At 39.0% G+C, this 72,089-nt stretch overlaps 1 pseudogene; it reads right to left on the minus strand.

Annotated features, from left to right (window-relative positions):
• Positions 1-6,081: 6,081 nt before the first annotated feature.
• Positions 6,082-54,790, minus strand: LOC120407077 (annotated as a pseudogene).
• Between the last annotated feature and the right edge of the window lie 17,299 nt (positions 54,791-72,089).

Below are 72,089 nucleotides of genomic sequence, written 5' to 3' on the forward strand. Positions count from 1 at the left end.
AAGGTTCAAATGACAGATGGGCCCTGGGCTCTGCTTGTTACTTTCAGTTGTCTTCTGGAGGATGGGTCATCAGATAGTGGCTAGTTGGCCTTCTCCCTACCTTTCCTGTTCAATATCCTCTAGGTTGGATAGATTTAGGTGACTTCTCCACAGCTCCTGCTTCTTATCCTACAGCACTGGAGCAAATGTCTGGACCAGTGGCATCAAGTCTCCTTACTATGGACAATCAAACAACTTCTCTATGGATGCTGCTTTGAAATAATGGTTTTGGATTTCAAAAGATGACATCGAGTAACTCTTCTTCTTTGCCTGCAAAAATTATGTTTTGACAGTCAGGTCTATTTAATGTGTGTGCAGAGGCAGGGGCTGTCTGTTCCTTCCTGTTTAGTACCCATGGCTTCCATTCCACGTGAAACAGCTCATTGGGTTGTATCTGTTTATTAGAATCTTCAAACTAATCCCAGCAGCTTCATTATGTCTTATGTTAGTCATGAAATAAACATTATTGGTAACTGAAGCTGAGCCATGAATATCTGTGACAATCATACCAAGCCAGCACCTTTATTTAATCACCCGTTTTATCATTATTAACTAACTAGTAAATGGGGTGTTTACACAAAACATTAAAAACGCAGTGTATGCACATATCAAAAGAATCAGATTGTTTAGAAATATTATTACTCATGGATTGCACAGCTTATCATGCAATAAAAGTAGCACCTAACCTTGTGTAAAGTGCCTGATAAGCATTCCCTCTCCAGCACTTTTTGCTTTCCTTTAATTTCCGGAATAATTATAGCTGCTTTTGGGACATTTGTACCTGCAACTTCATTAGTGTACAATACAATATAGTACAGTGTATCTTTATATCTTAAGCAACCATGTTCTGATTTAAAAAGATAGAAACTCTTCTTCTTTTCCTCCTCCCCTATTCCCCTTCATTAAGTAACTCTACATTAATTAACTCTGAGGTCCTGTTCCACTAATAAATGAAAGGCTTTACTATATTGTTTCATTCTATACAATTTCTGGAACTTCCAAGGAGAATTGAAAGCATTCCACACCTTTCAGGATACAGCTCCCTATTTTTTTACATGATCGTTTTGGTATAAGTAGTGAATCTGCATGTATGAATCATTAGTGATTTTTTGATATATTTAACACATTTCATGATTGCTATGAAATATGCTGAACTAACAGGAAATAGTTACTAGCATGGTTCCTGGTTCATGGGAAATCTGAGCCCTTGGGGTGGAAAAGAACACTCAGAATGTGTGACATGGAAGTCAGGCAGGGACAAACAGAAGGGAGCCACATGGAACAGGATATCACTGGGAGCAAGAGGTGCAGAATTTACGAAAGGACTAGATATTTATATGGACAATAAGACTATCCAGAGTTCCAAAAGCAAATATATTTTTAAAAAAGTAACAAGAGTATTGGAGGGGATTCAAACCTTCATATTACAGAGCATATGCTGATGCCTAATTACTAGCAGATAGGAAGAAACTTTTCCTGAGGGCAGTTTATCTCATAACTGCATATTCCATGATTCTTTGCAGCTTCATCTGAAACACTGAGTACTGGCTGCTGTTGCTGATGGTATACTTTGCTAGATGGACTACTGGTCTCATCTATTATGGCAATTCTTATGTTCATATATGATTATGCAATCAGAAGATTAATTGCGCACAAAAACAGGGGGTTTAGGGGTGTCCATGAAGGAGGAATTCAAGAATGGGAGAGGAAAAATAACCCTCTTTCTAAAGCATATATCTGATTGGGTTGATATAGTTTGTTTAATGAAAATTTGGATTTTCATGCACAAACTGTAATAACCACTTTGATAACAATTTCAATTAAAATTGATAAATTCACAACAAATTCTTGGGGGGGGGTAAGAAAAATTGGTCCACTTTGACCCTACAAAATAAGAACAACTTCAAGAATGTATTGCTGTTGCATTTTTAAAAAATGTTTAGACCACCTCTAGCTAATATATTTGGGCAAGAGTAATCCCAAACACATGTAATGTATGATGGGAAGGAGGAGGTTAGAAAGCAGTAATGACTTTTATGAATGTTGCGTTATGACAGTTAAACATACACATTTTCTTCATGTTACAGGGCCATTATGGGAGGGCAGGTGACCAACAAGACAGTCTTCATTATGTCATGGTTCATGCTGTGGAAGTTTGAGAACCCCTGTGATGACTAATTTAGATATGAATCTGAACTGAGATATGTTGACCAAAAAAATCCCATAATATACTGGACTTCATATGTGAGGGCTGAATAGCAAGGACTTTCTGTAGCCTTGTTTGTTAGTAGAGGTTTTCCAAGCTCTCACCCCTCTGTTTAGAATTCTATATTATTTGTTTAAAAGTACAGTTGCAGCTAGAAAGAGTTAGTCCTGCAATACCTGACAGGGAGGGTCCTTCTGCGCTGGAAAAAACCTCAAAGTACTTGTGAGCCAGCTGAACTGGAGGCAAAGTTTGCAGGTTGGTCCAGCTCTGAAGAACGTTGTCCAGATTCACAAAGATGTACAAACCCAGGTGCTCATTCCCATAGTTGGACAAATGGGTCATGAAGATTCTGATTTGCATAACAAATACAAATTTGAACTAGATATTTTATCGTAATTTCTGCATTTTTTTAACATCAACTTTCTGGAAAATATAATTAGATTCTTAACACAAATATAATATAGTACATTGTTGTAAAATAAATGTTACAATATTGCATTGATTGCATCAGTGAGACTTCACTCAAAGTCTTGTACTTATGATTTAGCTAACATTCCTGCCTTTCGCTGGCAGTGTGTTTCACGCCACTAATTACAATATGTGAAATCATCTCATTGAACTAGCTAATGAAATTACTTGAAAGAGCTTTTATTTTCTAACACATGAATCTGGAAGCAGCAGAGGTACTGTATCCATGAGTTTTGATACTGAGTTTCCTTTCATAAAGTTCTCTCTGCAAAACTATTTAACATTCCTTATCCATACTCTGACCAGAAGAAAATACTTCCTAGACCCCCTTTGCATTTTTGGGTGAGAAGCAGAACAATTTTGATTTTATCACCACCCAAACATAACCAACTAATATCCATTGTGGGTGTACCACTGTGCATTAGGCCAGCCTCAGGATGTTGGCAGCACTCAGTGTGATAATTATTTCAGGTCCATCATAAACTGAGGTACTCCGATACCTCAGTTATGAGAATGATCTAAACACAGAGATAGATAGATGGATAAATAAAATTTAACTGATGCACTTGATCTGAAGAGTGTGTGTAGATGTTCATTTCCCCTATTTCCTAGCCTCTGTAGAACTTAGGAAACAATGAAGAAAATAGATTGTAAATATTTTGACTTTATTACAAAAATATATAAATAATTCATGAGTATTATTATCCTCTTCTTCCAACAATAGCATCCCTCTTCTGACATCGGTGTCACCTGTTGTAATAATTGGGCCTACAAATTTACCCTAATTGTGAGCTCAACTATGGCCAGCGATTAAACACTCATAAAATGTTACAACAACTTATAACAGGGGTCTGTAACTTCTGGCTTGAATCTCGCCAGGGTAAGCACCCTGGCAGGCCGGGCCAGTTTGTTTACCTGCCGCGTCAGCAGGTTTGGCTGATCGCGGATCCCACTGGCCATGGTTTGCCGTCCTAGGCCAATGGGGGTGGCGGGAAGCCACGGCCAGCACATCCCTTACCCGTGCTGCTTCCTGCCGCCCCCATTGGCATGGGACAGCGAACCACGGCCAGTGGGAGCCGTGATCGGCCAAACCTGCCGACGCAGCAGGTAAACAAACTGGCCTGGCCCGCCAGGGTGCTTACTCTGGTGAGCCGCGTGCCAGAGGTTGCAGACTTCTGATTTATAACAACAAATGTTGATGGGAAAATATGCAAAAAAGAGAGGGATTGAATTAAATCCAAACCAAACGGCCTATTAATATAATTCAAGGACTGTACTAAGATCATGCCTGGTAAACCAGAAAGTCAACTACCCAAACCTGGTGTGTCCAAAATTAGGCCTCATTGATGGGGAAAAAATAAGGGGATGGGCTATTCCACCTATCACTCTTTTGGGAGGTTCTTAAGAAAAGTCTCTGGGGGGAAAAGCTGACTACCATGACACAGGCAGACTGAAAGACAAAAGAAAGAGAAGGAGTTAGCTTCACCATCATGGCTGCTGCCACACCACCATCTCCAGACCCCAGACCTTTTCCAGCCTAGTCCTGAGAGATGTCCTGATCAGACCAGGCCAGAGAGAGGGAGTCAGATGATGCTACTACCTCCACTGGCTCTGATTAAATCCTGACCACCACCTGGGACATGAAACTTTGTCTACCCTTGCCCATGAGACCTTTCCCTTCCCCACCTTATTTATTCTGTTTCATATTCTTCTCTTTTTTTCTGTCTAATAAGAGTCTGGCTTAGCTGGTCACGGCTGCATATTTTGCAACACTCCTTTAAGCCTGTGACCAGAGCGGCAACTAAAAACAATGCCCTAAACAACCTGCTGGTGGTAAAGGTTTGTCAAGTCTTGGGGAGGGTGGTATGACTATATATTGTGACTGTGTTTTTTTCCAGTAGCAAGGTTGCAAGTGAAAGTCAATGCCAGAGACAGAAGCTGTATTTTCTATCTTTGCTGTTCTTTTCTTTCCCCTTTTGTGGGTGTTTGTTTTGTCTTGTCTATTAAGAAATGAGATTGAACTTTAACAACATCCACTCCAGCTCATTGCAACTAACTTTTTCCTCTTTATAGCATCTAAAAGAGTGTCAGGCAAGGTTTCTTTCTTTCTTTCTACAGCTAAAGAGAAAGGTGATAAAAGATGTTGTTAAAATGAAACCCTCTCTTAATACCTTACACTTCAAAGGCGTTAACTGTTTTTTCCTTCCCCCCCCCCCCAGTATCTTAAAAGGATTTTTAATTATATGTTTGCCATGATACTAAGCAAGCTGCGGGCTCTGTATACCAAGCCTTGAACCTTGTTCAAGGTTGGACAGTGCAGGGTCATATTAACACTTTTGACTGTTTAGGTCCATCTAGTCCAAATTAATACAAACCAACCCTTTGTCACATGGTAGAAAATGTTGGGAGGGGTCTGCTTCCCAGTAAAAGAGAAATCAGTGATACAGACTCTGGGTATATTTTAAAGTGAAACTTGCTGTATTTACACATATACTCCTGGACAAATACTGAATATTTTCAGCTGGCCACAATATTTCAGTTTGTAATTAAAAATCTGAACTTTCCATGGAAATATTTAGTGAAACAACCAAAAAATTGTTTTTGTCAAAATGTTCTGTGGAAACAACCCCCAATTTTATGACAAGCACTACTTATTCATTTTCTATTCTCCTTTTCTTTATTTTTCCAGTAAAGACATATCAAGGAACAATTTAGGAGCTTGTGGCTTTTAGGATATTTGTTGATTTGAGGTAATGTTTTCAAAAATGCCTGAGTGACTTAGAAGTCCAACTCATATTTGAAAATGATTTACATACTTAGGAGCCATTGAATTTCACTGAAATGCATGCTTCTGATTGCCGAAATCACTTCTGAAAATGGAATTCAGGCTGCTTAGTCACTTACATGCTTTAAAAATACTTACATTTTTTCTCCCTCCTTAGTTACTAATGAGCCTACTTGCTCTGGTGTTTTCTCCTTCCTCTCTTCCACCATCACCAATATATCTCTTAAAGTCCTTATTCTTCTGACCCTCATTAGGCCCTGATTCTGCAAAGATGTTTGCAGCACTGAGGCCTTAGCATTCATCACTGAGAACAGCTGAGTTAGAACAGAAGGAAATAAATAAAACTTGTATGTCAGTAGATTACCTAATGTAACATTTTGTATATCAAGTGGAAAAGTAAAAACAACCTTCCTCCATCTATCTCAAAGTAGACTTATTTTGTGTGTGTGTAATATTTTCCACTTTATTAAAGCTTACTAACACATACTAAGATACATAGTATACATATATATCCATTTAACATTTCATAAAAAATGACTCATTCCTGTTGGCTGATATAGCATCAGATAGTCCCACTTTTCCCTTTGATATTTGCTCTGTCCACTTTAATGGCATAACCATAACCCCAGTTCCAACCAGCAACTCTTCTATCACAAGATATTCCTTCCTGTGTTTCTGCCTGTACAAAACAAAGCTGAATCTCACCCAACATATTTTCAATGGGATTTCATAAACTGTAACAGTATTCATAATTTTTTTTCTAAGCCCTCTGGCCCAGATAATTTTGTCTTCCACTGAAGACTTGAGTAGTATGCAAAATTACTTGCAAAATCAGGATTACAGTGGAAAACAGTTGCTGTCTCAGTTGACCTTTTATGATGAATGCATTACAAACAAACATCTTACCAGACATCCAGTCTCCTGAGGCATTTTTTTCAGTCATTACTCTAGACCCTTGTGTATTTTGTTTTTGTTCACAATGTAAATGAAGAGGCAACATTATTCAACCCCTTTTTAAGTAAAGCTAGTCTTCCTTGTAGAGACCTTTAAAAAAAAATCTTGCAAAAGTGGAGGCATTGAGAATGTACAAAATGGGGAAAGGGAGGAGGGAGTAGAGATAGGAAAATGCCTTAACTCCTCCAAAAGAATTTTGTAATCTTGGGGCCGGGGATGGGGATTGACTATACTGGGTTCCATCAGCATTTACCATTTACAGGAGAGAATTCTATTTCTCATTGATTTTTTGACGGTATTACCAGTCATAATTTCATAGAGATGAGCTGTTCCTGAAAAGTGTTCCCCAAAGCACCAGATCTCAAGAGGCTTTTCCTCAAGATGAAGAATGATCATCTTTTTTTCTGTCTTTTTTTTCCTCCTAGCCATTGCAATAGAAATTCTTCTCTCTGAATTCTTATGTTTGAATTATCCTGTGGCTCTCTTTGGTTTCTTGATATAGTGTCTATAATGGTAAGTAGGTACATGATTTGATCACATTTATAATGTATAAGCAGAATACAGTCCAGACCAGTAATACATATACTTGGTGCTTTAAAAGTGGCCAACTTCACAATGCTGAAAACTATTATGAGCCAAATTGGGCTGATTAAACAGAAAAATGTTAATGATAATTGGGAATTGCTTAAGAACACTTGTCTAGACGCCAAAAAAAAAAAAACAACCCACACAATTGAGAGAGAAAGCCACATTAAAAATTAACCTGGTTTAGAGTGGAAGTGAAAGCAGCTATAAAAGTAATTTATAACAAATGAAAGAAAGAGGAAGTTGATAGTAATGAATATAATCAGAATCTAAGAACTATAGTAAAGTGATAAGGCGGCATAAGGAAAAATCTATGACAAGCAGAATTAAGGACAGTAAGAAGGAGATTTTTAAGTATGTTAGGAACAGAAAGAATCCTGACAATAATAGTGGCCCATTACTAGATGGAAATGGTAGTATTATAAATCAGGATGCAGGAAAGGCAGAAGTGTTCAATATATATTTCTATATATATGTTCTATATTGGGGAGTGGGAGAACATATGAGGTAGTCTCATCATATAACACTCTTTTGATTCCACTAATATCTCAAGAGCATGTTAAATGGAAGTCACTAGACATTTTTAAATCAGTAAGTCCAGATAACTTCCATCCTGTACATGGTAAAAATAGCAAACTTCAAAATGCCTTTATAATTGGATGTTGTTTAAAAAAAAACGTACTCCTATTATATTTATCTGGAAAAAATATTTTAATTTAAACAAAATGAGCAATTTTCAGGATAATTAAGTAATATAGCTAATAAAAATAAAATGCAATTTTAAGCTACAGTGAGCTGAATAAAATATTGCACAGGAGCTTGCATTTTTATTAAATTAATCAATCTTTGTAATGACTTATTGAATATCTTGGGCATTCTGCACATGATAAAAATGGATCCCCATGGTTATATTGTTATATGCTTTAGCAACCTCCTCTAATAGCAGTACTTCACTGACAAAGAAATTATTCTTTCCCCTCCCTCCTTAACCACTTCTTGAATATTGCAGCACATGTGATTTATGGCTGGAAACAATTTAACCGATTTAACACATTGTTCTGAAGAGAATATCAACATTTATATTTTTCCTTACATACAATACTACCTGCCAATAGAACAACTTCTCTATGCACATAACCAATTTGCTTTGTATGAGCTTTTTCCTGGTATCACGATGCAGACAATATTCCCATTTTAAATACGTACCCTAAAAGTACATCTTGTTTCATACATTAAGACAATAAGACAAATTCTGCTCTCACGTACATAAATACAATTTTCCCCTAAAGATTAATGTGGCCAAGTATATGCATTACACAGGGATCAATTCTCATTTTGGTAACAAGCCAGAAAAATATTTTCCTCTTTATTCATTGTTAAGCATAGGAATTGAGTTACTTGAAGTTTTTGAATGCATGTATCAGTTACTATAAGGTAATTTCATTGCCTTCAAGTTCTTCAGACCCACTGGGCACCATAAGTGAAACTGGGAGCAGAATTTGAAAATGATGCTGTGTGTATAGTGTAACTGAGGACATGATTTTGCCTGCAGCAGTTGTATTACCATCATGAGTAGAGAGAGGCAAGAATGAGTCCTAGTCACCACTGATAAGAGAACTATTGGGGGCCTCTCTTACAGACCTCTCCATTTTTTTTTCTCCTGAAACAGGCCACTGGGATCCCCTTCCCTCTCACAGTGGGCCTGCCATCAAAGGAGTGAGCATAGTAGTGCCTCTGTGACAGCAGCATTAAGTAGGAGATGGCATGTTCACGACAAATAATCCTCTCACCAGTTTAAGTCACTGTCAGGGAAAGGCCAGTTATATACTGCTCTCCCATTTGCTCACAGGGAGCCTGAAGTCAAGGAACTGGCTCTGCCTGGTCCTGGCCCAAATATTTGCTATAGCACTTCACTGATTGCTGCTTCACTGAACTAGAGGACTTGAAAATTTTCTGTCAATGTGGATTTGCATGTGTATGGTTTAGTGACATATAAATTAGTCATGCTCTACCCTATATATACACCAATATCAAAGCCATAATGAAGATTAAGGACATCTGGACCCATATTCTTCCAATAAAACTGTGTTAATATTGTGCAAAATTAGACAGATCAATGCCAAGCTATTGCATTGGTATCTTTCATACTTATAATGTCAAAGTATTTAATGTGCTACAATATAAAAAGGAGAAAGATTACATTATAATTCATACTCTCCTTTTTTATTGACACTTAAAATATAATATGACAGTAAGTAAAAGCTTGCAAGAAGCAATGAATCTAATATAAACACAAACACTGGCGGGAGGAGACTATTATGCAGTCAGAGTTTTAACTTAACTTAAACCATTCAGAAATGAGACTGACATGATAAAAAGCCTAAAAAGCTGGGGTAATATTGTTGAGTTTCAATATTTCTCTTATCCCAAACTGTCATATATACTTTTTCTTATGAATAAAGGTTACTGTCACATATATTTTTTCTTATGAGTACAGGCTAAACAATGGAAAGGCTAAATATCTGTGCATTTTTAGTTGCTTGCTAATACTAAACTGAAAGAAATTTGGGTATATCTTGCTATTTTGGGCAAACCAATAATTTTGACTTTCATTGCCCCAAGAAATAAAGGTAGTTAGTAACACCATGAGCTAATAATTTAACTTGAAAACTTACCATTTCCAAGAAAACCAAAAGGAAGGCTGGGGATATGAGAGGTTTCCTAATTTAAAACAAGGATATAAAATGCATTTACACTGAAGACCATTAGGCACTGCACCATGACAAACTGCACTGCAGGAAATAGGATACTAGTTTATATCATAATGCATTTCATTCCAGCAATATACGGAGGAAATTCCACAGCTGCTTAGTACTCCAACAGGGAACATTCATTATAATGGTATTCCATCTCTTCCAAAATGCAATTATTTTTTCTATTGGTGCACTGACCTTTACAAGCCTGTCCTACTATGTGAGAAGGACCCTTTTAATCTATAGGATCTAGATTTTGTTCTTAAACTCTCTGGGCCTGATTCCCCTTTGACTTCAGTCAATTCTTCTCTGCTCTGTGTTGATGTAAATGAAAACAGAAATCAGGCTATATGTAATATGTCTCTCTTGCCCATCTATTCATCAGTCTCTCCTGTATGGTATTGCTAGATTACCTCACATAAAAATGTCCAGGTGGGATTTTTTTTTTGTTCTGTGTTTGTGCAGCTCCTAACACAGTGGTCCATGACTGGAGGTCCTAGGTACTATGGTATGATACAAGTATAACAATTTATGCGGGTTCTTGCTTTCTGCCCCCAAACTTTGTACCTTTCACATGCTGTTTTTATTTGGGGTTTTGTTGTTACTGTATCTGCTTATGAAAGTGGGGAATCTGACCTAAAATGTCTGAAATGATCCTCTTTTCAGTGTCACATATGCAAACTAAATTAGTTCAGCAGAAAGCAAGGCAGTCAGAGTTATTTGTAAATGCTTGAACCAACTGAATTAGAATGCACTGACCAATTTAATAAACCTTTGAAGATGTAATTCATAGTTTAACCCTTTCAGACTGCCAGTGGATTAAAACATGATTTATCTAACCTTTAAACAATACATTACTGAATGCATGTGCATACATGGACAAATCTGAAGGTGTTCACAGCCCGTACTCATCTGCATCGGGAAGTAAGAAGGCAAAAGGTCCCCTTTAACTCCTCTGCTCAGTCCTGTCCAAATTGTGACTGGCTTTGGGGAGGAGAACAGGTGCAACTCATCTGACAGTCCCCAAATATGAGTAAGTGGGCAGGGAGAGAGGGGAGCAGGAGTGTAGAATGGGAACTGCCCTGACTGGGTGCACAGAGAAGTGGACAGCTGCAGAGAGGAAGCAGAGGAATAAACTAAGCTACTAAAAGGACTGATGGAATTTACTGTTCTTGCAGGACAATAAGAAAGCAGGGAGGAATGTGACTCTGAGTCACAATTTGTTTTGTAGCCTGCTCCTGGCACAGCACCGCTAATTGCTGCCTGTTACTTGAATTCTGATTTAATACACTCTATCATGTGGCCTTGTGCTTAATCCTATTACTCCTAAGTTGGACTCTTGATAATGGTCCTCTCTGGTAGACAGCATACCTAATAAAACATTTAAGGGGAGATGTCCTTTCTGTGCATATGCTATAGTGCCCATCATGCAATAGGTGGAAACTCTGGTTTGGATCATTAGTAAAGTGTACTCCAGAATGAGACTCTCTCCTCCTCCTCCCAGTCCCCCAGGGCCTTCTTAAACTGAACTGCCCTGAACTGGAAGAATGGTTAAAAAACTCACTGTGTGGCAGACTTTTCCCCTGGATGTGGCTTCTAGTAGGACGGCCAGCATATTGCCATAATAGATTATCTTATTTGGTTTAGATTATTACACTTGACGAGCACTGTATAAATCCTTTAAGTTACTGCTTTAATCTTTGATATTTCAGGTGGCATTTAATCGCCCTCAGAAAAAATGAAAACTGTTGCAGCTCTGTTTCCTTCATTCCTTGTTAACACAAGCCTGGTTGTCATAATGGCTTAGCAGTATTGTAATTCAGCAGATCCTGCATTTTGTCTTTCAGTCCCTTCTCTGGCAGGAAATGGGTGTGTTATGGAAGTTTATAGAGCACTTTGGGAATCTCTAAATTGAATCCAAATACAAACTAATATTTGTATTTGTAATATTTGTACTTTTTGCTGAAACTATGTGACCTTACTGAATTCCTCCTCTCCTTTCCCCTGTGCAATCTTAATTGCTGATTTATCCCCTATTACTGAATGTACACAGTTTCACTTGTATTTCTGCAATGGCTAGCAGAGTTCATCATTTCATCTGAGTGTTCCTAAGTAAATATCAGGTTTCCCTCAGCTCCCAGTTTAAATAACACCCCTAAATAGTCTTGATTCACAGCCCTTGAAAAGCAATTTGCTTGCCATTGTATCATCCTAACATTCTGAGAGATGCTTAGGCCAGGTGCACAGATGAATTAACTTTGATATCATTCACTGGTATGCTATACCATATGTGGTATTTTTAACTGCCATTAATAATTATTACTGAGATAAATAAATCTGAAATACTTACTGGGTTAAGAACATTTGGAAAGAAAAGTTCCCCTCCCTGGATGCTTCTGTCTAGTTCTTTTGGACCACCAAGGTATTCTTTGTGGATATCGTATGTGTGAACAGATCACAAGTTTGTTAGGGAAGTACCTGAAGAAATAGCAATGAAAATCTATAAATGTATGTAAATTTAGGACTGAATCAGTCTACAAACAACATCCCTAATTTCCCCAGGGGTTTCCCCTGGAGTTTATAAAAAATGATAATCGGGATTTAAAAGCCATTATGCGTAGTTCAATAGTTAAGCACATTTGGACTGGATTCACCTTTTGAGGTAAAAAGGTATAAATTGCAACCTCCTGAACCCACAAGGGACTCCCAAATGTGGAGAACAGTTTGCAGTACTGCCAACTTTGGGACCACCCAGGCGGGGCAAGAGGGGCAATTTGCCCCAGGCCCCGGGCCCCACAGGGGCCCCCATGAGAGTTTTTCGGGGCCCCTGGAGCCGGGTCCTTCACTCGCTCCAGGGGCCCCAGAAAACTCTTGTGGGGTCCAGGCCCCCGGAGCTTCTTCCGCTCCAGATCTTTGGCAGCAATTTGGCGGTGGGAGGTCCTTCCACTCCGGGACCCACTGCCAAAGTGCCCTGAAGACCCACGGCGGGGGGTTCTTCTGCCCCGGGACCTGCCGCCGAAGTGCCAGGTCTTTGGCAGCAATTTGGCAGTGGAGGCCCCCCACCGCTGAATCCTCTGGGCGGCCCTGCCCAACTTCAGGGGGTCCAATCGGGGTGCAGCATTTTTAATTTATGTCTGAGCCACCACATGAGGCTACCTAGAGTATGTATTAAATCATTGTCACTTGTGCATACCTATCTCTATACCATGCCAGATAGCTTGCACTAACTATCAGTGAAAGGCAGACTTTAGTTCCTTCAGTGCAATGAATCATGTCCATTTGTATATAACAAAAGTTATTTTTAAATGGCTATTTCCCATACCGTATGTGAACAGAATTCATGGCAAAGATAGAGCAAAGGGAGAAGAACTGCACAACCATCCCATAATATTAATGATTCAGGAAAATGCTGAAGAGTTAATGAAAAAGTTCTAATTAAGAAAACATGTCAACATGTGAAAAAACTATATACATATGTAGAGATAATTAACCATGATGCCATTGTGGATAAAACCTTGTCTGTGCTGTTCTGGTTTCAGATGCAGATACTCCTCTGTACTGGTGACTTTGATACCCCCAACTTTCTTCCAGGTCTTGTAAAGCTGAACTTGTACAGGGTAGACCTCAAAGTCATGTGGAGCAACCGCATAGCAAATGTCAGTCGGAATACCATGTTCCTGAAATATACAGCAAACTAACATTCAGTTAGCTGAACTCTTTCAAGATCCCTTGTTTCCTTCCATTATCAGCTGGCTCTGGGAAAATCATTGCTCAACAGTTACAGTTCCTGACAGAACCAAGGGCTCCAGGAATCCCTGAGAGCTGTAAGATCCACGTCAGCCCTCTATACAACCCTAGTCTTCTTCATTCTTTCTAAGTCTGCCTCAAAATGTCCATTTCCTCTCCTCTGGGTTTGTATAAAAAAATTTATCTGTGCCACACTCCGACTGCAATGTTCCCAAGTCCTCTTTTGCAAAGGTCAAATAATGATTAGAACTAATAAAAACATTAGCTGTGTTGTCATTGGAATTTGAGGTATATGATTTTCTAGATGACAAGACAGACCAATAAATCACTATATAAAAGAGAATATAGTTTGATATATAAAGTCAAACTCCCAACAACCCCACAGCAGAGCTAGATTCTCAGCTGCTTCCAGACTCTGCTGGGTGCTGCAGACTAAGTGAGTTTTAAGGCAGGTGATGATTCCCCAATTCTTGGTTCCAGCTTTGAATGTAAGTTAGAAAAGCCTTGGGATTTCTCCAAAATGTGGCAGCTTGCTATTATCCCAAGGGACCATCAGCACCACATCCCCTCAACACCCACACTGACACACCCCTTGTTCAGGCAGCTGTGAGGAGAAAAATGTAGGAGCCTGCTCTACACCCACTGGACACTCCCCTATATCCGGGTGGATCATATGTATAGTATGGCAGACACATCTGGTGCTGTCCAATGTAGCTAATACTTTACACCCATAAGAACTGCCAAAGTGCTGCCACCCACAAAAGGCTTCAGCAAGGAATAACAGTGAAGAAGTTAATCTGATAATAATAATAATAAAAAAAACATAATGGAGCTGATTCTGAGGTGTAAACTGAAAAACACACCTCTTCAAAAGCCTGGATATTACAAATGCATCTCTTCATTAGGAGCTATAAAAGAAGTAAAGCTTGTTAACCCTTACCCCTGACTTGGTAAGGCAACTCCCATCTTTTCATGTACTGTGTGTATATATATATATATATATATATAAATGCCTACTGTATATTCCACTCCATGCATCTGATGAAGTGGTTTTAGCCCACGAAAGCTTATGACCAAATAAATGTGTTAGTAATATTACAGATGCTCTAAGTTTCTGAGTAATTTATTGCAACATCTTCAGCCTGATTCTGCTCTTATTTATACCATTTTTACACTGGTGTAAAATGGTATAAAACCATTACAGTCAGTGGAGTTATTCCTGATTTTAACTGCTGTGAGAACAGAATCAATCCAGTCTTGTTCTGTTAGGGAGCTTCTGACAACAGGAATGGTCACTATGAAGCTGAACATATAGACTATGGATTCTTTATTCCTTCGATGTATTTAATGCTAACATGAATATATTAGTGTTCACAATAAAATGTAGATATTGCCATCATATTATTACATCCAGGTAAAGAAAATAGATCAGTTCATGAAACTGCTCTGTCCCCTTTACCTCTTCTGTATAAACTCCAGTTCACCACCCAAAAAAGTCTCCATTAGATAAATCTGGCTACTCAGATTCTTCCCTTGAAATAATTTCATATATTTCATTAAAATTTTTCTAATGTTACAGTCACAGCTAAATCACTGGGGACACAGGAATCCAAGAGTAGAAATAAATGTCTTTCCATCTTTAATAATGACATCACATGTGGCTTACTTCAGAGATTAGCAGTGAGGTCAATGTTATTCAATATATTTATTAATAACCTGAAGGTTAAATTTGGTGGTGAGGTGATGAAATGTGCTGGTGACATTACTTTATTCGGGTTAGTGCAAATTTCAGGATTATGAGGAATCTTAAAAGGATTTCATAAAAAGGGATCTCTGTATTAAATCTGCTGTAATTTTGTCCAGTGACAATAAGAGCAAATTAATTCATATTGAAAAAACAATTTGAACTTTTCACACACATTAGGTGAAACTTCTAGGTTACGGATCTAGGAGTCACTGCTGAAAACTCAGTGAGATCACTGCTCCATTGTAGGGAAGCAGGCTAATAGTGTGTTTCTGTGGGTTAATAAAGGGTTAGATAGTATAAATCAATGGTCCTTGCTCACCTTTGAAACAGCATTCAATTTTGGTCATCACACCTGAAAGATCATTTTATTTTTCCATCTCTTAGCTTTTTCTATTTCACCTATGTCTATAATGGGATATGGGCAAACAGTAGCTGAAATAGAAAAGTTCCAGAGATGGAAAAATAAAATGATTAATGGCATGGGGTGGGGAGAGATGAAAAAATGCTCCTATGAGTTATCCTGCTGCAAAGAGAAAGCAGGAACATGAAAAGGATATACAAAACAATAAATGGCATAGGAAAAGGCAACTGAGCTCCCATACGCACCCTGTCCAAAAGCAAGAATGAGTGGGGAAAATAATATGACTATAATGGAATAAGTATTTTATAGTGTCCAATTAACCTTTGGAATTCATTTACTTGGGAAATTATTTAGGCAAATACTTGAACACCACTTTTAAAAGGATGAGACATTTATAAGAACCTAACAATTGTTGCTTCACTGGGCAAGTCAGAAAGTTGTTTATCTAAAGATAAGTGACATGTCTCCCTCTCAAAGTATCAGTTACAGCCTGACAATTTTCAGACCTAAAACTCCCATTTGCCTTTTGTATTTTGAAATCTTTTCTCCAGTTTAGGAAGGTAGAGACCGAGACTCCAGTGAATTTATTTTTTAATTTTGCAGCTTGACATTCTATATGGCTCACAAGTGAAGATGATTTTAATATTTTGTTATAGACTTGGAAGAAATGAGACCAATAGAATAGTACAAGGTCTCCTGGACTGAGTGAGGAAAGCTGGGTAAAAGGAGTTTGCAAACAGAGCTGGCTGAAAAAATGACACAAAAAAATTGATCCAGCTCTATCAAGGTGCTATAATTGATAGTGTCTTCTCCAGCTATAGTTGGACCAAAACAACACACCAACCTCAGGTCCTCTCTAGAACCCATTTGCCTGATCTTGCAAAGTCTATTAGATTTACTATTATGATATTTGCCCCATTTTACAGATAAGACAACTAAGTATGAGAAGGGATAAGTGTCATGGTTAGAATTCTAGAGCAAGTCAGTAAAAGATCTAGGATCAGAACCTGGATCTCCTGAGTCCCAGACCTATGCCTAACCAACTAGAAGAATGCAGCACTGAAAAGTACTCACTCTCCAAGATCTTTAGTTTTCCCCATCTGTAAAATGGGGCTTACAATAACTATTTACTAGAAATAATATCAATCTTCTGAATTTTCACTGGGGAATCCTTCCCCACTCCTTGACTGGCACATTCACGCAATTGCCAGTCACAATTTGGCCTTAATGTTAGAGTAGATGAAAATAGAAGTAAGGGCATCAGGATGCATTACTTGAGCTAAGGGTCAAACATTTAATACATGGCAAAAACAAAAAACACCTGTAGTTCCATTAAAATAGTTTCCATAATTTACAGAGTGAAACCTGTAAATTTCATTGCTTCGGTTTCAATGTATTTTTCTTGTATAATATTTATTACATGATGCTTTATCATTATCAGCCAACTACCATATATGTGGGCTAGACCCTGACTGTTTTGTGACACTCTAGAAATACAAAGCAGATGTACAGTCATTTTAACTATCTCCTTGTGGATTCCCTTGGCACTGGTGATGTGAACAATTGAGAATGTCCTCCCAAAATATCACACATTGTTCAGGAGCTGTTGTTGGTTGGTGTGTGTGGTTTTTATTTGTTTGGTTTGGGTTGGTTTGGGGGAGGAGGGCTTTTGTTTATCTGTTCGTGTGCTGGATTTCAGTTTCAGAACTGATTATAGTATCATAATTTTAAGAGAAAAATCTCAGATCAAGCAATCAATGAAAAAGTATGAACTCCTCAGAAAAAGAAAGCACTACTTGCAGATCATATAAAACTGTGTGATCTCTCTTGCTTTTTGTCATAATATTAATATGCTAAATATAGAAAGCAAATATAGTAGATGTGAAATGTTGACTGAAAGGTAAATAAAGGTATACATGATTTCATGATATTTTACCTGTGTGATAGAACTTATCTTAAAATACCAGACTGAAAGTGAAGTTGAGTTTCAAGCAATGCCTATGACATAAATAAAGTTTACAACAGAATCCAAGTGAAAATGTTATACTGTCCATGTAAAAATCTCCCTATAAAAATATTTTTATTTTAATTCTTCAGATACCTACATTCATACCTTTATTTGTTACAAAAGAGAGGCTATATGGTGCACATTTTATTCATCTGAGCCCCTTCTCATGTGAATAGTTCTATTAACTTCAATTAAGCTACACAGTGAATAAAGGTTGCAACAAGGCCCAGATTAGTAAGCATACTTTAACAAATTTCCAAGCATAAAAAAATCCATCTCTTGATCAATATAGTTTTATTTTAGCTTTTCATTACATCAACACTGATAACAGAAAATTAAAGGAATAGGTAGGAGATAGTTCATATTTGCTGCTGAAAATTTACCAGTATCTGTATCTGCTTCACAGAGAATAACTGGGATGTTCTGGGGTCATGTGATCAAACTTCCAATTTAAATATACTGCTGTGAGTGGGCAGAGGTCAAGAGTTCTAGTTTTCCCAATCACTGTCATCATCTTGGACCAGGGACCATACCATCACCCCAGTGCCTGCCTGGCTTTGCCCCATGCATAACTTGTGTGCAGCTGCAGCTGAGACAGACCTTGTTCTACTCAATCCATTTCATGGCAATAAAACAGAAGCATATTTTCTTAATAAATAAATGACAATGAAGAAATCACAAGGAAAGGACTTTGAGCTTCATCCTGGCTAAGATTTCCCATGTAGATAATATTTGCACCATCATATTACAATCATCCAGAGCATTTTTATCCATAACTGTTTTCATCAAGATTAATCTACAGAGCTTTTTTCACCAGATAATTCCATCGCTGGTCTCAAAATAGAATATACAAAGTAATTTACATTAATAAACCACAACCAGACCATTTAAACAGACTTTCTACTCAGAAATGAAAGCAGGAAAATATCTAGTGTTGCCTTTCTGTTCAAAACTTCAGCAGAAATTATAAAACTGTTTCCAAAACATCCAATTTAAAAAGCTGTAAAAATAACTGCACAGGTTTCGAAATGTGCAAGCTACTTAACTGACTTTATTGTTACCACAGTATTCTACAACAAGGCTAAGGGAGATTGCAAGAAAAATAATAATAAATAATAATAATAATAAAAAAATGACTGAATTTCATTCCCCAAGCCACACAACTGGGAAATGTGTAGGGAATTCTTTGAATTGGTGGAACAAGACAGCTAAGGGTATATTTAATTGCTTTCCAATTTTGGCTGCTACATCATTTGTATCTTGAGGCACTGCCTTGGAGACAGATTGTAAGTGGCCCTAATGAAGGTGTGGGAATGGAGAGCACATAAGGATCAAAGCATGATAGGAGACCCTCAGATTGCCCCTCCTTGTGTTCCCCAGGAGTACACATTATCCCATAGTCATGCTTCCCTTTCACACTGCCACTGGTTAGCGCTTAGCATTGATACAGTAATCTAGAAAAGGGATTCCAAAAGAATATACTCTTATGCAGAGTCGATGAAAAAAACTGAAGGCCAAGAGGGACCATTAGATCAGTGGTTCTCAACCAGGGGTACATGTACCTCTCAGAGTATGTAGAGGTCTTCTAGGTGGGATATCAACTCATCTAATTGTTTGCCTAGTTTTACCACAGTCTACATAAAAAGCACTAGCGAAGTCAGTACAAACTAAAATTTCATGCAGACTTGTTTATACTGTTCTATATACTATATCAGCAGTTCTAAGATTGTGGGCTAGTTTGTTTTAATGGGGTTGCAAGGGCCAGAGTTAGAGTCGCTGGGGCCAAGGGCAGAAAGTCAAAGCCCGAGCCCCGCCATGCAGGGCTGAAGCCAAAGTCTGAGTTTTTAAGTGAGGTGAAACTTGGGGTACGCATGACAAGTCAGACTCTTGAATGGAGTACAGTAGTCTGGAAAGGATTGCATTAGATCATCTAGGCTGACCTTTATAGCACCGGACATAAATTATTGGATTCAAAAATTCTGTGTTTAACTAAAAAGTGGATCTTCCAGAAAGGCTTTATCTGAAGACAAAAACCTGATCAACGTTACAACATTTCAAATAGGTCTCTCTCATATCATCAAAAATCACATATCCTCACCTCTTTCCTAGATTCTAGGGCTGGAAGGGACCTCAAGAGGTCATTGAACCCAGTCCCCTGCCCTCATGGCAGGGCCTAATACTGTCTAGATCATCCCTGATAGACATTTATCTAACCTACTCTTAAATATCTCCAGAGATGGAGATTCCACAACCTCCCTAGGCAGTTTATTCCAGTGTTTAACCACCTTGACAGTTAGGAACTTTTTCCTAATGTCCAACCTAAACCTCCCTTGCTGCAGTTTAAGCCCATTGCTTCTTGTTCTATCCTTAGAGGCTAAGATGAACAAGTTTTCCTCTTTTTAGATACCTGAAAACTGCTATCATGTCACAGAGAATTCTTTCCTGGGTGCTGGCTGGTGAGTCTTGCCCACATGCTCAGAGTTTAACTGATCGCCATATTTAGGGTCAGGAAGGAATTTTCCTCCAGGGCAGATTGGCAGAGGCCCTGGAAGTTTTTTGCCTTCCTCTGCAGCCTGGGGCACGGGTCACTTGCTGGAGGATTCTCTGCAGCTTGAGGTCTTCAAACCACAATTTGAGGACTTCAATAACTCAGACATAGGCTAGGGGGTGGTTATAGAAGTGGATGGGTGAGATTCTGTGGCCTGCATTGTGCAGGAGGTCAGACTAGATGATCATAATGGTCCCTTCTGACCTTAAAGTCTATGAGTCTATGTCCCCTCTCAGTCTTCTCGTCTCCAAACTAAACAAACCCAGTTCTTTCAGCCTTTCTTCATAGGTCATGTTCTCCAGACCTTTAATCATTCTTGTTGCTCTTCTCTGGACCCTCTCCAATTTCTCCACATCTTTCTTGAAATGTGGTGCTCAGAACTGGACACAATACTCCAGTTGAGGCCTAACCAGCGCAGAGTAGAGTGGAAGAATGACTTCTTGTGTCTTGCTCACAACACACCTGTTAATGCATCCCAGAATCACGATTGCTTTTTTTGCAACAGCATCACACTGTTGATTCATATTTAGCTTGTGGTCCACTATAACACCTAGATCCCTTTCTGCCATACTCCTTCCTAGACAGTCTCTTCCCATTCTGTATGTGTGAAACAGATTGTTCCTTCCTAAATGGTGCACTTTGCATTTGTCTTTATTAAACTTCATCCTGTTCACCTCAGACCTTTTCTCCAATTTATCCAGATCATTTTGAATTATGACCCTATCCTCCAAAGCAGTTGCAATCCCTCCCAGTTTGGTATCATCTGCAAACTTAATAAGCGTACCTTCTATGCCAATATCTAAGTCGTTGATGAAGATATTGAACAGAGCCGGTCCCAAAACAGACCACTGCAGAACCCCACTTGTTATACCTTTCCTGCAGGATTGACAACCATTAATAACTACTCTCTGAGGCCTGCAAAGCGCCAGTGTGGTCAAAGCCCCAGCGCTGGGAGTGCGGCTCCCAGCGCTGTACATTATTCCCCACGGGGAGGTGGAGTACAGACAGCGCTGGGAGCTCTCTCCCAGCGCTGGCGCTTTGACTACACTTAGCACTTCAAAGCGCTGCCGCGCTTTGAAGTGCAAGTGTAGCCAAAGCCTCAGTACGGTTATCCAGCCAGTTATGCACCCATCTTATAGTAGCCCCATCTAAATTGTATTTTCCTAGTTTATTGATAAGTATATCATGTGAGACCATATCAAATGCCTTACTGAAGTCTAGGTATACCACATCCACCACTTCTCCCTTATCCGCATGACTTGTCATCCTATCAAAGAAAGCTATCAGATTGGTTTGACATGATTTATTCTTTACAAATCCATGCTGGCTATTCCCTATCACCTTACCACCTTCCAAGTGTTTGCAGATAATTTCCTTAATTACTTGCTCCATTATCTTCCCTGGCACAGAAGTTAAACTAAATAGTCTGTAGTTTCCTGGGTTGTTTTTATTTCCCTTTTTATAGACAGGCACTATATTTGCCCTTTTCCAGTCTTCTGGAATATCTCCTGTGTCCCATGATTTTCCAAAGATAATAGCTAGAGGCTCAGATACCTCCTCTGTTAGCTCCTTGAGTATTCTAGGATGCATTTCATCAGGCCCTGATGACTTGCAGGTATCTAACTTTTCTAAGTGATTTTTAACTTGTTCTTTTTTTATTTCATCTTCTAAACCTACCCTCTTCCCATTAGCATTCACTATGTTAGGCATTCCTTCAGACTTCTCGGTGAAGACCGAAACAAAGAAGTCATTGAGCATCTTTGCCATTTCCAAGTTTCCTGTTACTGTTTCTCCCTCCTCACTGAGTGGTGGGTCTACCCTGTCCTTGGTCTTCCTCTTGCTTCTAATGTATTGATAAAAAGTCTTCTTGTTTCCCTTTATTCCTGTAGCTAGTTTAAACTCATTTTGTGCCTTTGCCTTTCTAATCTTGCCCCTGCATTCCTGTGTTGTTTGCCTATATTCATCCTTTGTAATTTGTCCTAGTTTCCATTTTTATGACTCCTTTTTATTTTTTAGATCATGCAAGATCTCATGGTTAAGCCAAGGTGGTTTTTTGTCACATTTTCTATCTTTCCTACCCAGTAGAATAGTTTACTTTTGGGCCCTTAATAGTGTCCCTTTGAAATACTGCCAACTCTCCTCAGTTGTTTTTCCCCTCAGTCTTGATTCCCATGGGACCTTACCTATCAGCTTTCGGAGTTTACCAAAATCTGCCTTCCTGAAATCCATTGTCTCTATTTTGCTGTACTCCCTTCTACCCTTCCTTAGAATTGTGAACTCTATGATTTCATGATCACTTTCACCCAAGCTGCCTTCCACTTTCAAATTCTCAACGAGTTCCTCCCTATTTGTTAAAATCAAATCTAGACGAGCTTCCCCCCTAGTAGCTTTTTCAACCTAAAAAGTTGTCTGCAATGCAGTCCAAGAAGTTATTGGATAGTCTGTGCCCCGCTGTGTTATTTTCCCAACATATATCTGGATAGCTGATGTCCCCCATCACCACCAAATCTTGGGCCTTGGATGATTTTGTTAGTTGTTTAAAAAAGTCTCATCTACCTCTTCCACCTGGTTAGGTGGCCTGTAGTAGACTCCTAGCATGACATCACTCTTGATTTTTACCCCTTTTAGCCTAACTCAGAGACTCTCAACACTTCCGTCTCCTATGTCCATCTCCATCTCAGTCCAAGTGTGTACATTATTAAGATATAAGGCAACACCTCCTCCCTTCTTCCCCTGTCTATCCTTCCTGAGCAAACTGTACCCATCCATACCAAGATTCCAATCATGTGTATTATCCCACCAAGTTTCGGTGATGCCAACAATGTCATAGTTGTATTTATTTATTAGCACTTCCAGTTCTTCCTGCTTATTACTCATACTTCTCGCATTTGTATATAGGCATCTAAGATACTGATTTGATCTTACCTCCCAGTTTTGCCCTGACCCTCCTTTCTCTCTGCCATTATAGCCCATGTTCCCTCCTATTTCCGACCCATCTCCCAGGTCTCCATGTTCTCCACTTACTTGTGGGCTTTGCTCACCTGTCCCCGTTGAACCTAGTTTAAAGCCCTCCTCACTAGGTTAGCCAGTTTGTGTCCAAATAGGGTATTTCCCCTCCTCGAAAGGTGAACGCCATCTCTGTCTAAAAGTCCTTCCTGGAATAGCATCCTGTGGTCAAAGAAGCCAAAGCCCTCCTGGTGACACCATCTTTGCAGCCAGGCATTCACCTCCACAATGCACCTGTCTCTGCCCGGTCCCCTACCTTTGACAGGAAAGATTGAAGAGAATACCACCTGCGCTCCAAACTCCTTCACCCATACTTCCAGAGTCCTGTAGTCACTCTTGATCCATTCAGTGTCACACCTTGCAATATCATTTGTGCCCACATGGATGAATAGCATGGGGTAGTAGTCAGAGGGATGGATAATCCTCGACAATGCCTCTGTAACATCTCGTATACAGGCCCCTGGCAGGCAGCATACCTCCCGAGATGAAATGTCAGAGAGACAGATGGGCGCCTCCGTCCCCCTCAGCAGAGAGTCTCCAACCACCACCACCCTACATTTCCTATTTGCAGTGGTGGCAGCAGATCTCCTAGCCTTAGGGGTAAGAGGCTTCTCCTCCTCTGCTGTAGGAGGTGATTCCTTCTCTCCTATATCAAGAAGAGCATAACGGTCTTTATAGACCAACAGTCCTTGAATAAAACAAAATATTCCATAATACTTCCAACAATTTCCCATCCTATGTGTACCCTAACTCTCCTTTAAATCCAGAAAAAAAAACAGATGGGGCATACAATGCAATTTGTTCAGTATTGTTAGAAGCTGTATATGCAATCTTTATTTGGAGTTAACATAAGTGTCCAAAATATGAGTTACTACTATATAGATAACACCTAAATTCAGCCCCTAATGCTTGCTCTGAAGTGAATTGCACAGACAATATTTCAGTGACTTAAACTAATGAACCAAGAAATTGGATACAATCAAAACATCACACTTACCAGAAGATCATGTCATAGATTAAGGGCTGGACTGAGGCAGGGCAGAGAGGCACCAGCCCTCAGTAATGGAACATAATCTCTCCCCAGCACTCATGGGGAATATGTATAAAGTGTCATCACCAAAAGGAGAAGGTATGGAGATTGGCTCACTCTATGTTGCTGCATCCTTCTTCCCAAACCCCTTCTGAACGTTTTCCAGCTATGAAGGAGTTAGGAGGGTCAGTTCCACAGACACTGAAATTGTTCATGTTCCTTGTAAAGCAGAAGGAAAGATTATGTGGGGGAATAATTCTTTTCTTCTTCCCTCTGCTCACCCACCCATGGGCTAAGGCCAATCTAGCCTTAAATGTATGATCTTGAAGCCCTTACCTAAGCAGGAATATTTAAACCAATAGTGATACTCCTGTAAACAAGAACTGCAGGACTGGGCTCTTTAAAGAAAAATCTAATTACTGGATGCAGAGCAAAAATGTAGAAGAAGGAAAAAACAAAACAATGGATTCATTCAGGGAACCTTTCAACATAAAAGAAACAAGATTAAAAACATTTTTTTAAAAAGTATGAGCTAATTATAATGCTAGTGAATTAATTTAACTAAAGAACATCTGTTTGTACATGTCTCTCTGATGAGATCTAATGTGAAGACTTTGTGTTGGTTATCTTTGAAGTTGTAGATTTTTATCTAAGTAGCTGTATATACATATCCCAATAGGGATTGTAGATATCCTAGTAAGAGAGACACCCCTAGGACCATTGTACCCACTCTTCTTAGTTTCCTTATTTCCATTTGACTTGTACCTAGCCACACTGCATTCTTATTGCTTTGTTGCAAGATTCTCCACATATTGAATGTTTTAAGAACTTTAAATGGTCTATATCGTAATCTGTTTTCTCCACAAACTAAGAAGTTTGGGAATTTTCCCCCTCTACTTTATTTCACGAGACAGCCAATTAGTAGTGATAACTCTGAAAAGCCTGGCAGAAATTTATCAGTCAGTTTTGTGTCTGTGGCTTGCATATTACAAATGAGTGTAAATATTCTAATCTGTCACTGGACTGAATTTTAAAAAAAATAAACTGTATGTTCTGGTATATGCCAGTCTGGTTTGATGCTTATACTTCCTTGATTTGAGGGACTTTATAATTGCTAAATCATCTTCCTGGCCAGGATACTACAGCACATTTCTCTTTAGCAGATAGCATATCTTTAATTACTTGCTCTAAGAGGACTCATTATTCAACATTTATCTTTGTTTATCCAATAGTTAGCCATTTTCACTCTATTAATCCAGATACTTAAATGATCTAAATCTTTCTGTATGCCTTCTTCTTCTGGTTTGCTATCCTCATTTACTATTGTCTTCAAATTGAAATATCTTGCCTTCTAGCACCATCTTCCATATCAGCCATAAACAATAAAAAATTAGTATTCTAACATCAATCTTTATAATACCAGTCTGTGTATTTTTCCCATTTAGAAAGTTTTCTAGTTATCTGGCTGCCTTTTGTTCTCTACCTCTTCCCAATTCTCACTTTCTGGCTTTTTCTTTTGCAAAGTTAGCATCAATATATTAATGAACCTGTTGTCTCCTTAGTGGGCATTGTGTTAACTCCCACCACAACATTCAGCTAGCAGAGGGCTGAAGACCATAATCCCTCCAGCCAAGGTCAGGGGGACCTGGTTCAGGAGGGAGACAAAGGCTGTAGTTGAGTAGGATGTGGAGGCAGAATCATGGAATCTGGCTGTGGAGAGAAGTCCAAGCAGCTTGGAGGTAGGACTGAAGAGCTGAGAGCCAGGCTGGGAAGCAGCTGGTTGCTGGCAAAGGGGGCCAGTGGTAGCTGCAACTGGTGGACAGCCAGCAGTGGCCTGTAATAGGGGGACTGTATGGAAGGGCCTGAACACCACTGCAGGTTATGGACAAAGGGCTGCAGGCCAATGTATGGTTGCCTCCAGGAAAAGGGTGTCTTAAATGGGAATCCCAGGCACCTCCAGACCCCTGTATTGGATTGTGATACTGTATAGAGGTGCTACTAAAATAGCAACATAAATTACAGTGATTAATAATGCAGGTACTCATAATCAAGGAATGCTGTGAGATTATTTCTGTTTTTAAAACTGTTCATTAAAATTCATTTGTACCACACTGGACTCTGTTGGACTCAGTTGCTTTCTCAACACTAGAAGTGTATAGGATTAAGCTCAATATATTGTTATGAGACAGGGAACCTTTTTAGTGAAGCCTTTGTGCATATTAGATTAATATACTTTTAAAGTGTATTAAACTAAACAGCCTGATGGCATTCTTAGTGCACAGTCAGAGCGTCCACACAGGGTGTTAGGGCAAAGTAGCTAGCATGGTTTAAATCCACACTCTAGCATACTACACACTAACTTCCCTGCACATCTACCAATGTGATATATGCCATCATGTGCCAGCAATGCCTCTCTGCCTTGTACATTGACCAAACCGGACAGTCTCTATGCAAAAGAATAAATTGACACTAATCAGACATCAAGAATTATAACATTCAAAAACCAGTCAGAGAACATGTCTACCTCCCTGGTCACTCAATTACAGACCTCAAAGTCACAATACTCCAACAAAAATTTTTTTAAAAAACAGACTCCAACGAGAAACTGCAGAAATGGAATTAATTTGCAAACTGGACACCATTAAATTAGGCTTGAATAAAGACTAGGAGTGGATGGGTCATTACACAAAGTAAAACCTATTTCTCTCTAATTTTTTCCCGTACAGTTACTGACATCTTCTTTTCAACTGTTGGAAATGGGCCATCCTGATTATCACTACAAAAGTTTTTTTTTTCTCCTGCTGATAATAGCCCACCTTAATTGATTACTCTTGTTATAGTTAGTATGGCAACACCCATTTTTTCATGTCCTCTGTGTATATATATCTTCTTGCTGTATTTTCCACTGCACGCATCTAATGAAGTGGGTTTTAGCCCACAAAAGCTTATACTCAAATAAATGTGTTAGTCTCTAAGGTGCCACAAGTACTCCTCGTTCTTTTTGCTGATACAGACTAACACAGCTACCACTCTGAAACTTAACTTCCCTGGGTAGGCCAGCTCTACATTGCCTGTTGTGTACTGAAGAATCACAAAGCATCTACCTAGAATTCCTTAGCCAATCAACTTTTATTTAAAAACACAGAAACTCTGAGGATTTCATTAGATAAAAAGCAGCAGTCTAACCAGCTCTTCGTTCAGCAAGAATATCTTCAGATTTTGACAGAGGCAGAGAAGAATATTACGTGCAAAAATGTACATATTTTGTCCATTTTAGACAACAGGAATACAAAGCACAAATTATGTTTGAACTAACTCATCATGAGTTTGAACTAATTCATCAGACATAGTTAGTCCTTTGGGGGCAGATTACAATATCGTGAAAAACACATATCTAACAGTGTCCATATCACAGAACCCCCTTTCTAGAAATAGCCTATAGATAATATTTTGTACCATTTGTGGGGTGTTGGGGATCCCTCACACCCCCTGCTGACCCCACTGTCAGTCATTTATGCTGTCCTCTCCCATCAGTTCGTAGGACATGAAGGGTTCCCTGAGTCAAATAAAAAGACACAAAGATCCTCTCTCCTCTCTTTCCCTTATGAGAGAGTGTGAGGTCACTCAAGTCAGGTGAACTGCAAACAGAATAGGGCAGACAGCAGACCAAAGCAAAAACAAACCCAATACTCCAATTTATGATTTTACCACAAAACACAAAAACAGCAGCACCAGCACTCACTCAGTCCACTGCACACCAAACCACACAAGTTCCCAAAAGTGCCCAGCCTCAGGCCTCCCACCTCCCAGATCCAATGAGTGATGAATGATGATTCCAGAATCTTATCTTCAAAATAAAAAAAAAAGAAAAAGTTCTTCCAAAAAAATCAGCCATACATACCCCTCCCCAACAATTTATAACTTAGATCTTACCCAAAAATAATAGCTATAGCCTATTAATTATTTAAAAAAAAAAAAAAAAAAAAAAAAGATTATAGAAAAGAGTAGAGAACAGAGAAGACAAATTACAGAGAATTCAGAAACAACAGAGGAGGTTCAGGAGCTTATGAGATAGTAGCTTGTAAAGAAATAGTCCATTAGTAAGTCCAGTCCATCCATATTCAGGGTGGCTCCAGTCAATGACTGGGGATTCAATCTCATGGCTTAAATCTTCTCTCTTAAATCTCCCCCCAAAGCAGATCTAAGAAGAAGGATGATGTCCCAGGTGTCCATTTTTCCCTTTTCCAGCAGCCTTTTGCCTTGGAGAAAACAACTCAATCTCCCTCAACTCCCAACATCACTGGCAATTAGCACAGAGTAATTTATCCATTAAACAGTTCAGATACAGGTTAGCACAACCTTCAAAGAGAACACAGACAATAATAATCTTTTTCTCAAGTATCATCATATAAATGTTAATATTTTTCTTTTTTTTGAAAAAAACTATAATAATATAGAAGACTTGTTTGCTTTGCATCACAAGACTGAGCAAACATTTCCCTTTTCTACCTCTAACAATGCAGACTTGCATTTCAAGCTCAGTCATTTACATATCTTCCTAACCTGTCCTCAGTCACCCATGGGGGGTGGTCAGTCAGTATGAGTTAATATACTCTCTTTTGTTCCCTGTCTCTTTTCGATGAGATATTATATCACAGTCATAACGTCACAGAGAGGGAATCAGAAGGAAACAAAGAAAGGAAAAGGTGGCCTGTCTCCCAGGCAGTCTTTCTGGAATCAGCTGTATGAGCTTGTTCTATCAGGGTCTTAGTGGGGTCTACCTCCAGTCCCTCCTCTGGGGACATACTGTCTCCTTCTCAGCTGACCTATCTCTGTTGTCATCAGTCTCTGAGGTGGAGCAGCTCTCCTCCTTTTTTTTTGCACACGGTAGATTTTCACTTTTTAAGGTCCTCCACCTCTAGGCAGAACAAGCTTTGCAGGTGTACCTTGTTTACAGGCCCAGAAGAGCTCGTTAGTCTCTTCTCCACCAGAGTGAGGACATGTCCCTTCACAGCATTCCACAGAATTTAATATCAATTCTGCTGGAGAATGCCATAGGATATAGCATAAAAATATGATATCTTACTGATCAGCAAGAGTGATCTTAAGTTCCTAATAAAGCATTTATCTTATGTACAGAAACAAGATAACAAAACTTCTACTATTTCCTATCTGTAGCCTACAACTGAGGCTGTTCTGGTCTCCTTTTTTTTATTTATCTAGCATGCAGTGCTTCTCAGAAAAATGAATGGACTCAATAAAGAATGGAAGACTTACTCTGTGGCACAAAAAATGCCTATAGACAAGACAACCAAATGTTACAGGTGAAAAATAAAACACAGAACAGCTAAAAAGCCGTTCAGTTTACGTACCCATAACAAGACCTTCATTTGCTTCTATCCTGGTACTCACACCAAAAACAAATTTCTGGAACAGGCTCTGAGCTTGTTGACTCTGAACAAATTGAGCAATGGAATAGCTCTTTTTGTATTTTTAAACATCTAATTTATTCTGTGGTTCCTAGTCAATATAATGGTAATTGGAATCATCATGACTAATGGTCAAGTCATTTTACAGGCCTTTTCTATTTGCATAAACCTCTCATCTCCCTTCTCACCCTCTCTTTTCCCTCCCCCCCACAATATTTTTCCTACTTATATCCAAATTAACTGTGATGTGCTAGAGCAACTCCACATTCAGTATATTATTTGTTTCCCTAAATTTAATATCTTCCTTCAGTCATACCTCCACTACTACTGAGACTGTTTCTCATTGTACTATATCTATGTCCTCATATTTTAATATTGTAGTTTATATCCTTAATCTTAGTGGGACTTCCATAATCTTGTTTCTTCATAATTATTATTATTAGGTCTCCCACTTGTCTGCTTGGCAGTGAAAAAAAAAATCTTTAGTTTTTGTTTTACCAAGGATGTTGTTGAACCCACTATGAAACCATTGTTTCAACTATATCTTCCTCAAGCATCTGTGTGCCTTTGTAATTTAATAATTACCTTTAACAACTTTGTGTTTTGTGTACATTTCAGTCTTGGTTGTGTACACTTTTATGGCCATTTATATCTACTGAACCACTTTTTTTTCTAAGTCACATGTGGGCAAGATTTTCAAAAGTAACTAGTGATTTGGGGTGCCAAACTTGAGACACCTGGGCTTGGTTTTCAGAGGGTGGCTGCTCAGTACTTTCAGACAATCAGGATCTTTTAAGATATATCAACTTGGACCCAAAAACAGCTTCATGGGCTAGATTCAGCCAGCACTGAAACACCTAATTTCTAGGCACTGTACCACCTCGTGGAATCCACAGCCATGAGTTAGGTCGCTATGCTCATGATACAATGCATGGGAAGAATTAGGTGCCCTCTCCAGGTATAGAGGCACCTTACCATTTCTTGGAAGAACAATGCAGGCACCTGCCTAACTCTACACAAAATGGCTGAGGAGGACGACAATGACAACTCCTCCGTGATCACCTTTATCCCAGTGGTTAGAACATTCACTCAGGTTATAGGAGACCCTTATCTAATTTCCCCCTCTGCCTATTGAGGAGAAAAAAATTGAACTGGGGTTTCCCACCTCCCAGTGGACTATGGGATATTTTAATGTGGGGCTCTCTCAATCTGTTCTGTTGAGGCCATTCCACTTTGAATAAATAAATAATTAAATATGCATTAAAGCAGAGACAGAGTGGGAATGATTCTATAGTCCTGTGGGAGATGAGTTCAAATCCCTGCTTCCCACCAGCCAGAGGGGGAAACAGATACTGTGTCTCCCACATCCTGAGTGAGTGCTCTAATCACTGGGCTAAAAGTTATAAGGTGGAATGGGTACCACCAACACTTTGTCCTCCAGCATTGGTGGCATTTTGTATGGGGCCCAGTCTATTAGGTGGTCTCAGTAGATTGGCTACTGGATTGGACCCTACAGGCAAAATGGGCAGGGCGACACCTAGTTTGAGGATCCTGCCTGGGCTTAGTTTTAGGCCTGGGTGTGAGGACTGTCCTCATGTAATAATAAATAAATAAATAATAACTAATTTTCTGCTGATGAAATCCCTTAGGAGGCTTGGGAAGGTTAGGCGACACATGAGTGGGGCTTTTGAGGATTTAAATTTTGAACTTATATGCCTAAAGTGGCAAAACACACCTAACTACCTCTGTAGATCTAGCTCCAAAATCACTAGTCACTTTTGAAAATCTTGGCTATAATACCAAATGTTAAACTCTGCCCTATTCAGAAATTGACTGTTGCTATACATAAAACATACAAGTTCCTCCTAAGATTTCTGTGATTGTCATACTGACCACAGAACCAGCAACTATAATTTGTGGTTATGTTTCCTTGCCTTCAAGCTTGTACCTGTAAAGCAATTGTGATTCAAGCTGTGTTACTGTTAAATATGTCATTAATAATTTCAGTAAGACATTATATCTTACCCAATACAGACTGTAAACATTTTATGTCATTAGGTAATGCACTGAGGCTTTTTTACACCATAACAGGTTTATTTATCTACTGTGTTTTGCATAATTAGCTGCTAATGAGCCTCTAACTTTCACTGCTGTAAGGTCTAGATATCCATTCCTCCCTCAATTAATTCATTTTTGCTGTCTCATTAACGTACTAAAAAAACTGAAAATTGTATTTTAATTAAAGGCTAAACTACCTCTAGCTGGAGTCATTAAATAGGCTGATAAGCTCCAAGGAAAATACAAGAACTTTCTTTGTCAGTCAAGGGGAGAACATGAACACTAAAATGGCCCACTCTCATATGGTGAAAGAAAGGATGGTATATTATTATTCTCATTTGTTTTTCCTTCTTAAATTATTTATTTTGCAACTGCCTTGCAGCCTGGAAAGGAACAGCATGAAAAAGAGTGCTTTTTCTAAGAAGTTTTTAAAATTGCTTTTGTATCTATTGAAATAATTTCATTCAATGCCTTCTACTTATAAGAACACATTTGGTGGCAATGAGAAAATGTCCTTTTATCCAGGAAGTGCCAAAGAAACATCTCCAACTTCAGACTCCTTAAACTTCTCTTTGTGTCCCCAAGAGTTAAGAAATTGAGTGATGCCCAAAAAATCATGAGATTAGCTTAAAATCATAAGATTTTTAAAAATAATAGAGTTTGGGTCTTTTTATTTGCCTTCTGTCTTTTGAGTCTTTAGGATTCACATTTCCCAGCCTTCCTTCACAACCAAGAGGGCTAGAAGCATTCTTTAGATCAAGGGTCGGCAACCTTTCAGATGTGGTGTGCCGAGTCTTCATTTATTCACTCTAATTTAAGGTTTTGTGTGCCAATAATACATGTTATCGTTTTTAGAAGATCTCTTTCTATAAGTCTATAATATATAACTAAACTATTGTTGTATGTAAAGTAAATAAGATTTTTTTAAATGTTTAGGAAGCTTCATTTAAAATTAAATTAAAATGCAGAGCTCCCTGGACTGGTGGCCAGGACCCAGGCAGTGTGAGTGCCACTGAAAATCAGCTCGTGTGCTGCCTTTGGCACACCTGCCATAGGTTGCCTACCCCTGCTTTAAATGATTCACAGGGTTTTTTTTTTTAAATTACATAACTTCAAGACACATGCAATAAAATCAAAAGTTGGCAGGACTGCCCCAGTTCCTGATCTCTGCAAACTCTTTAAGAAATTAATCATGTTGCACACTTAATTTTATAAATTTGTGGTCTAGAGAGAGATGAGAGAGCAAGAGGGGGAGGGCACAGCAGACAGAATCAATGACATCACGACCCTCTCCTTGTGCTGGAGAGTATATCAGGACAGAAGAACCACAAGGGACAATACCAACCTCCAACCTCCGTGCATGCAACAATGTTAATATACCTATGCCATTTCAGCTGAATAGTGGGGACTTCTGCAAAGGGATTCCTCAGGGTGGAAGGTAAGCACCATAGACACTTGGCCATATCTACAGTTGCCGGGGATCGACGCTGCTGCAATCGATGCAGTGGGGGTCGATTTAGCAAGTCTATCTAAATTTTTAGGCACCTAAATACATTTAAAAATATGGTCCATAATTAACACATTAAAACCTGTGTAAATCCGTCAACGTACTTCTTTTTTTCACCTTGGCTGATGCTACTAGATTTTTAGAGATCTATATATTTATAGCTTAAAATAAATTCTGAAATGTATCATTAGAAAATGCTGCAGTTACTTGAAATACATATCTAAACCTCCATTCATATTCATTTTTTTCCATGTTTATGGTTGGGTTAAACCTCTTTGAAACAGAGATAGAACCACCGCCTTTCATTTAAAATAGTTGTGAGACACCATTAAGCTCCTTTCCATAACTAGATAGCTGAAACAATAGGAACCTCCACCCCAGAACCAAAACAATGGCCCATGCAAGGCAAATGTGGGTGAAGGGGTTTTGCTGGCTATTGTCCTGTAAAGGTTTGTGTGTCTATGAGAGAAATGTCAGGAAGACCAGAGAAGCTGAGAAAGGATGCAGCATGGAGGCACTAGACACAGCCTGAATAAGTGCTAGATCACAGACTCCGGCTTTCCCCAGGGATGCTCAACCCCTACTCATCCCCAGGCCCCGTCCCCACTCTACCCCTTCCCTCCAAGAACTCACCCCCACCCTGCCTCTTCCTGGCCCTGCTCCACCCTCGCCCTACCTCATTCTGCCCCCTGACCTGAGTGTGCCCCATCCCTGCTCCTCCTCATCTCTCCCAGCACCTCCTGCATGTCGCTGAACAGCTGCTCTGCTGTGCTCAGGAGGTGCTGGGAGGGTGGGGGAGAAGTTGATCAGCAGGGGCTGCCGGTGGGCAGGAGTGGGGGGAGGGAGAGGAGCATGGCTGCTGGTGGGTGCTAAGCACCCACTAATTTTTCTCAGAGTCAGCACCTATGTGCAGGAGCATGGCCCTGAGAAAAGCCTAGAAACAGAACTTTTAGGGCTGAGTGCTGTCTAAAAATGGCTTGGAGCTGTGAGCAAAGACACTTTCTCCTGCTGTTTGATTCCTCTTGTGTTCAGGGAAAAAGCGTCTTGTACATTTTTTGTAAATAAAAGGATTGCATCAGAGATACCCAACTCCATCATTAACTTCCCTAACAGAAACAACCTGCAAGACTCTGATCTGGCCAAACGGATGCCACTGTGTTGTAAAGTAGGTCTGAAAATTAGCACAAAAATCCATTTGTTAACAAGTGACAGTGAATAAGTATAAGTCTGAATGCAGAATTTAAGGAAGTAATACTTATCTGAGCAATGTCTAAAGTGCCAGTAAAAAAAATATTAAAATAGATACCTGCATATTGTATTTGAAAGACAAAAATTGATTTACACTTTCTGGACATTCTGAATAGAAATATATAAGGAAAACACCAAAGAGCAGTTCTTCACACACAAAAATCTCTTTTGGGCTAATTCGTGTCTTCCTTTACAAACACAGACTTCTGGACTTCACAGCTTTACTTCACTCCTTGGCATAAATTGAGATCGACCCAATTCAGTGGTGATTCTGTAATATTGAAAAGTGTAATATACTACACCCCTAAATGTCAACATGAATTCTGTTCCTGACCTTTGATTCAGGTACTTCATCCTGATCTACTTAATGTGCAAAGTGCCTTAAATCTCTCATGAAAGCTTTTCCTCATATTAAATTAAGTGAAGATATCTCAAATGCTTAGCAGCTGATTTTCCCTAAAGATGAAAATCCAAAGTAAGCGAACTTAATTAAGAATTAATTCCCTTTAAACCACAGCCTGAATTGTTCATTTCTACTTCAGTCCCTGATCAATTATTTGTGGCATGAAATTATCTACCAGACATGGGTGCAAATTAATTAAAATGACAAAAGGTAATTTCACATATCTTGTCAGATTCCATCCTGTGTTTTTTTAAATTTATACGTGTTAATAAAATGTGTTAGCCTCTTTATAAGGCTATCTGTAATGACTTCTCTATTTCTCTACATAGACCAATATTACCAACTTTATTATAGCACCATCTATTTCTCACTACCTGGCTCCAAAGGGTGAGGTTTTAAAGGGCATCCTATGGAACTCCTTCCACAGGAGGCTGCTTAGCTAGCTGCTGAACAGGTGCAGAGAACCTTATAATATTCAACAACACTGTAAAAAAAAAACCCTCTGATCAAGCAATCTTATTGCCCTTGAACAAAAAGAAGGAACTTCTTCAACCAACTACTGGTTGTTTTCATTTTGGAAAACTAACATGGTGTTTTGGCAGCTGAATACACCAGGAAAGCTAGCAAACCATCTTTGAAAATATTCACCACAGAAGGCTCTGGAATGAAACTTCTAGCTCCACAAGTGGGAGTAGGGAAAGATCACAATGGTGATATGCTGCTACTATTTTAACAAATGTTTTCGTCCTTAGCTTGTTACAAACCAATGTAATCTGATGCATGTGCTTGTAGAGAAGAGGAGAACCAAGGAAGGAGGCAATATTACTGGGCAAACAAACATATGAAGCTGCTCTTTTTACTGAGAGTGTTTTTTGCTGAAAAACATGCTGAAAAAACTGACAATATGGCAGAGTGTTCAACATATGTAAGTTAAAGAGAAGGAAAAGACCTTTTAGGAGGATCTGGGGCTTTTCTCCTCCAGCAATGTCTTTTAAAGTTTCTACCATCTGGCACAATCTGGTCCACTATAAAGGCAACAAAACTGCTTTTTTTGGAGGGGAGGGAGGGAATATTTTTCTCTCTGTGTATATTTATAATCTCCAGGATAATTTAACAGTCCACAGAGAAGGGTCAATTACATGACAGGCAAGAAAAAACATCCAAAACTTCTCTTCAGCATGGTGGCAGATTTTTAACAAGAGATCTATGGAAACCCAGAGAGTCCCTTTCATGATTTTTCCATTCTTGAGTGGCTCTCTCTGATGAACATATGCATCTAGTAAATAGTAATGAGAAACTACAGCACAATCAAAATATTAGGGCATGAGTCATACAGGTTTGAAGAAAAGGGCCACAATTTTCAAGAGCCGAAGCCTTAAACTAGGCACCTAAATCCATATTTAAACAGCTAAAAATGACATTTTAAAAAGTGCCTAAATTATTTAGTTGCACATTGAATTCAATGTGTGCTCCGAAATCACTTAAGCATTTTGAACAATCCAGTCTTTTGATGCCTGAATATAGACTTAGGCCCCTAATTTTAGGCTCTTATTCTTGAACATTTTGTCTGTTATCTGTAATTTTTGCAGCTCATATGAATGCAGAGCTTACGTATAAATTGAGTTTTTAGGACTAGATCATCAGTCTGGGAGCCCTAGCGAGTTCAGCATTTAGACAACCTGGCCATCGGTTCTATAGCAAAACCAGTGCTAGTGCACAATGCAGATAAGGCCAAACATGCACACAAACATTAAAGGCTAATTTGAGGAACAAACAGATAGTAAGAGTACTGATACAGAAAGCCTTAAATATTGTTTCGTTCTCATCATTAAATTCATTTTTGTAGTTCAAATATTAGATTTTTGCTGTACATATCTCTATGTGGTATAGCAACAACATTACTTTAAAATACTGTTTGAGGAGACATCCAATGTAAAGAATATCTTTACTGAATATGAAGGTTGACATCCTGCACTCCTACTGGAGTTTTGCCATTGACTTCAGTGGAAAATTTCACCCCAGATGTCCAAACCTAACAAGCTATACCTGGGCATGGCTCATGACAAAAGGTTCTGCTAGGACATGTCATGTTCTAAGGCCCCAAGACTGCAAGCCAGACCTTACCCTTGCATGCAGCCTTAATAGAGTCAAAGAGGCTCTGAAACAGTGCAGGGTCCTGCCCATTCAAGATAAGGTCCTTGGTCCCCAAACTCACATGCAGCAATGAGGTACTCAGTATCAGTAGGCTTCTTTTTGCCTGGCAGAGGGAAAACTGATTTGCTGAAAATACTTTATAAAATTCTTCAAAAGCTGACACTTCTACTCACAGGAATTGGTTCTGTTGAAGTAGTCAGTGTTTGAGCTGCTTTATAATCTTAAAAATAACTATCAATGTTTTTGGCAGTTATCTCCAAAGGACCAAAAAAAGGAAAGACAGATAGGACAAGGCCTTTCTGAAGAGATTTTCTTAATAGCCAGGGCTTGAAAAATGTACCTGACACATGCTAACACAAGGACTGAGTCTACTTCTCAAGGTGGAAAAATAACTTCTGATCTTTTCCAACTCACACTTCTTCCTGTCCCTAGTCACATGATTTGATTCATATTAAGTTTTGGGGAATAAACTGATCACCTAGGAAGGAATCTGCCCACTGTTAGCACTGCACAAATAACTAGCTGTGTTAATAAAATGGTTGTCAGAAAACAAATTAACAAAGAAGGATTAAGTTGATATTTTTCACGAGTAATTCTTATCCATGTAAGAAGCCCAATTTTCATATGATTAGTCCTTGAAAAGTCCCATTATTTATTGTTTGAGTAAGGATTACTTACATGGGTAAAGGCTGAAGGTTGGTTCCTGAGTAATGTTAATTTTGTTAAAATTAACTAATGTGAGAATTTCAAGGTGCATATATATTATCTTAATCCGAAATAAAATTGAAAATGTTACCTCATCGTTATTTTTAGCAAACTACTGTAAAATGTGCACATCTTTTTACATAAGTGAACCTGTCATTAGCTTATGAGAACTCGGCACAACAAATGTTCTAATTTTTCACTGTGATTTTTTTTAAAACCTAATAGCAATGCTTCAATTATATTATCTCTAGGCTCTATGCGATCTTTATACTGAATGAATATCAACCTGAGTACAATGTTTATCTATTTATGTTCAACATTTTTAGTTTATGTAATTTGTTAAATATATGTAACATTAATATGGACAGTTCCAATCTTGCTTTTATTGAAGTCAGAGGAGAAAAAAAAACATTTATTTCAACAGGATTTAAATTGCATAGATTAATTTATTCTGGTGATAGTAAGAATACAGAATTTTGAACATTACAATTTATCAGAAACTTAACTGTATGTACAGAATCAGAAAGTAAGCAATGATGTGTGGCTTCTTAAATTCTAGATACAGCTAGGTAAGCAAGGACCAGATCCTCAGCTGACCTAAATAGACAAACATGAAGCTGAGGATCTGTGCCCTTGGCATTACTGCTAGAGGTAGTCATTGTATGTATAGTTCATAGTTCACAATCACTGCTTAGCACTATATTTTTTGCAGTAAAATGTAATTACTTTATAAGCCATGGCAATTAAGGTTATACTCTTTAATAAATTCTCTCTCTTACCATCACATCCTTGACACATATCCTCATAGCCTCCTTCCCAAAAAAGATGTCATCTATGTTCTCAAGGATGTACCATCAAAGGACAATGTGAGCTTTTTCCCTGACAGGAAAGAGACAGCATCTATAAAGATCAGCTTGTGCAGCCAAAAGTTCAAGTTGTTGCCAAAGACAATTCGCTGAATCCCATCATGAAGTCCCAAATCTCAAACAACAGTAGCATGTAAAATAACTCTGGAAATGCCTTGTGGGACTTGTCCTGGTGATTTTATTTGAGCTAGTAAGATTGATTAATGGGAAATGGTTAATCTGGAAAATTGTCCAGTCTTTTCCAGCCAGAGGACCCGTTACAATTTCTGAAGCTTTGGTAATATGAAGTAAAGGAGAATGGTGGTTTACACAACAGTCCTTAAGGCTTAAATTGTTATACAGGTGCAATGGAAAGCCTTTTACGTGGGCAGTAAGCAAAATGTCCTCATTGGCTTTATGAAAACCAGCCATGCCAACACTGTAATCCACATACTATCTGTCCAAAATGTCTCAGTGCAATAGATCCATATTTACATATATTAAAATATTTTCCATAAATAGTGCATATTTCCCCTTTCCTTTACTGATAAGACTTGGAATGTTACCTTTGCCAGTTGCAGTTTCCATGTTATACTGAAATCTACTGGATTCTAGGATTATAATAATGTCCTGTCCCAGCTGTGAATACTCGTTATCCACCAACACCAGGGCCACAGGATCAGTTCTAGATCCACCAATGGGTTGATCTCTTTTCATTTCAGGTAGACAGTACAATAAAAATCTTGATGTCTCCACATTCCATTTTTGGGAAAGTCTTAGAAACTTCTATTTCTTGCTTGTATCCATTGCACAAATACTAAACAGAAACAACAATGCTTGTCATACAAAATAAGGCCAAAAGACCAATCAGTCTTCAAACATGTCTACGATAGTGATTTCCAACCTGTGGTATGTGGACCTCTACAGTCTGCAGACTATGCCTGATATTTCCAAAGGGGTCCGCAAGTCCATTCAAAAGTTTGTAGGGGTCTGTAAATGAAAAAAAAGTTTGAAAACCACCAGTCTAGGAAATCTGACCACAGAGTTCATGGTTTAGGATTTTCACCCTGCCTGTCTTGATAATTACCTGTGTTTTGAGGGAGGAAGGACATGTTTTGAAAGCAATCCTTAACAGCTCATGTAACCATTGCAGTAAGTAACTGATGTTTGTTAAAGTGAATTTGATATATTATCCATAAGTCCTCATTTTCAGTTAGTTGTATGCTAACTATGCATGGCATAGTACAATCTCTAAACTCGCTATATGATGTTGTGATCATTACTATATCCATTACTATATCAGGTAGAAATTAAACAGGTAACTTAGAAGAATCCAGATTTCCAATGGCAATATCTGAAAAACAAAACAAAAAAAAAGAAACCCACACAACTGTATTCATATTGCAAATAGATTAAAATAATCAAATAAAAATGTAAAGTCTGCTCATTTACTGAAAATCAAGAGTAATGGCTAAGATACAAAATAGTTAGCTATAATGAGACAAAACAAATTACAAGCAGTTTGAAGTTTCATTACTGAATAGGAGTATACAAAAGATAGTGTAGCAAATCTACAGCCACCTAATTCTTAACAGAGGTCACTATTTAGCACACTAAAGCCCTGATCCAAAATCTACTGACGTCAATATGACCCTTTATATTGACTTCTATCAGGCCCTATGGCCATTTGGAACTTCATGGCAGTAGTGATGATACAACCCTGGTCCCGCTGCTCCAGAAACATAGCGCTTGTAATACAGGGAAAATCTCCATTAGCTGCTGGCATTAGGGACCTATGACTAAAAGTTTAGTAGTTTTGAATCCATCCAATAGAAAGGAGAGGTACATACACATTTACACTAACTTACAGCGGGTTTAAAAATGGTGAAAAAAATTATGAAATGTTTGAATTTAAAATAAAAGTGGCCAGCTCTGTACGCAGGTCAAAAAATGGAAGAAATTTTAACTACACCCTACCCGAAAACCCTGAAAAAAATTGTTGACATTTGAAAAATTCAAACCATGTTGACCAGCTCTACACTAATCAGCTCCAAAATTTATTATTGGGGCTACCACAGTAGAAATAATAAAGTAGTTAATAATTTGTTAATTCAGTCCCACTAAAATATACAAGGTGTATCTTTGGGACCCTTTCTTCACGGAGCCCATTTAAAAGACTTAGCCAGCTTAAATGATTCCGTTTTCTATTCAACATGATTTGCAATGCATGTCACCCAGACCCAACAATTAAACCAGGACACACTGATGGGGAAAGAGAGAAAAACTATTTCTCTGCTCTCAAGCCCTACAGCAGCAGCTCGATACAGTGCCCCCCACCCCAACCCCTCTCAGACGGTTCTTTCTGTCAATATGTCTGTGTTTTAGGCAGAGACAATTCATGTAACTTTTGAAAGTGCTGAAAAGCACCAACTGAAAAGGAAGTGGGACCAACCTTTTTAAAAGAAAGTGAAGAGTATACATGTTGGTGCATGCACCCACACATACAATATTATTCACGGCCTTTAGATGGATAGATCCATCAGACTGGAAGGGTAGTTTATTTGAGCCCTAGGAATGACAGAATGTAGACTACCATGTGGAGACACTGGCCATAATCTGATACCATTTATACCAGTGTAAATTTAGATTAACTTCGTCAAATTAAAGTGAGTTATATCTGTGGTGCAAGTGACATCAAAATTTGGCCTATGAGGATGTTACATATGAATATATTTTGTTGGAAGCAAATTCAGAGATCATGCATTCTTCTCACACCTATGTGATTGATTAGGCACTTCCCAAGGATCTTCTGGATCTGTCATGGTGCTGTTGCACCATTTGCTTTCAGATTTAGACAGCTTCTTAGCAGAGACCTATAAATGTCATTTGCCGCTACCAAGAGAGACAGCTAAAGATGTCCCCTGAATAATGGAGAGCCTTCAGTCATCTGGAAGAGTGAAGTAGTGATTCAAGATTAATGTGTAACTAAGTGAGATAGGGCCTGCAATTAATCTAATGCTTTTCCAATTCATGAAGGCTTTGTCTTTGTTTCTGCACTACTCATGACTATGTAAATATTCTAAAATTACACATTTTTCTTTACATTACAGGTAAAACAGCAAAAAAATATGACATATTTGTAAGGAAAAATATAAATGGAGCATTAAAGCTTTGGCAGTATCAGCTGCAGTTCTATTTTACTGGATGTTATTTACTGATACTGTAGATGCTCCTGATAGATTTTAGCAGAAAATAAGTCTAGCATGCATGGATTTCAATACTAGTTATGTTTCAACAGACCTGTCTTACATAGTTGTCAGTTTTTTTAATTGGTGGCTGGACTTGAGTAGTAAGGTGGTTGTTTTTTTAAGTGGAAAGCATGCTTGTTTTAGGGGCAGAGGGCTCTTGAGAGTATAATGATAGAAAGAGAATTAGCAACAAAAGTACCTTAGCCACAAGCATCATGTTGATCAGGAGAAAAAGGCAGAATTTAAATCAGAAAGAAAACTCTAGAAGCTGGAAAAATGCTCATTGTATTATATCAGAAAGTTAGTGGGAACACTGTGTGATTCTTTAACCTTATGAAAGATACAAATGTATCTATTGGAGGGGCAAGGTATTAATCCAAAACACAGATATACAATGGGAGGGTGAATAATAGAACGCAGTAATGTTGATACAGACTTAGGGGTGACACTGGACTAGTAATGAAGTAGAGAAGAAGGCAGAAAAGCAATTGAGGTAGCTCCTAGATTTATATATATCTTTCTTCAAAGCAACTTTAAACCTGGGAATATCATTGAGAATGCTCTGGTCTCATTCATCAATGATCAGCTCCTGCCCCTGGACCAAAATCAAGACCTCATGGGCTCTGCATCAAGCTGGACCTAAGTTTTGCACCAAGACTTAACTTTCTGCAGTAGTTTCAGATTAAAAAAAAAACAAAAAACATTTCCATTAAATTAAAGATTACTATGAATAATATAAGGATAATATTCTTTGTGCTATTCAAATTGGCATTAAATAGTTTGTAACTATGTGTAACTATTAATTAATATGGACAGTTCCAATTAATGTAATAGTTAATTAAATAGTTTGTTACTCCTAAATTTGTAATTTTCAATGTGCTGCAGTCATTAGTATTGAAAATACTTAAATAAATAATATAAATTGAGGGAAGCAGGAGGATTTGGCATCTGGATATGAGACAGTTGAGTATTTTGCAAAGGTATGAGAGGCAGTTTGCATTTGTAGAACAAGCACCTTAATTGAGTATTAAAATGACAGTACTGAAATAGTTAACACAACAATGAAATTTGCATCTTTAAGTCTCAGAGTCAATATCACATAAGAAAGACAGTTCACACTTCTCAGATATATTGTTTCAGATTCTAAGAAAGACATCACTGCACTAGTTTATTCTCAGTTTATTCATAAACTTTGATTCTATAACACTGTTCTGGGAAAAGGTAGATACTTCAGTAAATTCTCCAGCAACAGGGCAGCTCTCATTCTCGTGTCCTTGTGCCACAGGGCTGGGGAGAGCTCATCACACAGTCCCATGAATGTGGCTTTCCTCATGTGAAAATTCTGCAGCCATCGCTCGTCATCCCAGACGTGCATCACGATGTGATCCCACCACTCAATGCTTGTTTCCCGAGCCCAAAAGTGGTGTTCCACTGTGGTCAACACCTCCGTGAATGCCACAAGCAATCTAATGTCGTAGCTACTTTGTGTGGTGAGATCAATGTCACACTCCTCTTGCCTTTGCAGTTTAAGGAATAATTCCACTGCCATTCGTGACGTGTTGGTCAGAGCCAGCAGCATACTGGTCAGTGGTTCGGGATCCATTCCTGCAGCCCGAAGAGGCAGAGCACGCAGTACACAAACCATTGAAAGATGGCACCAAATGCAGATGGAAGCACAGGGATTGCTGTGATGCAAAGCAATGCATCATGGGGCATTGGGACTGGACCCAGGATGTGCAGCAAACCGCTCCATGTTCCCACAAGTCTTAGCAGCAAAAGAGAAAGAGGTGCTCTGTGGAATAGCTGCTCAGAGTGCACCGCTCCGAATAGCACTTCAAGTGCCAGAAGTGTGAACATGCTATTGCTCATGCAGCTGTCAATGTGAACACACAATAGCCGTTTTCCTTCTGTGATCTCTGAGTGGCGCTGCAACTGCCGGTGCTGTAACTATGCCAATGTAGATATTAGGGTGACCAGACAGCAAATGTGAAAAATCGGGACAGGGGGTGGGGGGTAATATGAGCCTATATAAGAAAAAGACCTAAAAATCAGGACTGTCTCTATAAAATCGGGACATCTGATCACCCTAGTAGATGTGCCCCCAGTCCGGGTCTACAACACAGTTGTATCATCTTGACTAAAATGTGTGAGACTGCATTGATTAAATTAAATTGGTTCAGCTTTGTATGTGGACACTCATACATCAACTTAAACCAAGTATAGAGGGGCTTAGCTTGTCAAACAGCTAACAGGGGCAAGCCAAACTGATGCAAGCCAGATTTAAACATACACACACATGTTGCAAAAATTGAAGTAGCTCAGTGCAACACCACTCCTTTAGTTAAGCTAGTGCAACTGCTGTATGTCTGTTAAGCCCCAAGAGAAAACCCCAAAGGTGATATTTGATTATTGCCCTGAGAGAGCTCTCCTGTAGGCTGCCACCAAGTTGTCTTCAACATCTAACACTCCTTGTGGTTTTGTTACTGCCATGGAAGCAGCAGTGCATATTTGGAAGAGCGAATCTCTAAAATCTGAAATTTGGTCTAAGGTGCCAGATTGTCTTGAGTGGCCTCTGATCCTGGCACGGAGTTTGACAAAAGATGTTTGTATACAGTAATTTTTACCTGGCTCTTGGCTAAAACAAGTTTTGAGCAGTGGAGCTGTTTTAGTCAGGCTACAAAGTAACCATTCTGAAAAATAGTGTCACATGCCTCAAATCTTTGACAGGACAAGTTTTTGGACTGATACCCTGAAGTGGGCTAGAAGCACACAGGGCATCCTAGGAAACTAAACAGGCTAAAATAAAATGTCTGCTCCATGGAGTAGTTTTTGCAGGCTGGAAGCACTGTATAGACACCTCCTGAGGAGCTGCAGCATATCCCGGGGTGAACATAATCGTCTTATACTCCTAAAACTTAGGTCATCCTACATTACCTTGGGCTGTGAAAAATTTCACACCTTTGCATCTTAGGTCAACCTAATCTCCACAAAAAGAACATGAGTACTTGTGGCACCTTAGAGACTAACAAATTTATTTGAGCATAAGCTTTCGTGGGCTACAGCCCACTTCTTCAGATGCATAGAATGGAACATATATTGAGGAGATATATATACACATTCAGAGAGCATGAAAAGGTGGGAGTTGTCTTACCAACTCTGAGAGGCCAATTAAGTAAGAGAAAAAAAACTTTTGAAGTGATAATCAAGATAGCCCAGTACAGACAGTTTGATAAGAAGTGTCTCCACAGTAGATGCAGCTAGGTTGACAGACAAATTCTTGCATTTATTTACTTATCACCTCTCAAAGGGGAGGATTTACTACAGCAATGGGGAAAAAACAACCTTCTGTTGCTATACTGTCTAAACTACAGTGCTACAGCAGTGTAGTTGAAGTGCTGCAACTGCCACTAATAGCAGCTGTAGTGTAGATATACCTCTAGGTTAAGATACTGGGTAGTAATTCAAGGGATCTGAGTTTGATGTCTGTGCCTACTACAGACTCCCTGTGTGACCTTAGATAAAGCCCATTGGAGCCTGCTCCAAAGCCCATTGAAGTCAATGGCAGATTTTCTATTGGACTTCAATGGGCTGCAGAGCAGCCCCCCAAATTTCTCTGTGCCTCAGTTCTGCAACTGTAAAATAGGGATAATAGTAGTTCATCCCTATTTCGCAGAGGAGTTGTGAAAATAATTCCCTAATAACTGTCAAGTGTTCATATCTGTGGTGAGAAATGCTACTGAAAAGTCTATTAATAAAACATTCTGGCATAAAATTGAGTCTCATAATTTCTCTCATCAGGACAGGTAGCAGATAACATGCTCATATTGACCTGCAAGCAGAAGGATTTCAAGGGCTGAGAGAGAGAAAGCAAAAAGCATAACTAATTTCTGGAGATTATATATACTCCTTCATGTGAGAAACACAATTCTTTCTTAATTGAGTTTCTTCTCTCTCTCTAGCTGCAGAAGTAGGAAAAGAGGAATTTCATACCATTCCCACTGGGGATCTAGAAACTTTTGCTTCATATCCTATCACCATTTCAAACCCATTTCCTCATTCAAAGTCTTACTATGCAATTACAGTCCCTTAAAAATGGAATTAAGATTGACAACATGTTTATGATCAAACCTATTATAGGTTTAATTGGAGTTGTCAATAGGAGACTAGTGAACAACATTAATTTTTCCTACTATATTATCAGTCTACTGCCTTATTTGAGTACATAACATGTTCTCCAATAAATAAGTAGTTCTATAAGAAATAAAAACATACAGATTAGGTCAGATCCTCATTTGATATAAATCAGTATAGTCACACTAAAGTCAAGAATCTAGAACAATTTGCACCAGCTGAATTATTCATGTCAGTTCTGCTTAAGGGGTTTGTTCTGCCATCCATAATGTTTGAAAACCTTCCAGGAAGGGTGGTGGGGGGGAGGATTATCATAGCAACACCCCAGCTGTACTTCATAGAATGTTTAGTTATAACTAATGCTGTGCAACGTTCTTTCAGAGACACTCATTATTGGTAGTACAAATAATGTTAAATATGATTAACTGGTAACTGTGTCTATAGGTGCAAAGCTTATAGTGGAACCAAATGAATACAAGCTGACAAGAAACATGTATTAATTATTCATATCAATAATTGTTAATGTAAAGTGTTCAGCAGTATACAAAACAAAGATGAAGACAATTCTTTCCTCAAAGAGCTCACATCTTAAAAGACACATATGGAGAAGACAGGTAGCACTGCTAATTATTGGTATATTTATACTTGTTTGTTTAGTTGTTGTTGAATTTTGTTTTTACAGGCGTGTCAGAAGTAGGTTTTAGCTCTTTACTAAAGATTTAGGATTTGTGTATACAGCCTCACAGCGTGCACTAAAGCGTTGTGCTGTAACTGTCCCATGTAGACTCTGCTAGCATGAACTAGGTACATTTCTAAATCTCAATGATAATGGACTCCTAAATATTTTGGGCAGTGGGCCTTATTATGCCGTCACTATATAGTAACAATTCCCATTGAAGTATATAGAATTTGTTTATATGTAGTGGTTGCCGAATCAACCTCCTGCAGTTTCCATTCAATATTGAATCCATGAAACACAGATCTGATACACAAAAAGAACAAAGCAGCCTCTTTGATTTTTCTCCTCTTTATGCTATGTACTGAAGAGAACTTAAGTTGTTTCATTAGTTAAGAGATGGTTGATACTTTCAGTCAGCTTAGTGAGATACAGACTCATCAGTAGGGCCCTACCAAATTTATGACCATGAAAAATGTGTCACAGACCGTTAAATAGGTCTCTCCCTGTGAAAACTGGTGTTTTGTGTGCTTTTACTTTATACTATACAGAGTTCATGGGGGAAATCAGCATATCTCAAATTGTAGGTCCTGACCTAAAAGGGAGTTGCGGGGTGGGGGGGGGTGATTTTGGGGGGTGGGTGTCATGGTACTAACACCCTTACTTCTACACTTTCTGATCTGGGTGGCCGGAGAGTAGCAACTGTTGGCCAGGTATCCAGCTCTGAAGGCGGTGCCCTGCCAGCAGCAGCACAGAAGTAAGAGTGGCAACACCATACCATGCCTTCCTTACTTCTGCGCTGCTGCCTTCAGAGCTGGGTGTCTGGAGAGTGGCTGACTGAGGGACTAGCTCTGCAGGCAGCATTGCAGAAGTAAGGGTGGCAGTACCATACCATGCCATCCTTACTTCTGTGCTTCTGCTGGTGGTGGCTGTGCCTTCAGAGCTGGACTCCTGGCCAGCAGCTGCTGCTCTCCAGCTGCCCAGTTCCGAAGGCAGCACTTCCGCCAGCGGCAGCAGCCCAGAAGTAAGGGTGGCAGTATCACAATCCCCACTACAATAACCTTGTGACCCCCCCGCAACTTCTTTTTGGGTCAAGACCCCTACAGTTACAATATCGTGACATTTCACATTTAAATAGCTGAAATCATGAAATCTACAATTTTTAAAATCCTATGACCATGAAATTGAACAAAACGGACCAATAATTTAGTAGGGCCGTACTCAGCAGATACATACAAAGCTTGTTTAGCTTATCTTTCAAGGTGGCACATCTGATGGTTTCTCTCATTCTAGTTTTAATGCCAAGGAACATGGCAAGAGTAAAGGGACAAAAGCAACCCTTCTCATATCCCCCTTTGAAAGCAGAACATAATTGTTAGCCATCCCATTCATCTGCAAGTAGGCAGAAAGATGGTAATAAGGATATTTGCTTAACAAAAGGAGCCTGCAAACCCAAACCCTTTTTAATTAAATGGCCTCTCTCATCATGATCCAAACTAAGCATTCTAGCACCCCAGGATAAGTCATGCTAACAGCTCTTCCAACTGATTAATTCAGCCCAAGCTAAACCCAGAGACTCAGATTCTAACCTGACGGGAATGGAATTTTCACAAGGGATATTGGGGGAAAAGAAATCCTGCCCCTCAGGCCACGGGAAGCCTATAGAGCTTCCCCTTAGAGACTACTTCAGCTCAATAGCTGAAGTAGTTCAATCACTCTCTGTCACAGGCTGGTAGCGTTCTTCTGTTGACCCATCCTTTTAGCAGGTGGTAGTATCCACACAAAAAATGTGATTGATTCATGTTGCCTCAGTGCGGTAGCTCATTAAATCCATTGATGTAAGGGAGATGGAAGTGGCTCTTCTGACAAAAACAACTGGTGTCTAGGATAGACGAGTCTTTATGGAGATTTATGGATTTGTTTTTAACCAAGTTACTCATATGGCCAAACTGATGGAAGATCAATAGAGGCCAGAAGGGATCATTTTGATCATCTAGGCTGATCTCTTGTATAAGCCATAGAATTTCCCATTAATAATTCCTGCTTCATTTCCAAGTCCAAGTCCTGCTTCAAGTTCTGGTTGTGGGTTCTCTTTTGTCAGCAGAAAATCCTAATTTCAATCTGATTTGCTTGGATTAAAAATACTTGACTAACATGCAACCTGAGATTTAACTTCTGCATAGTGTTTGGCTTGGAAATAAGATGTTACCTTCTCTACTGCTAAAGATAGAATTAATGTCATATTTCAACATATTATTTCCAGAGCTAAAAAAGTTATTCTCTATTTTTTTTCCTCATTTTTGCTTCCTCTAACAATGGTTCTGCACTATCAGCTGTATATTAAGGTGATGACTCCACAGTATGCTCCCTGACTCTCTAGAATCAGCAGATGCTCCTTTATGGAAATCTTTGGATATAGGTAGGCCTGAAGGGGAATTTGAGAAGGTGCTGAGCTAGGAAGTAGCTCCTTTCTGCAGAATGTGCCCTTACCTACTTGGATACCTACAGGTTATGCATCTTCCTAGTTCTACCACAGACTTCTTGTGTGGCCATGAGTAAGTCATTTAGATCATTTGGGTATGTCCGCACTGAAATTAAAAATCTGTGAGTGGGCCATGCTGGCTGACAGGCTCATGAGCTGTTTAATTACTATGTAGATGTTCAGACTTGAGCTGGAGGCAGCCCAGGTTCTAAGACCCTGTGAGGTGGGAAGGTCCCAGAGCTCAGGCTGCAGCCTAAAACTGAACATCTACACTGCAATTAAACAACTCCTCAGCCCGAGCCCCTTGAGTTTGAGTCAGTTGGTATGAGCCAGCCACAAGTTTTTAATTTCAGTGTAGACATACCCTTAGAGCCTCAGCACTAGTATCCCAACCTTACAAGGCTATTGTGAGCATTAATATATTAAAGATCGTGAGGCACTGAGATGCTACAATATTGAGGGCCATACAAGTACAATCAATAGCTATTTGAGAAGGTAGTGTTGTTTCTTTAAACAGTAGCAACTGTGGTTTGCACAACTGTGGGGGAATTAGCCAATGAGGGAGCCATCCATGCTTTAGGAATAGGAACAACAACAGGACAGCTATGCAAGTTTCACAGGTTTTGGAGATCAAGCTTCTGTGCCTTGCCTATTCCATGGGGAAAAGGGTACATGTCTTCCCCAAGGAAAGAGATAATAGAATCTCATCGAGTTTCCTGCCCCACTATCTATGAATCTCCCATGGAAGATAAAACAAAGCTGTGAATTACTATTTTTTAAACAAAAATACACCAAATTATTTATATGTCCTACTTTGTGTTCTTAAAAGACACCCAGGCCTAGGCTAAGTGGGGTTTCCTAAACTGAGAATAAATCATATAAGCATTTTTCTGTTTTCTCAGAGATCCCTTTATACTGTATTAGGCAGAAATAACTCTCCAGTGCTGACTCATCTCTCTGGTTTCCATTAATTCCAATTTTATATGCACACATGAATAGTCATATGTCATTATAAGATCTATGGCAGTGAATATTATCTACACAAGGATCTTATTTAAAGTTAAAAAAATTTATTTGTTCTGAAATTAGTTCTATGGAGTTCAGAAGAAAAAAAATTCAAGTGCCATGTCAATCTCCAGCTGCCTGAGACTTTTAAAGTAGTTTTATAGATAATATTTTGTGCTTTTGAGAGACATATGTAATTTTAGGCACTTGATTTATTGTTACCTATAATAAAATAAAATCTTCATTGACCAAATGAGGATCCTGGGACCAGTGGTCCATGTCATTACAGATACTATGGCTCCTCCCTAGGCCACTTATGTTCTGCCACCAAACCTCATCTTTCAGCTCTCAAAACTTTTGGAAAAACACCCACTACAGTTCAGTGTTTAATCAAGTTATTAGCACACAAGGCAGTGCATAGTAGGTTAAATGAAGAAATTAAAAACCCTGCACCACTAACAGCTTCCGCAAACCACTCTTCTCTGTGCACACTTGAAATAAATAGCAATTTCCCATTAGGAATGCCAATGCCAGAATCTCACTTTTAAATGCTTCTCTCTACCACCCAGAAAAACCCAAACCTGATAGTGGTAAGTAAAATCCAAAGTGGGGGAAAAAAAACCACCTTACACAGATATGGCATAGTGCCTACTCAATCTGGATTCCCTGCCTTTACTCTATTGCGACAATGGAGAAATTTCATTTGCCAAAGTGGACTGCTCTACTGATTGTGTATTTTCATTGAGACAGTAACCTAGAACCTTGCTAATTGAAGAATCCCATATCAAGGAACTTCATAGTTTGAACTGTACCTTTCTCAGATATCTAATGATTTCCTGAGCATCCCAGTTAAGGAGGCATGAGTACATGCTGCTTTCTGGGTTATTTTTAGGATACCAAGAGGGGCTTCAAATAAGTAGTATAGAAGAGATTGATACGAAATGACACTATAATGTGAACCCTTTCTATCGCCAATTCCCAGTCAGATTCAATCTCTAGTAATTTGTGGATCCAGTTTTCTGCAAACTGAATTTTCTCCATGCCCTTAGCACCATCTCTTACCTAATATCCTGAGATACTGATAGAAAATACTGTCCTCAAGATCTTCTTTGTCTTTGAAACTCAATCACATTAGCTTCCAGGATGCCCATTCTTTTTTCATTAGAGAATACCAAATCCAGAGCATACATATCTCACCTTAGTTTTCCTAATTTCAGATTGGGATGCCACATTCAGCTTTAAAATATTCATTAGTAGATATCTTCTCCTAGATTTAAATACTGACATTTTCAGTTGACTCATTTTAACTCAGGTTTTCAGACTAAGCTGTTGTCAGCAATACACTTATCGGCTACACAGCTATTACAATGGATGGGTCTGTGATGTACATTATTTTATTCACAACTGATGAAAATAAATTCACCTCAAATAAATTTTTTTGGATTTTTCTTTTTCATTTGAAATCAGAATTTACAGATTCCTGTATTCTCCTGTATTATAATTAAATATACAAGATCATGACAACCACATTTGTAGTTGTCTAGAAAATAAGAGATAGGTGGTGTCTTTGAGGAGGGACAACCAACCTCTAGTGCAATGTTCTTAGTGCTGCAATTCATAGTAAGAATACCAGTATAATCATATGATCACAACTTAATTTAGCACTAGAAATGTCTCAAATAGAAATATATACCTGAAGGTCAGTGCTCAGTGACCTAGCAGGGATTTCTGGAATCTCCCACTTTCATTCTAGTTGTACAGCAAAAATCATGCAAAAATACCCCTGACTCCTCAAAAAACAAACAAACAACAACAAAAAATAAAAATGGAAGAGGGGGAATGTGTTTTTGCAGGGAAATATGAAGATTCCTCATAGAAAATTGCTTCAAAGGAAAGAAGTAAGCAAGCAGTGAATGACATGGTGGCACCTTCTGCTGCTGCTGCTTTCACAGCTGAAGTAGATGTCCCCAAAGAGCACTTATCCACCACCAAGGAAGAGACATGTGCTTAACTTTACATACTGTGAGTAGTCCCATTTAAGTTGATGCATATAGTTAAGCATATGCAAAAGTCTTCTCAGGATCAAGGCACAAAGTGGCAATAATAAATGATACTGAACAATAATATTATTGCTAATTGCAATTCTGTCCTTAAAGCTAAATTTGAGAAGCTGGAGTGTAGATAGAAATGCTGAATAGCAAAATATTACAATAGCAAAAGCTATTCAAGAATATGAAGAAACTGTCAGCAATAGGCAAACAAGATATATACCTAATATATTATGTCTGCCTAATTGAGTTCCTTATCAGTGATGCTTCAGATAAAAACAAACTTGTTATGTTTTGGTTAAGAAATGAAACAAATAATTCCGATACCTAGATTGAATATATTTTGGACAATCACTTAAATTATTTCCATGGCATACATACAACTCTATTCCTCTTTGAGCTTTCTGTAACCTGAAATTTTGTATTTACTATTCTATTTGGGCAGGGGGAGCAAGGGGAGGATGGCATCATGACAGTTATATTTCCCTAACTCTGTTTGATGCCATGTTTATGAAAAATGCTTTGCTTTTACAAGCACTTCAGAACAATGGGAGAATTCCATCTCATTTCTGAGTCTCCTGGGATTAAAATATTATCCCTAGTTTTAGAATTTCTTGAAAGTCTAGACTGTGATCTGTGAATTTTAACATTATCAAATATAAAGAGATAATTTACTGGCAAAACTTCTATTCAAATGTAATCCAATACAATATAATAAGGATTTATTCCATGCAAAATAAAGCAATGTAAGAATGAGGAGCTGGTCAAAATATAGAAAACAAATGCAAATCTGCAAAAACATTCCGTGAAACTGTTTTTGCCTTTTAGTGTGTGTGTGTGTTTGTGTGTATAAATGTCAATATTTTGACATTTTCCAATCAGCTATAAAACTGTAATTTAATCAGTAAATTATTGATTATACAACTGCTGGCCCTAGAGACAGACATAAGAACCAGCCACAACAATCTGGGTTGGTATGTAGATGCACAGAAGAGAGGTAAATAGCCTTCCTCCTATACAGTTTGCATAAGCACCAGCCACAATTGCAGCCTGGGTGTACTGTAGTGAGCAGGCTGCAACATCCTAAAGACAAATCTATGGTCTGGGTTTAACTAACACATTACTTCTATTTTGAAGACCATTTCTCCCTTCAATCTGATTTAGGTAACTAGAGGAGCCCTCTGGGCATGGATCTTCCCTTTGCAACATGGAAAGTTTATCGCTGCTATCCTGGCAGCTTGCTTGGCTCTGCATAGGTGAAATTTACTAGGAGCGCCATAAAGCAGGTAATTCAGAGTTCAAGGCATGGAGCACAGAGAAGTTGGTCCATTGCGTGGCTAGATTTTTATATGGAAATCCAGGCAGAAAATACAGCTGAGATCTGTTACTTCCCTGAGGGTCTCCTCTGTGGCTACACCTGAACTGTTGCAAGTGGACCCATCAGCTTTAATGGAAAGGAGGCCAAGCAAGACTGTAGTCATAACTATGGGATTGAGAGGGGATGCAGTTTCCAAAACCCAAAGCTACTAAACCATTACATTTGAGGAAATCTGTGCCAAAAAAAAAATATTTTTTTTCCTCCCCTCTTTTAGTGGCCTCCTGCATTTTTCCCCCCATGGGAGGGAGCAATAGGGAGGAAGTGATGTAGCCCTTTGTCAATATTTTTCATTTTTACTGACTGAATTCTTCTCTTAGAAGACAGGCTCAAGGCTTGCTTGAGGGAAGCAGAGGGAAGTGAAGGTGTTTTGTTTCTCTTTGTTTGCTTTCTCCTTCTTCAACCACATTTTTTTCCCATTTGGATTCTCTCTTTGCAGCACAAGCACATTGAAACTGACACTAAACTGTCACTTTCAGACAGTGCTTCACTGCAAGAGCCTTGTCTCCAATCAGATATTTTCATTCCCATTTCCCCATAGCACCACTTGTAACACAAATTGCTTTTTTCAAAGAAAGTTAGTTCTCAATTACCAGGAGCTACAGTCAATCCCAAATCCTTTTCTTCAAAAGGTCTAGGGAGGCTGCAACTACATTAATATGTTACACAGTCAGAATCTCAGCTGTTGCCCAGACAGACTTAGAGCCAGCTTTGTTTCCCTCAAGCCCATCTGCTCTAAGCTCCTTTGCATTACACCACAGTTTGGGTTGGCAGGAGTCATGCTGGGGATCAGTCTTGCTCTGAATTGCATTTGGCTGTCTGCAGTTCCAAAGCAATGTTTGGCTACTGTGGATCACCCCATTTTGCCCAGACATGTCTTGTTAGGATTGGGAAGAGGGTGACCTAGTTGCTGCAATGGTGGTCCACACTATTACCTGGGTTTTCTCAGAACCCAAAACAGCGGTAACTTAACTGGTTCTCTCTAGGTGGTGTCAGGAATAAATCAAAGGAACACAATGCTTCTATCTGATGGAAGAGTGATATAAACCAAAGTGCTTTCATCTAGAACTACTTTCTAATTTGATCTCAAGCACACACACACATATGCTGTCACAGTAGCATTAGAGCATTTAAAAACAAGTATATTTACCTAGAGTTCAGAAATGGTTTTGAGGTATCAGCAGTCAGCCTTCCGGTGGTGCCACCTTCTGGCTAGCTGCTCGGGAATTTAGATGTCCAATCCTTGCCCAAAGAAAGCTTCCTCAGACTGCTCCAAAGCATATTCTTTCATCCAAGCACATAACCTATTGTGACTCCTAGTGGGTCACCAATTCTCCTAATTTCAGCTAAACTACTCATTATCTCTTATAAAAAGTTTTCTAATCATAACAACAATATGTCAGGGGCATTAAAACCAAGGTTGCTATTCACTCACTCTTTTCCATGCTTGTTAACTTTCTGTCCCATCCTCCCATTCTGATTAAACTGCAAGTATGCAGCTGTCTGACCTTGTCTAACAAAGGACTCAGATTTTCCTAGCTATGCAATATTTGGTTTTCAGCTGGCAGTGGCTGAACATACAAAATTGCTGACTGCAGTACTGTCAAATTCTGGGGTACATGCAGGAATGTCAAATTCTGGGGTAAAATACACCACTCGGGAGATTTCCTCATATACAAGGAAATTCTCAAAGTCAGGTGAAATGGCTTGCCAGGGGCCTTACACAGAGCAGTTCAAAGAAACCAGAATGGATTCAAGAACTAGGCCCATAATAATACTAGAACTAGGCCCATAATGTTACTCTGCACTTATTGTAAAAAACTTTTCATTTAAGGATCTCACAGGAAATTAAATATAACATTGTCAAGTAGGTAATTAACATCATTAGGGCTCATATTCAGTGTAACTCATTAATTTCTATGTAGCTCATGAGAGCATTCACCACATTTACAATCTAGAGATTTCACTATTAGGTTTGCTCAATTTGCAAGTAAAACTTGCTTCTTACTCTGGACTCTGATAGTCAAATTGGATTATTTTAATCTCATGCAGCATCACCAGCATGAAAGGCTCTGCTGGCCCAGTTATGCCTATGGAGACACCCATGCAACACCACTGTCTCCAAATTATGCCTTCAGCGACACTTTTTCCAGCTACACTGATGGCTAATGCAGTTTACAGGAGTCACTGAAGGCATAAACTGAAGACGATGATGATTAGATGTTGCTAATGGCATAGGCTCTATTACTGGTGATGAGACAAGAGATGGAAGGAATCAGATTTGACTGTCAGAGCCTGGGGTGTGTCTATTGGGCACACAGTTAAAAAACAGAAAGAAACATCTTTTTACTTGCAAACTGAGCAAGTTTGTGATAGAAATCATTGCACTACATTGAACATGGAAACCCCAGGCCACAACCCTTCCCCCAGTGTCATTTCTACAGAGTCACGGCTCAGGATAGAACAGAACTTTCAGTATTTCCAAAATTGCAAAACTTCTATGCCAGTCTGCTTGATTCAGTCAAAACCACTTTCTGCACTGACTATATGCATTTGATTATGTGTATTCAGTTTGATATAGTGTGCAGCCAAAAAGACTCTTGGGGGACCAGTTTTGAAGTTTTAATACCAAAAGTGGATGTTTCTTATATAATCTACAGACTGTGAAATGTTTGATTGTATTTACTGAATATCTTTGAGTGCTGAATTGATCTGGGACTGGTTCATCATTACTCTGTGGCAAAGCCAACTAGAAAGAAAAATATCATTTTGATGTAGTGAATGCTACTTGACCTTCCATAGTTAAAACATTGCAGACTTTAGAAGCTTGTTTATTTCTAGAGTCTTTATGGTGGGTGCTATTATTAAATGGCAAGAACAGCTTTTAACAGACTCTTGTTGTAAGAGTTCCAACTTCTCTGCTATGTCCTTTCCTTGTTTTCTTCAAATCCCTCCACCCCCAAGGGCAGAAACATAATTCTAATGAACTGTTATGGCCAAGATTTTACTTATGCAACCCCCTTCCCTCCCCAAGATATTTTAAATCATGGTGTCATTTGCACATTGGATTACACTCACCATATCTGGCAATAAATATGATGCCATACAGAGTAATAAAATTCTATTTATTGCGGGTAGCACATATTGACTTTTGTGCTTTTAAAACTGCATGCATGGCATTGATTTAATGTACATTTTGCATGTAAAATTATCCATCCAGATTTTCTTAAGGCTACCCATTAGTGTGGTATTGAGTGACTATAGTTTCTATATTGCCACTCATTGATTAGTAAATTATGAAGAATTTTTTTATTTATTGTTTTGGAATATGTTCTGACCAAATTTTATCTTCAGCATAATGGCAATATACTACATTTATAACAGCAATATGTCTACAAGTGTTATCATCATGTACAGTGACTGTACTATCAATAAGGCTACTATAATGTAATGTGCATGCTATGTAACAATAATGTCTCAATAATGTTAATGCCAGTTCGTCTTCTCTTTGATGTCACTGTAATGCCACAGTAAATCGTTGTCTGCTGTTTATGCATAAATAAATACAATATAAGCAATAATGAATGCCCAGTTGTATAAAGCAAGGTAGTAATTTCATCAAGAAGCCCTACAGACAAAGTAAATCAAAATGAGCTATGATCATTCACACATGGACACTTGTTCTCTGGTGACAGAAAAAGGACTATGAGTTCAGGCACCCAGATGTTTGTCAAACCAAAGAAAGGGTATTGGATTATTTAAGTTTCCTTAAAGCAAGACTGCCCTCTGAATTCCAATACTAATTTGTTTCTTGAGAAAACACTTACCTAAAACTGAATGAGTATAAGCCTTGCTCTATAGTTGCTAGTCTTTTGATACAGCAGTGGGAAAGATAAGGCAGCCAGGGACTTAGTTCTCGGTGGTGTTGGACTAACATACATTACAGTCTGGACACAATGTGCAGGGGCGGCTCCAGGCCCCAGCACGCCAAGTGCATGCTTGGGGCGGCAAGCCACTGGACGCAAGGGCGGCAGGCAGGCTGCCTTCAGCGGCTTGCCTGCGGTGGGTCCACTGGTCCCGCGGCTTTGGCGGACCTCCTGCAGGCATGCTTCGGAGGACCACGAGACCAGGGGACCCTCCTCAGGCAAGCCGCCGAAGGCAGCCTGCCTGCCGTGCATGGGCCGGCAAAATGCCTAGAGCCGCCCCTGACAATGTGTGTGCACCAGGAAGCCTGTGTCTTTGTCAGGGATGTGGCCGGAGCAAAGAGAAGACTCCACCTTTGGCATTAAGTCTTTTACACACTTCTTTTCTTCATCTGTCAAATGGAAAACAACTTCAGCATACAGTGGTGCTATGAGGAATATTAGTGAATGTCTGTAAAATTTTATGTGGATGCTAGAGATATGCTGTTTGGATCAGGCCTGTCTGCCGAAAGGGCACAACTGAACCACAGAATCCAAACAATCCTGAACTTGGAGGTTGAAATCAGGAGCCAAACTTGCCCAATCTTTGGGGATGTTGAGACTGAGGCTACTGTAAAGGTAGATTTGAATAAACTATTCTACAAACCCAGACCAGTAGCTCAGAGCTAGAGCTCTGGCTCAGGCCCATTTCTTCTGTGAAGGGATGCATTGTACTTGCCAAAAGAACAATGATCAGAATATCAGACAAAATGGGCTCCATTTATATAGTTAATAATCCACTTCTATTTCATTAACATAGTATTTGAAATTTAAAATTGTAATTTCAGGACAACCTGCTAATGGAGTCTAAAAAAATTTAGGAGCAAAGCCTCAGCTAGTGTAAATTGTTAGGTACCAGGCTGTGGCTATCTTGCCTAGTGGTCAGAGCAGGTGTTCCAAGGAGGGAAATAAAAGTGAGGGTCAGAACCAGAGTCAAGCCAGAATCAGAGCCAGGAACCTGATCCAAGGATCAGAACCAGGTTACTGGGAGTCAGGGAAGGCAGGAGCAGAGCTGGATCCCAGGCAGGAGTGAGTGTGGAACAGGACTGGAACACAGCAGGAGCAAACACAGGTACAGACAAATGCTCTAAGAACATAGGGCCCTAATGCTGTTGCTGGTATTAAGAGCAGATCTGCTGATCCCTTCAACCAGACAGGTGGTTGGGCCAATCAGACAACTCAGCTAGGGCCCAGCTGCATTCATTAGACTGCCTGCGGGTTAAGCTATCAGGTAAGCAGTCTAGCTGTGGGCCCTTACTCCTAACATATAATTCCATTAGTTATATATTGGAGACAAAGTGATTGGTAATGATATAAAACAACATGGCTTTTTAACCGGTAGAATAATTAGCTTGTTTATTTGACTATTTGAGCTTTTACACTGAGCCATAGCACATTTCATTTATGATTTAAATCCCTTACCTATCAAAACATACATAGTGCTACTATATATTGCAAATAAGACAGTGTGTGGACAATCACTGGTAAGAAAAAGTAGCAGGCTAAAATTCTTCATATTTTCTTTACATTTCTGTCATGGACTTTCAAGTATTCAACGAACAACCCCTTCTGCTGTTAAATTTCAAGGTGTATTCTGGTTTTTTTGTTTGTTTTGTTGTTATTCTGTTTTGTTTTTCTATAACTGGGGAAAAAATATGTTCAAAAATCATAGTAACTGTGATTTCAACAAAACATGAGTGTTACAATAATGAAATTCAGGCAAATAAGATGACATCATGTGATATATTTCATCCACTCAATCTATAGAGTTTCTGTGCCAAAATTCAATCAGGGAATACATAGGGTAGTCTGATAACCGAGGATAATCTGTATTAATCATAAAACAACAAGAGAAGAATGGTAACAGTTTACTAACAAAACGGGAGACTATAATTTACTATAGCTTTCTGAATAGCCTTGACTAAATATTACATATTGTAATTTAGAGATCCTCAAATATTTGTTTGTAATATGAACAGGGCTCTATGAATAAGAAAAAAATGTGTTAGTTCAAAGTATTGTTTATTACAAAAGTCACAATTCTCAATTCATCTCAAATGTTGTGTGTGTGTACACACACTAGATGTTTTGGCAGTGGGCAACTGAAAATACTTATGATGGTCAGACATACAAACAGACACAGGTAAACAAGGAAAAATTAGCATTTGTTCGGCATTAAAGCTCAGTTCTATTATAAAACATGACACCTCCTTACTCTGATTTGCTACCCAGGTGCATTCAGAATCATACCTGATTACCATAATTTATTAAAATATCTACAATAAATGGCTACTACTTTTACTTTGTGTTAGCACTGCAGAGCTAATAGAGTTCTAAGAAATGAGTGGATTTGATTTCTGTTTTAACAGAATTATTGTTAACTGAGTTCTTAAGGCAGAATCTTCATGATCAGTGATGCATAAACCTGGCGGGGGGGGGGCGGGGGGGAAACAGCTTCAGTTTTCAAATTCCTGGCTGAGTTTGTAAAGGTAGGAAGATCTCGGATATAACCTTTAAAATAATAAATTGAACAGAGATTCTATATGAGGTTATTGAGAACAATAAATATAAAAGCCTTGAATGCCATCTCTACAGAGTAACAAAAGGTAGAATCACAATTTAAGTTGAATATAGCACAAGAAAGGGAAGAAATTCCAGATAGTAAGACTGCTTTTACAATGTTAATATAGCCAAATTACACACATTATAAAGTTTATTAAACATCATCTGCTACCTGACTACAGATGAGATTCCTGACATTGTATGAATTACCAGGACCTGGTTTTATGACTCCACCAACCTTGCTGGTGTACCTGCAGGCCAGTAAGACGATGCATATATAGTTTTCCCATGTGACCTAAAATGCAAAAAATCTCCACCACAAAAATGAAGATCAGGGGAAAGTCAGAATGGGAGAGGAATAAGGCAGAAGGCTGAAATCTTAGCTCCACTGAAGTCAATGGCAAAACTCCCTTTCTCCTCATTAGGGACAGGATTTAACCCCCATTCTTTTTAACAGGGATTTAGCTGTCTCCTCTTTCTGTGTGTGCAGAAGTGTGTGTGACCCTGAAATTCCCCTTAGTCTTTGGGGCTTGAACTGCCATCATTGACCTGCTTTGGAAATTAGATTTCACCTTAACATTCAGTCTACCCTATACCAGTATCCTTTTAACTAATAATCATTTGATTATTTCTCTTCATTGCTTTAGCTTATCATTGCCAGATTGACAATAATTACCACGCTGAAAAAAAACAAACCTCATAAAATAAATAATTATCCTCAACCTGGGAGAAAGTCAGCAAATTGTAATTACTAGTGACAAACACAAGACTCTAGAAAAATGGTATTTAATGTTATGTATTACATGTTAAAGTACAGCAATAAAATAAGTAGCCCTGAAACTGATATATACTTTAACCTAAAATCACAGTGTCAAGCACTATTCATGTAAAATATCTATCAAGGCATCTAATTGTCATAAAAATCATTGTGCTTAATAAAAGTGACAAGCAAGACAAGCCTTACCTAACATGTTCCACTATAACACAAAAAGAAGATATGGAGCTAGATATAAAATACAGGCTAGTCAAGGTTTCACAAGCTTGTAAACACACAATAGCTCTGGTAGTCTGAGTTGACTGTCAAACAATAACTAATGAAATGTTATATACTATAAGTGAAGGAGTAGCAGTTAATTGCTTGAAGTGTGAATGATCTAATCAAGAGTAAGCACACAAATCTACTCATTTTGTTTTCATAAACTCTGAATGACCTCTCTATTATCACAAGTAGAGGGAGTTTGTGCATGTGTGTTTATATATATATATAAAAAGAGATGGAAATGCTTGCTACACAGGATTATCTCCCCAACCCTCCCTGCAGACCTTCAGAAGCTCTTCATTTGGAGTACTACTGAGTAGCTTCCGTGGTTTTGGAGGTGGGGCAGGGTGTGAAAGGGGAGGACCTCTCTGTGTCTGTGTCCTATCATGAACGTCACCATTTCTAAGTGCCATTGGAAAGTATAAAGGGAAAAAGATATAATATGATGTTATTTGATAAATATGTCACTGTGTAACTACATATTATCATAATGCATGCTCCTCCTGAGGTATGCATAACCTGAACTTTGTTATTTCTTAATTTATGAGTGCTTAGTTGTGTGGCCTAAATATTTTTTTGTTTTAAATAAATTCCACTTTAAGGTGAGTGAAGACTGGAGTGATTAGGTATCTTTACTGTACTTAATTTCTAGTTGGCACAAGTCAAACAATATAAAAATCTATATGTTTGGACCTATGTATTTCAGAGGGATATTCCTGCACACTTGCAAAGATTTTGTTATGAGGCCTCTTATTTATAAAAGTAATGCTCTTTAAAAACTTTCCACATACTTTACGATACCCTGCCAGATACCAACCAGATATGTAATATCTGTGGAGGCCCTAATATTTGCAGTTTTAAATATTCCCAAATTGAATAGTTAGCTACTATTTTGTATTCCCGTTACAATGTTTTGCAAATGAATTACTTTAAAACCATTCTGAGATTTATATAGGAATTTGAAATGATACAAAATGTAGTTATTCTCATGAGTAATTTAGGCATGTCATAAACATAAATTGTTACCTTCTTATTTTCTTTTTATGATTTGTGACATTAGAATGGATTACATGTGACATTAGAATGGATTACATCTGTACTGTTTTCTGCTTTGCTGATGATTTTTGTCATACAAATGAAGATGAGAACAAGAAAGAATGAAAATCAGTTCTCATTCTTCAACGTAAGCTCTTTGTATGACAGTCTTAAAATTGAAATGAGTGGAGAAAATACAACACATACTCAATTCTAGTAACAAGAATTGCAGCCTTAATGTAAAAATCATATAAAATTAACTAATGTATATGACAACTTCAGTATAATTTTTTTAATTCTATCCTACATCATCTGAAGGCAAGCAAAAGATTATGACCCTGAAGTTGTCAAAATAATGACTGAGATTTATACCTTTCCCCCCCTTGTTACAGTCTGTCATTACAATAAAATATGTTGTTGCCATTTTTTATTCTAGTTATAAGCCTTGACAGAAGAATGAAGAATCTGTAAGTTTATGGGTCATTTTTAATATTCTGCATTTGGTTCCACTGGCAATTCCTACACCTACTCCTATCTATGGGCACAACTTCCTGAATATGTGGGTGCAGGATGACAGAGCTAGCCAACTGCAATGCGGAATATTAAGATCATCAGACCTCCTCCTCCTCGTTGTCTGTTGTATGTTATAATATTTCACAGAATATGCAGACATGCCAATTCTGATAAATCATATTGTGATACATATAGAAAAGGAGGTAGAAAAAGGCACTAACATAATAAATCCTTACTATTGTTATAAAGGAATATCAGAGTCATTTTCAGATGCCTACAACTGATTCCTGTAACTGCAAAAGGCCTAAACTGAGATTAGAACCCAACATTTCTGTGTATTTCAATAGCTGAGTAAGAGAATAGCTTGATTAATTACATATTAAATAAACCACACCCCAATATAACTGGATCTCCCAACAGTGCCAAAGTATGAGGAGAACTGTAGGGGACCAGGAGAAAGCACAGTGGCAAAGCACTTCTGCACTAAATGGCCCTGAGATCTGTCACAATTTCAGGGTAACTGTACCTCTTAACCCTTTGTCGTCTGCACAAGGGAGGCCCCTTAGGTCTCAGGCCTTTAACCACCAGTGCCACCTCTCTATGGCAGGGAGCTGTGTTCCTCTCCCTCCACAGGAGGAATTTAGGCTTCCGCCCCACCTCCCACAATTCACTGTGATTTTCCCAGCAGTCTAACCTTAGCTCAGCTCCTGCAGTTTTGTTTTCTCTTGGGGGTATGACAGCCAGGGCCAGCTCCAGGGTTTTTGCCGCCCCGGAAAAAGCAGCGGAAAAAAAAAAAAAGCCGTGATTGTGATCGGCAGCAGCTCTACCCCTGCTGCTTTCTTCTTCAGCGGCAATTCGGCGGCAGGCCCTTCCCTCCGAGAAGGACCGAGGGACCCGCCGCCAAATTGCCACCGAAGAGCCCGACATGCCGCCCCTTCCCCTTGGCTGCCCCAAGCACTTGCTTCCTGCGCTGGTGCCTGCAGCCGGCCCCGATGACAGCGTTAGCAGAGACCAGCCAGCATCCACAAAGCAAAGCACATTCATTTTTAGGAAATAAGCATTACAGAAAAAACATATTATAAAACAATAAAAGGTCTACACTCATGCTAAATTTACCAGAGGTCACCCATCTTCTACATATGGAATCTGGTAGGGTTTAAAGTCCTTCAAATCCTTCCAGCAGTGCTTGCCCTATTGTTTATAACCTCATGTCTCCTGGGCCTCTTGAACCTAGTCTGAACAAGTATATGCAATCCCCTCCCTTCCCCTCACCAGGACTTCTCTGGAATTGTTTATCAGTCCCAGGTCTGTAGTAATTACCCCCTACTGATTTTAGTGCCTGGATGAAGCTCAGTAATCCTCACCCATGGAGTATAGAATCCCTTGTTCACAGAGGTACAGATAACATTTATAAAGTTAATACTGTTAATAAAAAGGTAGTATTGCATGTGTTGTAATATCTGTCACAAGATTTGTGGATATGTTCAGGGAATCTTCAGAACCCTTTTTGTTTTTCCCCCAAAAGAGAGGTACCTGACTCCATTAATGGAAGAAATAAAAAGAAACTCCTTAACTGTTGGGAGAAAAATCTATTCCCATTTATTGCAATGAAGTGATTTTCATACACAATGTTGGCATTCAATCCTGCAAGATCTCTGGATTCTGAGGTCCAATTGACTTAAATTGCAAAGGGGAGCAGATGCTGCACTGTAGATCAGGCCCCTCATTTGTAAAGCCCTCAGATCCTTAGCTATGAAAATTACAACAAAAATGTCAGATTCATAGATTCTAGGACTGAAAGGGACCTCGAGAGGTCATCGAGTCCAGTCCCCTGTCCTCATGGCAGGACCAAATACTGTCTAGACCATCCCAGATAGACATTTACCTAACCTACTCTTATATATCTCCAGAAATGGAGATTCCACAGCCTCCCTAGGCAATTTATTCCAGTGTTTAACGACCCTGACAGTTAGGAACTTTTTCCTAATGTCCAACCTAAACCTCCCTTGCTGCAGTTTAAGCCCATTGCTTCTTATTCTATCCTTAGAGGCTAAGATGAACAAGTTGTCTCCCTCCTCCTTATGACACCCTTTTAGATACCTGAAAACTGCTATCATGTCCCCTCTCAGTCTTCTCTTTTCCAAACTAAACAAACCCAATTCTTTCAGCCTTCCTTCATAGGTCATGTTCTCAAGACCTTTAATCATTCTTGTTACTCTTCTCTGGACCCTCTTCAATTTCTCCACATCTTTCTTGAAATGTGGTGCTCAGAACTGGACACAATACTCCAGTTGATGCCTAACCGTCACAGAGTATAGCGGAAGAATGACTTCTCATGTCTTGCTCACAACACACCTGTTAATGCATCCCAGAATCATGTTTGCTTTTTTTGCAACAGCATCATACTGTTGACTCATATTTCGCTTGTGGTCCACTATAACCCCTAGATCCCTTTCTGCCATACTCCTTCCTAGACAGTCTCTTCCCATTCTGTATGTGTGAAACTGATTGTTCCTTCCTAAGTGGAGCACTTTGCATTTGTCTTTGTTAAACTTCATCCTGTTTACCTCAGACCATTTCTCCAATTTATCCAGATCATTTTGAATTATGACCCTATCCTCCAAAGCAGTTGCAATCCCTCCCAGTTTGGTATCATCTGCAAACTTAATAAGCGTACCTTCCATCTAAGTCATTGCTGAAGATATTGAACAGAGCCGGTTCCAAAACAGACCCCTGCAGAACCCCACTTTTAATACCTTTCCAGCAGGATTGAGAACCATTAATAACTACTCTCTGAGTATGGTTATCCAGCCAGTTATGCACCCACCTTATAGTAGCCCCATCTGAGTTGTATTTTCCTAGTTTATTGATAAGAATATTATGCGAGACTGTATCAAATGCCTTACTAAAGTCTAGGTATACCACATCCATCACTTCTCCCTTATCCACAAGACTTGTTATCCTATCAAAGAAAGCTATCAGATTGGTTTGACATGATTTGTTCTTTACAAATCCATGCTGGCTATTCCCTATCACCTTACCACCTTCCAAGTGTTTGCATATGATTTCCTTAATTATTTGCTCCATTATCTTCCCTGGCACAGAAGTTAAACTAACTAGTCTGTAGTTTCCTGGGTTGTTTTTATTTCCCTTTTTATAGACAGGCACTATATTTGCCCTTTTCCAGTCTTCTGGAATCTCTCCTGTGTCCCATGATTTTCCAGAGATAATAGCTAGGGACTCAGATACCTCCTCTTTTAGCTCCTTGAGTATTCTAGGATGCATTTCATCAGGCCCTGGGGACTTACAGGCATCCAACTTTTATAAGTGATTTTTAACTTGTTCTTTTTTTATTTTATCTTCTAAACCTACCCCCTTCCCATTAGCATTCACTATGTTAGGCATTCCTTCAGACTTCTCGGTGAAGACCGAAACAAAGAAGTCATTAAGCATCTCTGCCATTTCCAAGTTTCCTGTTACTGCTCTTTTCCCACTTGTTTGTTAGTATGCTTGAGGAGCACAGATCTTTGAAGAGAATGCCCTCAGAGCATCAAGTCATTTTATACAGACAAACTTAGTTCCTTCACAGAAAATATGTACACAATACATCGCAATACTCATTTTAATAAAAAGATCTAACTAATGTCAATTAAGTGCTTTTTTCAAATATTGTACTGAATTTGCAAAATACCATAGAGAATATGAGCAGCACAGAGAAAAGAAAATTATAAGAAGATGAGAGTTATATTATAGTTAATAGACACGTCTTGTGAAGGACAGAATGAAGGACTGCCTCAGAACAGGTAGAATTCTGGCAGACTCAGACAGAAGGCCCACAGGGAATCCTACACAACACATTCTGCAGCAGAAACTTCTGCCATCCTGGGAGAGAATGCTGTGTCGGCTACTCTTTGCACCAGGCTTTGGTCTCACCTCCATTTTTGGGTGGCTAATGCAACCACGGTGTCCCACTGCCAAATTGTGGCTGGTCTTTACAGAAGAGTGTAATGGGGCAGAGTAGGACCTTTGGGCCCTCTCATCCTTTGTACTCTGCGCAGGCTCAGTCATAACCTGCCACTAAGTACTGAATAGAAAGTAATAAAATATTATATGCACACACACAAAATACTACATTAAAAGAATGTTAAGGTTGCAAAGTCAAGCACTCAAAAGTTAGGAAATGCCAGAATTAAGGATGCTCGTGCAACCTTAATTCAGCCCTCTTGTGTATATGCATGAAAAAATCTTTAATTACATGATCACACTCTTTTTTTTCCACCAGACCCCCTTATGCAATACACAGAATGGATGTGCTCGATTAATTACTGTTAATTAACTATTTTTTTGTTATTTTATCCTCATTGTTCAATGTGTTTCCTAGGCCTTACTTGTTGTACAATGGTCAAATCCTGCTCTGAACACAGAATTATACTTTCCTCTATTATGGTCAATACTATAGTATCTGGTGTTTCACAAATATTTGTTAATGTAAATGAATGATGAACTGCACACATTTTGAAGCATCTGGATGTCTGTTATAATTTGTATTTCAGAGAGCTTTAAAAACATATATTTTCATCACTGATAGAGGTGATGCAAGAGCTCTGCCTTTACTCTTGTGGAACGAGGTGATGGTCTATCTCCTTTGGTTAATAAGAATGATCTTTTAGGTTACTTATTTCTGCGCATTGGCCTCTGTAACCTATGCAGCTGCAAATACACCCACCCAGGAAGCCAGCAGATCATGGTAGAGATGAAATACCTTCACTACCTTCCTACATCCCTGACTGGATACTCCTACAAAAATAAAGTGGTCACCAAGTATATATATAAAAAAAAACAATCAGGCAAAAATGGACACATTTTTAATTTTCATCATAAATTGGGTTTTGTGGACATGCTTCTGAATACATTTTCCCAGCATTTCCACACTTCTACTTAAAATGTTCTTGTCTTTGTTAGTCAACTTTTGCTGTACATTGAGTGTGACCAATGAGTCAGAGGAGCCTCTGCAATTTCTCTGCTACATTGTGAATTTGTGTTTTTGTGTGCGTAGCCCAGCATTCCTAGAGCATCGTATCACTCACACACACACACACACAAAAATTCACAATATAGCAGAGAAACTGCAGAGGCTCTTCTGACTCATTTGTAACACTCAATGTACAGCAAAAGTTGACTAGCAAAGACAAGAACATTTTAAGCAGAAGTGTGGAAATGCTGGGACACACACACACACACACACACACACACAGCTATGACTTAGGCAAAACTACTATCTAGCCAAATAATGTTAATTTTCATGACATCAGAACTTCATAACTTAGCCAAAATGTCTCAGTTAAAAAAAAAATCCCTCTCCCTATCAAAATCATAACCACTGATGGTAAAGAAACCTACTACTAATGAAACTTTTTCTCTGTCAAGAAACCAAATTTAGTAGGGTTTCTTGTTCTAAAAGGGAAATATAAACTTGCTGCTGTATGTGAGCTAAATGTTATTCCATTTTTCTTGTTTGCAGGGATAAAATAGAGAATCATAGCTTGGAAAGGTAATCTTTCTTTTCCTCTCCTACATATTATCTTTGCAGTTCAAATAACAGTCTGGTGGTTAAAAATAAAACAGAATAGCTGTGCCATATAGTATTGCATCTGGGTGCTATCCAGTTCCCATGTGTTCCATCTGCACTATTCAATTTGGATCTAGCTCAGGGATAAGCTAGGTTACGTCCATCATAATACATTTTAAACTTGAAGTTCACTGCAAGCTTATTTCTTCTTGAATGTATATGCATATGGACTTATGACAAGAAAAATCTGTTCTGAATAGAATGTGTTTATAATCAACAAGATGGTCTACAGTGGGTTTGATTATCAGACATTTGGGGCTGAATTTCAGCTGCCTCTCAGACTGTTCAATAATTAATTAACATCACAAAATCCATTCTGCTTTTGTCTGAAATTTATCAGAAAAGGAAAATTAAAACACTTTGAAAACCGAATTCTTGTAATTATTGGGGCATATGAATGAATTCATATAGCTTGTTGGATAACAAAGGTTTTTTATATTTCTGGGACAGAATAACATGCTGCTTTGTATCTTTCAAAACAGCAGAGCCCATTTAGAAAAATTGGGATCCTGTGCTTTGTTTAGTGGTATTTAACTCTTCAAATTACTGCCTTTTAAAAAACAGCCTATCCTGACAATTGCTATTCATGAATTGTGCACGTTCACTGAAACACCGCTGTGAGGTGCAGCTTGCTACCCTCCATGCTGCTAGCCAAAGCCACTGCCCAGAGCATCAGTGAGTGGAGCTTTGGCCCTGCCCTCCATCTTTAGGGTGCTATGTGGCTCTGCAGGAGTAGGGAATGACTGGAATTAATTTAGTCCCTTACATGTCTCATGTAAAGGGTAACCAGGCGATAGAAATAATAGCTTATAGTGATAGAGACTTTAAAGGCCAAGCAGAATTTAGCCCAAAATTAACTGTGGCCAGTAACATGCACATATAATCTCTTTCAGTATATCCATCTATGACAGGGTAACAAGCCTTGTGGATAGTGGGGAAGCTGTAGATGTGGTATATCTTGACTTCAGTAAAGCTTTTGATACTGTTTCTCATGACCTTCTCATAAACAAACTAGGGAAATACAACCTAGATGGAGCTACTATAAGGTAGGTGCAAAACTGGTTGGAAAACCATTCCCAGAGAGTAGTTACCAGTAGTTCACAGTCATGCTGGAATGGGATAACCAGTGGGGTCTCGCAGGGATCAGTCCTGGGTCTGGTTCTGTTCAATATCTTCATCAATGATCTATATAATGGCATAGAAAGTACACTTAAAAAAGTGTGCAAACAATACCAAGCTGAGAGGGCTTGCAAGTGCTTTGGAGGATAGGATTAAAATTCAAAATGATCTGGAGAAACGGTCTGAAGTAAATAGGATGAAATTCAATAAAGACAAATGCAAAGTACTCCATTTAGGAAGGAACAATCAGTTGCACACATACAAAATGGAAAATGACTGCCTAGAAAGAAGTATTGCGGAAAAGGATCTGGGGATCACAGTGGACCACAAGGTAAATATGAGTCAACAATATAACGCTGTTGCAAAGAAGCAAACATCATTCTGGGTTGTATTAGCAGAAGTGTCGTAAGCAAGACACGAGAAGTAATTCTTCCAGTCTACTCTGCGCTGATTAGGCCTCAACTGGAATATTGTGTCCTGTTCTGGGTGGCACATTTCAGGAAAGATGTGGACAAATTGGAGAGAATCCAGAGAAGAGCAACAAAAATTATTAAAGGTCTAGAAAACATGACCTATGAGGGAAGATTGAAAAAACTGGGTTGTTTAGTCTGGAAAAGAGAAGACTGAGAGGGGACATGATAGTTTTCAAGTACAAAAAAAGTTTGTTACAAGGAGGAGGGAGAAAAATTTTTTTTCTTAACCTCTGAGGATAGGACAAGAAGCAATGGGTTTAAATTGCAGCAATGGAGGTTTAGGTTGGATATTAGGAAAAACTTCCTCTCAGAGTGGTTAAGCACTAGAATAAATTGCCTAAGGAGGCTGTGGGATCTCCATCACTGGAGATTTTTAAGAGTAGGAAGGGCTGTCCTTAGGATTTATGGGACCCTACTCAGTATTATTAAACTGGTCCCCCTATGCCCGACAGTAGCCCTGGCTCGCAGCATGGGATGGAGGGACGAGGCAGCAAAGGATATCGAGTCCCATGGTGGCAGACAGTCACAGTTCCACACAGAGAGCCCTTTATCCTCTCTCCCTCATGCAGAATGCGTGGCGCCAATGCATTCCGTTCTGTGACTATGGCCTCTGCCTAAGGAGACTGCAATGAGCATTGAGTGTCCGGGAGCCAACCTGCTCTTACCTGCTGTCATGGGCAGTGGGTGAAGCTACCACTTGGGGAGGCTAGTTCCCCAGCCCACCTGTGGCCCTGCCCATACTCCACCCTGCTCTGTCCCAGGCCCCACCCCCCACTCTGGCCAGGCCCTGCCCTCTCCCCACTGTCTTCCTCCTCCTCCATGATCACCCCCTTCCGCCCAAATCCCTGAACCCAAATGAAGCAAATGACATTTGAAAAAAACAACAAAAAAACACTCTTCTGCAATTTCTTTCTAAAGAAAATGGAGCATGTTTTCCACTGCATGTCAGAAGGTGAAAACTGACATGCAGAAGGTAACAAATTAAAAGCACTAAACTTGGGAACAAAAAATTTCACAGGTTTTTTGATATACTCTGAAATTTGTCAGAGATTTATTTGCAAAAACTTTGTAGTAAGGGCAAGTTAGCTGTCCTGCTGAATACACCATTAAATATTATGGAATACATGATGCAGCTCTTCTCTGTTTTACATTTTCTTAATCAGTATTTCTAAGCTGATTTTATATTTTAAAGGTACTCTTAAGCGTTCATAAAGTAATCATTCCAGATTACTACATATTTAACTCACTGAAACAAAGACATTATTTTAAATAATCAGTCACAGAGATTTAGTGTGTTCATAACAATGTTCATTGCTTTTAGAAAAAGGGAACACTAATTTACTTTGTGTGATCTCCATAACAATAGACATCTTTATGAAATTTCACCAACTTAAAAAAATATGTTTCCAAAGATTTTAGACGTAACAAAAGATTTTATATCTTACTAAGACCTGGGCTACACTAGCATGGGGGTTAGACCTAAGCTAGCTGAAGTTCGAGTTACCTGGCCGTCTTCACGGCGGCGAGTCGACTGCCGTGGCTCCCCCATCAACTCCGCTTACTCCTGCTGCCGAGGTGGAGTACGGGCATCGATTCATGAGACGTGATAAATCAATCCTCAAACGCTACCCAGTGGGTAGTACAGATGTACCCTAAGGTACTGATTTTGCTAGAGGGTTCTCTTAAAACTAGTTCATCAAATAGTCAGAAGTAAAGAAAGGAAACTCATTTTTCCAGTCATCTGGCAGGAAAGGGGTGTTGTCCCTTTAAGGGCTCTCTTCGAGGATTTTTTAGAGATGTGATTTTATCATCTTCAGCAACAAACTAATGAAATATTTTAAAGCAAATTTTAAACTAAGGTCCTGTAGACTAACATGTTCTGAGTAAATATTACAATAATGTACAACTGTTTTTGTCAATAAATTCAGAAACTGACAGTATATACCTAGGGGTTGGCAAATGCCTGTTAAATGGCTTCATTACCACTGAATGGCTCTTTAACAATTTCAGTGTTGTGCTAATAGGTCTGGCAGGCTGGAAGGCTTTTTCACTCTTAAGTTACTAGGTCCCCTTCAGAGTAAGAGTCACCAACAGCTAGTAGTGGGAGCCTGCAGGAAGGGATCAGAACAGGGATAGGAAGAGAAAGGAGGGTGATCCAGGGGTGCCCTCAATTTTCAGGTGCCCTACACAGTCCCGTACGCTGTGC

Source organism: Mauremys reevesii, linkage group 5 (genome assembly GCF_016161935.1).
Source record: "Mauremys reevesii isolate NIE-2019 linkage group 5, ASM1616193v1, whole genome shotgun sequence".
NCBI classification, from domain to species: Eukaryota; Metazoa; Chordata; order Testudines; family Geoemydidae; genus Mauremys; species Mauremys reevesii.